Source organism: Onychomys torridus, chromosome 1 (assembly GCF_903995425.1).
Source record: "Onychomys torridus chromosome 1, mOncTor1.1, whole genome shotgun sequence".
NCBI classification, from domain to species: Eukaryota; Metazoa; Chordata; class Mammalia; order Rodentia; family Cricetidae; genus Onychomys; species Onychomys torridus.
In genome coordinates, this window is record NC_050443.1 from 9,940,134 (window position 1) to 10,008,359 (window position 68,226).

The 68,226-nt window shown below is 53.7% G+C and overlaps 5 protein-coding genes across 5 annotated transcripts in view; 4 read left to right on the top strand and 1 right to left on the bottom strand.

Annotated features, from left to right (window-relative positions):
• The first annotated feature begins 2,000 nt into the window (after window positions 1-2,000).
• Prkd2 (protein kinase D2) lies at window positions 2,001-18,768 on the top strand. The gene is made up of 12 exons (XM_036174430.1): window positions 2,001-2,918; window positions 5,023-5,161; window positions 6,142-6,273; window positions 6,565-6,719; window positions 6,816-7,041; window positions 8,448-8,525; window positions 8,599-8,752; window positions 10,736-10,853; window positions 11,540-11,617; window positions 14,186-14,576; window positions 17,778-17,863; window positions 18,108-18,768. Exons 1-12 carry the CDS (start codon window positions 2,679-2,681, stop codon window positions 18,306-18,308), a joined length of 1,998 nt encoding a protein of 665 aa, XP_036030323.1. The 5' UTR covers window positions 2,001-2,678; the 3' UTR covers window positions 18,309-18,768.
• A 4,802-nt stretch (window positions 18,769-23,570) lies between these two features.
• Window positions 23,571-34,205, top strand: Dact3 (dishevelled binding antagonist of beta catenin 3). Its single transcript, XM_036205357.1, is given in 5 exon segments — window positions 23,571-23,894; window positions 30,746-30,842; window positions 30,955-31,107; window positions 32,803-33,941; window positions 33,943-34,205. Coding segments are annotated over 5 exon segments (1,830 nt in total). The 5' UTR covers window positions 23,571-23,645; the 3' UTR covers window positions 34,135-34,205.
• Window positions 34,206-43,125: 8,920 nt separating this feature from the next.
• Gng8 (G protein subunit gamma 8) lies at window positions 43,126-44,975 on the top strand. Its single transcript, XM_036179916.1, has 4 exons — window positions 43,126-43,168; window positions 44,232-44,317; window positions 44,541-44,702; window positions 44,921-44,975. The coding sequence occupies exons 2-3, from the start codon at window positions 44,234-44,236 to the stop codon at window positions 44,667-44,669; spliced, it is 213 nt and encodes a 70-aa protein (XP_036035809.1). The 5' UTR covers window positions 43,126-43,168; window positions 44,232-44,233; the 3' UTR covers window positions 44,670-44,702; window positions 44,921-44,975.
• Window positions 44,976-54,696: 9,721 nt separating this feature from the next.
• Ptgir (prostaglandin I2 receptor) lies at window positions 54,697-58,688 on the top strand. Its single transcript, XM_036202281.1, has 2 exons — window positions 54,697-55,805; window positions 56,892-58,688. The coding sequence occupies exons 1-2, from the start codon at window positions 55,038-55,040 to the stop codon at window positions 57,285-57,287; spliced, it is 1,164 nt and encodes a 387-aa protein (XP_036058174.1). The 5' UTR covers window positions 54,697-55,037; the 3' UTR covers window positions 57,288-58,688.
• Window positions 58,689-64,583: 5,895 nt separating this feature from the next.
• The window catches only part of Calm3 (calmodulin 3), a 7,141-nt gene continuing 3,498 nt past the window's right edge, over window positions 64,584-68,226 (bottom strand). The window contains exons 2-6 of the mRNA XM_036186162.1: window positions 67,704-67,734; window positions 65,537-65,680; window positions 65,327-65,433; window positions 65,017-65,152; window positions 64,584-64,922 (exon numbers count right to left, since the gene is read on the bottom strand). Coding sequence (XP_036042055.1) covers window positions 64,894-64,922; window positions 65,017-65,152; window positions 65,327-65,433; window positions 65,537-65,680; window positions 67,704-67,734 — 447 coding nt within the window. The 3' untranslated portion in view covers window positions 64,584-64,893. The remainder of the gene's footprint in view (window positions 64,923-65,016; window positions 65,153-65,326; window positions 65,434-65,536; window positions 65,681-67,703; window positions 67,735-68,226) is intronic.

Sequence of the window (68,226 nt, forward strand, 5' to 3'; positions counted from 1 at the left end):
GAGTAAGATAGGTTTCCCAGGCCGTCTGTCAAGGGGATAGAGGACTTTGGGGGGGGGGGTTACTTCCTCTGCCTTGGCTGAGTGGAGTCTGAGAAGGGGGATATATGATGGATTGGGGTTCTGTGATAGATGGGGGGGAGGTGAAGCTGCGTGCCATGCCAGTGGAAGGGCGGGAGTGGAACACTGGACCAGATCTCTGTGAGCCCTCCTTTCTGTCACTGAACATGTCTTCCCCAGGGAGCAGTAAACTGGTGAACAGATGCTGTGTTGTAGCAAGCAACAGTTTAGTTGAAGACCCCCTTGCCTGTTCAGGAGCTAAGAATAAGAACTCAAGCCCCTTTCCTGCTCCATACCCATTCCTGGACTGACAGAGAACAGGAAGGTAGACGAGTGACCTAGGCAGGGTCTGTGGAGGACATGCAGGTACCTAGTCCTCATAGCAGTGCAGCCCTCCCCTTCCCTGTGTTCAGTGTCAACTTGTAGGGTTAGCCTTGTCCTCTCGCCATCTTCATAGGCTCAGAGAGTGGGGTAGGGCCGGGAGTCCATACAACAGAGTAAGAGCGAGGTGACTCCAACCAGCAGGCACAGCACGCCCCACACCCTCCACCTTCTAGCCCCTCACAAGGGTCAAGGGTAAAAAGGACTGTAAGTCCAAGCACCAAGCCAGTGGTCATTCTGGGGACGAGCCCATGTAGGAGAAGGTGAAGGTGGGTATGTGATGTTTAGGTGACACTCAAGCAGCCAGACTGAGCTCCACGTGGCCTTGCCTCCCCCCATCCCTTTGGGCTCTTTGCAGCTTCCCCAGGTGGTAGTTTGGGTTTTCACTCCAGCCTCAGACTTCCTTCCCCAGCCCCTGCTCCCCGGATGTGGTGACAGCCAGCACTGTACCAACCTCAGCTGCCCCCAGCAGCACTGAGCCAGTAAGGGGGGGCTCTTGTGGACAAGTCGCCGCTCTCTAAAGCTCCAGCTTCCTGGATGTGGAAACTAAGTGGTAGCCTCTGCCTGATTATTAAGAGTAGAAGTCAGAATTGCTCCTGATGGAGATGGGGTTGATTACACAGGCCTGGCTCATGAGCTCTCAGTAGATGTTAACTTTTTAGATTTCCTAGCATTGCACTGTTTATCTCAGAGAAGGGTGGAGGTCAGGACAACCCAGAGGAGCTGGTTCTCCTTTGATTGTGTGAGTCTCCAGGTCAGTGAGCCTGGTAGCAACTTTACCCACTGAGCCACCTCACTAGCCAGATGCTGGATGATTCACTCAACACACCCAGCCAGAAGCCCCTGAGTGCCTTTGGTGCCTCCCTCCTCTCTGCAAAATTTAAGAGCAGCATCAACTGGACTAGCTGTGTTCCAGGCACCTGTATTCCATCTCTGAAATACAGCCTCCTGACAGGCAAACGAAGGCTCACAGTGGGGAAGCCCCACCTCAAGTCACACAGCCAGAAAGATGTAGGCCCCAGGTCTCTTGAGAGGTCTATGAAGTGGCATTGCCCTTTGGCGTCCCCCTTTCAACTCACTGGAGACAGACCTGAGGCTAAGCTCTCCTGTGCATCCTAAGGCCTCCACTTCCCACCTGTGTACTGGGTGTGTTGTTGAGCTGGGGACCTGGGGTGGGGGTATAGGACCAAAAGCCGGAAAGCCACCGGACTTGACACCGAATTCCGACCTTTTCCCTGGGGTTGGCGCCGGATGCGGGCCAGCCTGACAGCTCCCTCTTTGAACGACCAAGCTCCTGCCCCTCCCGTCCGCAGCAGAGGACTGCTGCCACAAGTCAACTTTCCAGACTGGAGCGTGCGGAGGAAGCGCTGACCCTTCCGCCCTCCTCCCACCCCAGCCACCAGATATCCCCCCCAACCCCCAACTCCACACCAACTCCCTAGTTCGGGTCCCGCCTTCCCCTTCCGCCCCGGGCCCCTCGGTAAAGGCTCCGCCCTGTGACGTCACGGAGCTCCGTGCTGATTGGCCGGCTGCGCCGTCGTTCCCGAGACTTCCTTCTGGGCCTCTGCCGCCGACTTAAACTTTGAAGGGGGAAAAAAAGAGCCACCGCGCTGTGCGACCCTCCCTTGCCCCTCACCCGCCCCGCCTCCGGTAACGCTCCCTTCGCCGCCCCTGACCCAACTTTTCTCCAGCTTTCGCGACCTGTGAGAGTCTCTTCTTTCAGCCCTGGCCCTGGGGACCCCTCTCTCCCCATCCCGGAGCTAAAGCCAGTCGGGTCCCTATGCTCCGCTAGGTCCCTGACCAGAGACTTTCTACCCACACGGCAGAGCATCCTCGGGCCCGCTCTGAATTTGAGCCTGCCGTCAAACCCACTGGATCCTGGGATCCCCCTGCTCCGTTTTCAACCTTCTTTCTCCCAGGGGCCTTGGATCGTGGGGGTCTTTTGATTCCAGGGACCCTGCCCTACCCGATTTTCTTTTCTGGTTTCTTGCAGTCTTCGATCTCTGGGTACCCTCCAAACCACTACTTTTCTTTCTGATCTGTGCTCCCTTGACTCCGGGCGTGTGGCCCACTAGATTCCTTTTCTCTCATTGCCCAGGATCCCGCCATCCTTCAGTCCCTCAACCTGACAGATTTCTCTCTCAAATGCCTGCGGTTTTACCACCACCGCACGAGAGCGCTCGGATCTAAGTCCCAGGTTCCTCAGCGAGCTCCGGGCTGCAGGTCGGGGTCTAGCCCCCATGGCCGCCGCCCCCTCCCATCCCGCCGGAGTCCCGGGTTCTCCGGTGCCCGGGTCTCCTCCGCCCCCCGGTGGCTTGGAGCTCCAGGCGCCGCCACCTCTGCTGCCTCAGATCCCGACCCCGGGCCCGGGGGTCTCCTTCCATATCCAGATCGGATTGACCCGGGAGTTCGTGCTGCTGCCGGCAGCCTCCGAGTTAGCTCACGTGAAGCAACTAGCCTGTTCTATCGTGGACCAAAAGGTGAGTGCAGAGGGGCTCTCCTCATAAAGGGGAGGAGGCTTCAGAAGGGGCCTGGGGCTTGTTGGGAGGGGAGGAAGGGGCCTGGGTAACTGAGCCCAGTTTGAGAGAGGCCCAGGTAGGGGTGGGGTGCCCCAGAGGCCTCCCTAAATTGCGTGTCGCTGCTTGTTGTTTTCTGCAGCGGGCAGGGAGGAAGGGAGGGGCCTGCCAGGTGTGGAGTAGGGAGGAAGGGGCAAGAGGGAGCTGCAGATCAGGGGGGACCTCTTCTTATGGTCCCACCCTGGGCCTCCGTTCTTTGGAAACAGTAGAAACTGAAGCCTTCCTGGCCGTGGTGATCGGGTGACATGTGTGGGTGTGTGGACAAGCTGCCAGGGGCAAGCAAGGTCTCCAGTACATTCTCTACCCTTTCCCAGGCCTAAGATGGGGTGTGAAGGAGCAAGGCACTCCTTGTGTATCCTCTCGGCACCCCCAGAAGCCCTGCATACTTTACCTGCTCTCTTAATCACGGTTTCTCATGCTCCTCTTAGCTTTAGATATCAAGATTCCTCCCCTGAGTGTCAAGAGGGAACCAAGTAGGACGGGATGCCCAAATCCTAGGGACATTAAAAGTTACAACCAGGCTGGGCAGTGGTGGCACACCCCTGTGATCCCTGCACTGGGGAGGCAGAGACAGGTTAGCTTGGTCTACAGAGCGAGTTTCAGGACAGCCAGGGCTACACAAAGAAATCGTGTCTCAGAAAACAACCAGAAGTTATGACCAGGCTGGTAAAGCACTTGCCTAGCAAGCAAAAGCCCTGGGTTCCATTCCCACCCCAACCCCATCCCAGGGTGGTGGTGGGGGGTGCTTGTGTGTAGTTCAAGTGCCTGACTGTGAAAATAGAGAACTTTGGAGTCTTGAGCAGTTAGATATTGAAATCTTTTCATACTAAGGCGTTCAAGTATTAGAATCTTAAGTTTATAGTGTTGCTACATCATAAGAATCAGTGCTAGATGATACTGATAATATCAGGACAGTTACAGTTGGAACCCAGAATGTATAATTCTAGAAAGAGAGCACATTGGAATCCAAAAACATCCGGATTTAGGCTTTTCTCAGTCCCCTGGAAATGGATCCTTTGGGCTTGGGGGAAGCAGAAGGAACAGAGCCACCTCCCCCATTTTTTCCAGCCCGTGAAACTAGTTTAGAAAAAGACCTCCCAGGCCTGGCGCTTTTGTAACCCCAGCATTGAGAAGGTAAAGGCAGAGCATCGGGAGCTTTAAGTCGGCAAGGCAGTACTGGTTTTCTATAGAAGATGGGTGGGGGTGGGAGGCTGTGCCCACCTACTCCCCAAAGTCCAGCCCAGCTCCCAGCTTTATGGGAAGCAGGGCTGGGGCTCTTGTACATTGTGCCTGGAGTAAAAGGAATTCTTGGTACGAGAGAGTTCAGATCCCCAGCCTCCCCTCCTCAGGCCCAGCCTAGTTTGTTTTCTGCTCTTCCCGGGGTACAGGTGCTGTTTAGGGCCCCTTCCTGCCTGCCTTCTGTCCCGGTGCCCCACCTGGGCGGTTTCACTTTCTGTTTTACGGGGTTTCATTTCCTGCCCCTTCCCAAGCTGGGACCCTGACACCTGGGTTTTGGAGCATTGGATGAGGGAAGGCCTCCTTACGTCTAGCTATGAGCGCCCCCCAAAACTCCTAGGCCCCCCTCCTTTCTAGTTCATTCTGCTCCAATACTGGGCTAAGAGCCAGGTAAAAGGGACAATGGATTCAGGAAGGAAGCTGGGGTGGAGATGTGGACGAAAGAGGAGGGGGTGATCACTCAGTGTCCCGCCAGCGCTGGACAATTCAAAGTGTCTATTCTGCTCCTGGAGCCTTTAAACCGACCCCCTCCCCCCTCCGCCCTCCGCCCTTCCCCTGCCAGACTGGCCAGTGCTCCGTCTCAGCACACCTGGGGCCCCAGCATCCTGCTGGCTCGAGCTGGGGCCCGGAGGGGCCAGGCAGGAAGCGGTGGCCTGTAGGGTCTCGGTTTCCGGGGGAAACAGCCAGTTCTGCCCCTAGAGGGTTCAAGTAGGCTGCCGCTGCTGCAGGCAGCTCTGAGCTTTTCTGTCGCCACCCCCTCCCTGCCCCTCAGTTCCCGGAGTGTGGCTTCTATGGCCTGTACGACAAGATCCTGCTCTTCAAACATGACCCCACGTCGGCCAACCTCCTGCAGCTGGTGCGATCAGCTGCAGATATCCAGGAGGGCGACCTGGTGGAGGTGGTTCTGTCGGGTGAGAAGGGGCGGTCACCCTGGGGGCGGGGCCTCGGGCACGGGCCAGGCCTCTGGGAGAGGTGGCTGAGGGTGGGCATGGTAGGGCTCACCTGTAATCGCAACGTTCCTGAGGCACAGACAAGAGAAGTGCTGTACGTTTAAAGCCAGCTTGGGCTAAAGAGTGAGACATTTGGGCTGGACAGTTGGCTCAGTGGTTGAGAACACTTTTGCTCTTTCAGAGCACTGGGGTTGGAGTCTCAGCAGCTCACAAACCGTCTGTAACTCCAGCCCCAAGGGATCTGACACCCTCTTCTGACCTCCACAGGCATAAATGCTGGCAAAAACCATACCCATAAAAAGCGTAAAGTCAACAATCTTAAAAAGGTGGGGAGGAACTCATTAAGAGATGTGCCCCTTTAGAAGTCTTGGGGAAACCAATTAGCTAGTTTACGTTTATTTATTTGAGATAAGGTCTTACTATGTAGCCCTGGGTGGCCAGGAACGCAAAGAGCTCCTCCTGCCTCTGACTCTGGAATACTGATGTTAAAGATGTGTGCCGTGGGACCCAGATAGTTAGCCCCTCCTTTTGTGACACTGGAGATTGAACCTAGCACCTTGTGCATGCAAGACAAGCACTGTACCAGTGAGCCATACCTTCAGCCCACCAAAGCTGTTTTACATCTATTTAGTGCGTGCGTGCGTGCGTGCGTGCGTGCGTGCGTGTGTGTGTGTGTGTGTGTGTAGGACAACTTCTGGGAATTGATACACCAAATGGATCTCATGGATCGGGACTCCGATCATCAGTGTTGGCAGCAAGCACCTTTTTAAGACAGCTGAGCTGTCTCGCTGGCTCCAGGACTATTTTGTTCTATTTATTTTGTTTTTGTTTTTTTTTCCCGAGACAGGGTCTCACTATGTAGCTCTGGCTGTTCTGGAACTCACTGTGTGGACCAAGCATCTACCCTCTTGGCTCAAGTGTATGTCCCTCCTTGCCCACAGCCTCGGCCACCTTCGAGGACTTCCAGATCCGTCCACACGCTCTCACTGTGCACTCGTACCGTGCTCCCGCCTTCTGCGACCACTGTGGGGAGATGCTGTTCGGTCTTGTGCGCCAGGGCCTCAAGTGCGATGGTGAGGGGCCAAGGGACTGGGCGAACCGGGAGGTGAGGTTGGGAAGGCTGGGCTTAGGTGGGTGAGGTAAGCCCTGAGAGAGGGCTAAAATCAACAGGATGTGGACTTGAATCCAGTACACAAAATGCCTTCGGCTGCAGCACTGAGTCTTGGGGTGCCCCCATCTACTTTTACTGTGGGGGACAGGACAGTACACCTGTGTGCTTGAAGCACAGGGTGATTTCTTAAGATGGGGGGCATGCCTAGTAGTGAATGCAGCTTTTGGCTCTGATGGTCTTGCGCCCCCTACAGGCTGCGGGCTGAATTACCACAAACGCTGTGCCTTCAGCATCCCGAACAACTGCAGCGGTGCTCGCAAGCGCCGCCTGTCATCCACGTCTCTGGCCAGTGGCCATTCTGTGCGCCTAGGCAGCTCCGAGTCCCTACCCTGCACCGCTGAGGAGCTGGTGAGGGGCTGGAGAGTGGGAAGGGCTGGAGGCTGGGGGCTGATGGGGCCAGGCAGGTGCTAATACACTCCTCCGTTCCTTCCACCTGTTGGCTAGAGCCGTAGCACCACCGACCTCCTTCCTCGCAGACCGCCCTCGTCGTCCTCCTCCTCCTCTTCCTCTTCCTTCTACACAGGCCGTCCCATTGAGCTGGACAAGATGCTGATGTCCAAGGTTAAGGTGCCACACACCTTCCTTATACACAGCTACACACGGCCCACCGTTTGCCAGGCCTGCAAGAAGCTGCTCAAGGGTCTATTCCGCCAGGGCCTGCAGTGCAAAGGTCAGTGGGACCAGCTGAGAAGATTGGGGGTCTGAGATCCTGCCCAGAGGAGCACAGGATCTCATATCCGGGTCATCCTGGAAGTCACCGGAGTTCTGGAACCCTAAATCCTTGGAAAACTAGAATCCTAGAACAGGATAGAATCCTCACTATAAAACCCAAGAATCTGAGAGTCAGGGAACCTTAGAACCCGAAGATTCAAGACTTCTGGAGCTGGGCATGGTGACGTGTGCCTTTAATCCCAGTACTTGTGGGCAGAAGCAGGTGGATCTCTATAAGGCTAGCCTGGTCTACAAAGTGAGTTCCAGGACAGCCAGGGCTACACAAAGAAACCCTGTCTTGCAAAACAAAGTCTTGAATATATATATTCTGAAGTTACACACCTGTAATGCCACCCAGCACTTGAGATGTTGAGGCAGGAGGGTCAGGAGTTTAAGACTAGCCTTGGCTACAAAGTTTGAGGCAACCTGAACTACATGAAATGTTATGAGAAGGCTGGAGATGTCGTTCGCAGAGTGCCCACCTAGCATACCAGAGGCCCCAGGTTCCATCCTCAGTACCCCACCTTTGAGCCAGACAGTAGCACACAAGCCTACAATCAGCCTGGGAGTTAAGTCACTTCCTGCCTTACCCAGTTCTTGGCCAACTAGGCTTTGGGAGATCTTCAAAACAACAATGAAAATATCTAAGAAAGAGGAGAAATAAAAAGGCCCAGGTCATTGGGATGGCTCAACAGATTAAAGATGCTCGCTGCCAAACTTCATGAACTGAGTTCAATCCCTTGGCCCCACATGGTAGAAGGAGAGAGCCAACTTCCACAAGATGCTCTCTGACATCTACACACACATTATGGCACTCATGTACACACCTGTGCATACACACACACACACACACACACACACACACACACAAAATTAACCAAATAAATACATCTAATAAAACGTTTGTCTTGGGTTGGGGATTTAGCTCAGTGGTAGAGCGCTTGCCTAGCAAGCCCAAGGCCCTGGGTTCGATCCTCAGCTCAAAAAAAAAAAAAAAAAAAAAAAGTTTGTCCTAATGGTCCATGGCTATAAACCCAGCACTTGGGAGATGGAGGCAAGAGGCTCATGCTTGGCTACATAGCAGGTTCTGGGTCCGTCTGAACTACCAAGAGACCCTAGCTCAAATAAATAAATACATACATACATACATAAATAATAAATAGACAAATAAGTAAATAAGTCTATGCTTGTGGCTCTTACCTGTGGAGCGATCGCCTCAATCTTTATAGTGTAATCCTAGCGCTATTGATGCTGAGGCAGGAGGATTGCCAGGAACTAGGTGCTGTCCAGCCTAGGCTACATAGTAAGACTTGCACACACAGTAACTCTCCTTTCCCGCCCGTCCCTTTGTCCCCGTCCCCACAGACTGCAAGTTTAACTGTCACAAACGATGTGCTACCCGTGTCCCTAACGACTGTCTGGGGGAGGCACTCATCAATGGAGGTAAGACTCTCAGCATCTAGGAGGGATGGGGTGGGACTGGATGGAGGCCCTTCTGATGCCCCTGTCCCCACAGACGTGCCAATGGAGGAGGCCGCCGATTACAGTGAGTCCGACAAGAGCTCCCTCTCAGATGATCTGGATGACTCCGGTGTCATCCCAGGCTCCCACTCAGAGAATGCTCTCCATGCCAGCGAGGAAGAGGAAGGCGAGGGAGGCAAGGCCCAGAGGTACCCAGGGCCCCTTCAGGAGGCTCTCCTCCCCCTCCCTGCCCCCCACAAGCCTCTGCTTCCCTGTCTCTAAGATGGGTTGATGTTAGTGTATGATTAAGTCCCACCTTATCTTTGGGTTCTCTCTATTGCTCCTTTCCTTTTTAAAAAACATTTAATTGTTTTAAGGGGGCGGGGAATGTTCAAGACAGGGTTTCTCTGTGTAGCCCTGGCTGTCCTAGAACTCACTCTGTAGACCAGAGATCTGCCTGCCTCTGCTTCCTGAGTGCTAGGATTACAGGGTTTAACCGCCACTGCCCACCTTTCCCTTGATCATTTAAAAGATTTTGTTTTTGCTTTCTTTCTTTTTAAAGTTCAAGGACAACTTATTAGTGTTTGAAAGAAAAACAGCCAACTGTACATCTCAGCCAGTGCCCTGAGTAGTTAGGTAGAAGAGAGAGAGAGCCATGCCTCTTTGAGCTAGGATCCAAGAAAGGTGGCACGTTCAGCAACAGAGGTGAACATACAGCTGTGTGGCCAAAGGGGAGGCGGGCCTTCAGAGCTCCCGAGTCAGGGTCTAGATGCCAGGTTGCAATCACTGGAGGTCCTCTGTAAGCCAGACTCTGTGCCAAGCTCCTTGGAAAGCTGGAGACTGAGGCACGAAGCGGTTAGGTACTTGCTGGACAGCCTGCTTTTTTAATATTGTAGTACTGAGGCCGGAACCCAGGGCCTTTTGCATGGTAGACAGGTGCTTAAACCTATAGCTGGCTTTAGAAGCTGGCCTTCTCAAGAGTCACCTTCCTGCTGGGGATGTGGCTCAGTTAGGTACAGTGCTTGGCTAGCCAGCAGGAAGTCCTAGGTGCCCCCTAGCACTGTATAAATGAAGTGTGGCAGAGTACACCTGTAGTCTAGGACTCAGAAGATAGGACCAAGGAGGACCAGTGCTAGCCCAGGATACACGAAATTATATTAGAAGGCAAAGCCAGGGGCTGGAGAGATGGCTCAGTGGCTAAGAGCACTGGCTGCTCTTCCAGACGACCTGGGTGCAGTTCCCAGCACCCACATGGCCAACCATTTGTAACTGCTGTTTCAAGGGATCTGACACCCTCTTCGGACACCATGCTGTGCAAGCAAAAACACTCATACACATAACATAAAAGAAATAAACTTTTTAAAAAAATATATTTATTTATTATATATATAGTATTCTGCCTGCATCTCTCCCTGCAGGCCAGAAGAGGGCGCCAGATCTCATTACAGATGGTTGTGAGCCACCATGTGGTTGCTGGGAATTGAACTCAGGACCTCTGGAAGAGCAGTCAGTGCTCTTAACCTCTGAGCCATCTCTCCAGCCCCCCCCCCCCTTTTTTTTTTTAAGCTAGGCTTTTTCCTGTGTAGCCCTGGCTGTCCTGGAACTCGCTTTGTAGTCCAGGCTGGCCTTGAACTCAGAGGTAATAAGCATGCGCCACTATGCCAACTAAAACAGATAGATCTAAGAAGAAAATAAATTTAGCAGGATGGCTCAGTGGGTAAAGGTGTTTAATCCCTGTCAGCCACGTGACTTCACAAAGTTGTTCTTCACCTCCTTCTCTTTCCAGTGGTGGAACAGACTCCCTCCCCCCGCATACACACACAAAATAATACGCGAAAGGAATTGGGGGTAGGGGAGCTAGAGAGTGGCTTAGTGGTTAAGAGCACTTGCTGTTCTTGCAGAGGACCTGGGCTCAGTTCCCAGCACCCATGTCAATGGCTGTAACTGTTGCTCCTGGGAATCTGACATCCTCCTCTGCCTCAAGGCACACCCACACACCTGGCATGCATTCACACAAACACTGAAAATAGTTTTTTCTTAAATTATAAAAGCAAGAGTCCCCTTGCTATGAAAATCTAAAAACTCAGTAGGGAAAGACGCAGCATTTTCACACGACTGCTCAAAGATGTCCCTGTGGCCCCAGGACGTTATTTTTGCATGTGTCATGTAACATCTGGCCCATTGCCCCGCAGCTCGCTGGGATATATCCCCCTGATGCGGGTGGTACAGTCTGTGAGACACACGACCCGGAAATCGAGCACCACCCTGCGGGAGGGCTGGGTGGTCCATTACAGCAACAAGGACACACTGGTAAGTTGGGGGTGGGATGGAGGTGGGGGTGGGGCTAGTCTGGGTGGGTGGGGACAAGTGGGCGTGGTTAAATTTCTAGGTGGGCTGGAAGAACTTGAGTTGACAGGGATCATGAAACTTGTATGGTCAAAGTCTCCCGTCGCGTGATCAGAATTATGGATGGGTTTCTGGGTGGGCGTGATCAGAATTATGGATGGGTTCTGGGTGGGTGTGGTCAGAATTATGGGTAGGTGTCTGGGTGGGCGTGGTCAGAATCTTGGATGGGTGTCTGTGTGGGCGTGGCCAGGAGTGTGGATGGGTGTCTGGGTGGGCGTGGTCAGAATAGTGGATGGGTGTCTGGGTGGGCGTGGCCAGAATTATGGACGGGCGAGAAAGGGGGTAGGTGAGGCTAGTTGGGTGTGACTAGATTTATAGGTTTGTTGAGAAAGCTTAAGCAGATGGCATACCCAGTGGTCAGGTGGGTGGGGCCTAGGTGGGCGGGGCTAGAGAGGGGAGGGCTGGGAGAGTCCAGGTTAAGTTGGGTCTAGGAGCTGGGGTTCTGCAGGCAGTGCTAGAATCGGGGATATGTGAGAGGAAGGAGGCTGGGCAGGATGTGCAGCAGGATGGGTGAGGCTAAGCACAGCCACAGTCCCAGCTAGAGGAGCTTGCAAACCCCCTGGCTCACCCTGTCCCTGACTTTCCCTCAGAGGAAGCGGCATTATTGGCGCCTAGACTGCAAATGTATCACCCTCTTCCAGAACAACACGACCAACAGATACTACAAGGTGGGCCTGTGTCCTCCCTCCCTCCTCCTCCTCCAGTGGCCACCCCGAACCCTTACAACTCCCACAACCCCCCACCCACTGTCTCCCTGCTTCTAGTTGTGAGGCCAGGGCTGCCTACCAGCCTCTGGCGCAGCAGCTCCGGAGCAGGGCAGGTTCATTAGTCTCTTAGGCCTCCCGTATCTCACCTGTAAAGAGTCTCAGATACTAGTTCTGTCCCCCCCCCCCACAACACACACACTCCCCCAGGCCAGTGTGAGAAGTCAAAAATAATCCGTGGCAAGCGATGAGCTTGGGGCCTGGCTTGTACAAGACCCCTGATGTTGTGGCTGGACTGGCCCGGCGCTCAGAGATCTGCTTGCCTCTGTCTCTGGGGTTAAAGGCATGCTCCGCCATGCCCACTCACCAGCCTGTGAGCACTTTAAAATTAGTGGACGGCCTGCAGTTTGCCCTCTCTGCAGCTGCCCTGTGAGGCCCTGGGTCACTGTCACGGCTTTCACATGGTTCTTCACAGTCATCTCTGTGCGTGACTTTGTGTCTTTGTAGCCGGGGGTCTTTCCTAAAACCTTCAGAGGCAGACATGATGATGAGTCTGTGATCACAGCATTCTGGGGGGTAGCCAGCCTGGGCTACATGAGACCCTGTCTCAAAAGTAAAATACACATGTACATAAAGTCACCAGTGTTCCAGTGACTCCACTGATCCTGGAATAAAGACCAGGTTCCCCAGGCCTCCGCCATGTCTTTCTTACCTTTTCTTATCTCTAGCTCACCACATAGCTTGTTGCATAAGTCATTTTTTCTTTTTCTTTTTCTTTTTTTTTTTTTTTTCTCTTTTGGTTTTTTTCCAGACAAGGTTATTCTCTGTAGTCTTGGCTGTCCTAGGACTCATTCTGTAGACCAGGCTTGCCTCAAACTCATAGAGAGATTTGCCTGCCTCTGCCTCCCGAGTGCCACCTCAAAGCCGTGTGCCACCACTGACTAAGTCACTTTTTCAAACCCAGGGTCCAACTTAGGCCTGGTAAGCACTCTACCACTGAGCCACACCCCAGCCCCTCACTGGGGGATTCTATGCAGGGGCTCTACCACTGAGCCACACCCCAGCCCCTCACTGGGGGATTCTAGGCAGGGGCTCCACCACTGAGCCACACCCCCAGCCCCTCACTGGGGGATTCTAGGCAGGGGCTCCACCACTGAGCCACACCCCAGCCCCTCACTGGGGGATTCTAGGTAGGGGTTCTACCACTGAGCCACACCCCAGCCCCTCACTGGGGGATTCTAGGCAGGGGCTCTACCACTGAGCCACACCCCAGCCCCTCACTGGGAGGTTTTAGGCAAGTGCTCTACCTTTAAGTAAATCTAATCCCTTTTCATTTTATTTAAGATAAGGTCTCAGTATTTTCCTTGAAAGCCCTCTCATGCTCAGAATTTCTTTCTTTTTCCTATCTATCTATCTATCTATCTATCTATCTATCTATCTATTGTTTTTCAAGACAGGGTTTCTCTGTGTGTATCCCTGGCTGTCCTGGAACTCACTCTGTAAGACCAGACTGGCTTTGAACTCACAGAGACCCAGCTACCTATGCCTCCTGAATGCTGGGATTAAAGACGTGTGCCACCACTTCCTCGCTTTTTTTTTTTTTTCCAATTTACTTTTTTTTATTTTATGTGCATTGGTATTTTGCCATGGGTATTGGGTCCTCTGGAACTAGAATTACAGACAGTTGTGAGCTGCCATGTGGTTTCTGGGAATTGAACCCAGGTGCTCTGGAAGAGCAGTCAGTGCTCTTAACCTCTGAACCATCTCTCTAGCTCTTTTTCTTTTTCTTTTTTTGTTTTGTTTTTTTGTTTTTGTTTTGTTTTTCGAGACAAGGTTTCTCTGTGTAGCTTTGCGCCTTTCCTGGATCTCGCTCTGTAGACCAGGCTGGCCTTGAACTAACAAAGATCCACCTGCCTCTGCCTCTCAAGTGCTGGGGTTAAAGGCGTGAGCCACCACCACCCAGCTCCAGCTCGTTTTCTTAATCTATGTTTGTTCTGTATTAAAAAGTAAATGAGTTGTCCCAGCTAACTGTGAACTCAGTCTGTAGTCCAGGCTACCCTTAAATTTGTAATCCCCCTAGCTCTGCTTCCCAGTAGCCGAGAGATTACTGCCTTCACAAGCAGATCCTGCATGCCTGGTCCTCTTTAATCCCCAGAAAGTCCTAGAAGTTAACCCATTCCCAGGATGGAGGAATCAGAGCCCTTGTTAGAAATCATGTGCCCATTCTAGCTGGACAAGGCTTCTAGGATGTTCCCTCTGTTCCCTCTTTCAGTCCATACACCCACCTATCCAGTAGGAACCATCAGCAAAGGGTCATTCGGAGGCTGCGGCCCATCCTAGGAGGCAGACAGATGGTTATAGGGAGCGTTTAATAGAAATTTCTTCATACTGAGCAACATTCAGTGAGCTGAATGCAGATGAGCTCACGTCATCCTCATGATAGGCCTTTGAGACAGGTGCTGTTATGTTCTTCCTGTGTTAGAGATGTGGAAACTGAGGCACAGAGAGGGGACGTCACTTACTTGCGAGTGACAAATCCTAGATTTGAGCCTGCATTCAATATTGTTCAGAATACTGAGGTGGCGGTGGTGTGGACACACAGTGGGGGAGCTGACGTCATCCTCCCTCACAGCCTTCGCCTGGTCACCTTTGCAGGTGAAGCTGTGTGACTTCGGCTTCGCTCGCATCATTGGTGAGAAGTCCTTCCGGCGCTCAGTGGTGGGCACCCCCGCCTACCTGGCCCCCGAGGTACTGCTCAACCAGGGTTACAACCGCTCCTTGGACATGTGGTCCGTGGGCGTGATCATGTACGTCAGCCTCAGTGGCACGTTCCCCTTTAATGAGGACGAGGACATCAATGACCAGATCCAGAACGCAGCTTTTATGTACCCAGCCAGCCCCTGGAGCCAGATCTCATCTGGAGGTGAGCCTCGGTCGACAGACTAGGAAACAAGAAGGTGGGGAAGGGGCCAGGCCTCAGACTTCATGGGCTGTAAGCATGGGGACGAGCAGGCCAAGTGGGTGTGGGAGAGCAACGGAGTGAGGCCACACCTAGTAGGTGAGGCTGTGAGAGATTTGGGGGAAGCTGGGCCTGGGTGGGGGGACCGCAAAGCGGTGGGGGTGGGCCCAGGCCAAAATGTGGGTGTGACTGACTTTAATAGAGGGGTGGTCCAAGAGGCTGGGCTCCATGAGTGGGTAGAGCTATGGGGTGTACCCTGGAGGGGCAGGTGCCTTGTGGGTAGACCCTGGTACCAAGGGGAAGTCATGGTGGCTTGAGCCTCCAGGACAAGTACAGAATCAGGGTACTGGGGAGACTCAGGGTACTTTCTTTTCTCCTCTTCTCTTCTCTTCTCTTCTCTTCTCTTCTCTTCTCTTCTCTTCTCTTCTCCTCTCTCTCTCTCTCTCTCTCTCTCTCTCTCTCTCCTTATTTTATTTCATGTGCATGGATATTTTGCCTGCATGTGTATATGTGCATCATGTGCATTCCTCCTGCTCCTCAAGGCCAGATGTGGGTGTCAGATCCCCTAGAACTAGAGTTACAGGTAGTTGTGAGCCTCCATGTCGGTGCCAGGAACCTAACCCCGATGATCATCCGGAAGAGCAGCCAGTGCTCTTAACCACTGAGCCATCCCTCCAGCTCCAGGTCTGTCTGTCTGTCGGTCTGTCTCTTTCTTTTGTTTATTTTATGCGTGTGAGTGTTTTGCCTGCATATATGCATGTGTGCCTGATGACAGAGAAGAGGTCAGAAGATCCCTACAGATGGAGTTACTGTAGATCGTGGTTGTGAGCCACCATATGGGTGCTGGGAACCAAACCCAGATCCTCTGCAAGAACAGAAAGTACTCTTAACCACTGAGCCACCTCTCCAGCCCTATCAGATGTATTATTTTTCTTTTGCAACAGAAGGGATTGAGCCCAGAGCTTCATGCATAATAAGTGCTCTATGACTAAGCCATATCCCCAGCTCCTTTGTTGCATTTTAGTTTGAGACAGGGGTCTCACTAAGTTGCCCAGGCTGGCCTTGAACTCATTTTGTAGCTCAGTTAGGCACTGAACAGTTCAAAGCTGGGATGACAGGCCTGAGAGACACCAGGCCTGGCTGAGACTCAAGTTTGGACCATAATATGTGGTTAGGAACTCCTAAGACAGACATCTGGGGCCTTGAGGATGGGATGCAGCTTGTCTGCGTAGGCCCCTGAGAGGATTGGGACCAGAGGAAGCCAGAGTGGCCTGCACATGGGTAGAGCCTCTCTAGAGAGAGGTTGGAGCCAGCCTCTGTGAATGGAGCAGAGATGAGCCTGAAGCTTGGAAATGTGTCCAGTGATGAGGCAACCCAGTCTAGGGGTGTGGCTTTGGGGTCAGGTGTGGGATAGGACATTTGAGAGGATGAGAGCCATGGGTGGGCTTGCTTGGTTGGGTTTAGCTGGCTTTGGACTATGTAGCAGAACAGAACTTTGTACTGTCCATCCTCATGCCTTCACTTCCCAAATGCTAGGGTTACAGGCTAATGCTAGAAGAGCCTGGTAAAGCTTAGTCTCCATTGTTCCTGAGCAACACAATGCAACAGCTGTTTACAGAACAATCCATTGTATTAGTAAAAGAAATTTATGTGAGAGTATAGGGCAGTGGTAGAGCCCCTGCCTAGAATCCCCCAGTGAGGGGCTGGGGTGTGGCTCAGTGGTAGAGCCCCTGCCTAGAATCCCCCAGTGAGGGGCTGGAGGTGTGGCTCAGTGGTAGAGCCCCTGTCTAGAAACTATCCTGAGAGGCTGGGGGGGGCAGGTCAATGGTAGTTCTCTTGCCCAGTACCCACAAAGTGCTAGGTTCCTCCATAGCACTGTAACAAGAACACATTCTAAGTTATCTAGAGATGGTTCCAAGCAAGCAGGGAGAATATGCAGAGGCTGTATGCAAACCTCTGCCATTTTATATAAAGAACTTGAGCATCTATGGAGTTTGGTATCCATGGAATCCCTGCAGATATTGGCCCTAGGCTTACATGGCCCACACAGTGAAGCCTTTTCCTTCAAGATGCTCAGTGGGGCCTTGGCTTGAACACCTGACATGCAGTAATCTTCCTTTTCCCAAAGGCCAGGGCTTCTGTCACAGGGCCTTCTGCAGCTGACGGTGGCTTTGGCCTGGGGCAGGACTTTGTTTCATTTTTCTTTTGTCAAGATGGCACATTACTGTTCACTCCCTGCTGATCCCAGTGATGTCATGGCAAATAAGTATGTTTTCAGCTCAAAAAGCATACTTTTAAAAACTGGAGCTAGGGGGCTGGAGAGATGGCTCAGTTAAGAGCACTGGCTGCTCTTCCAGAGGTCCTGAGTTCAAGTCCCAGCACCCACATGGTGGCTCCCAACCATCTGTAATGAGATCTGTCGCCCTCTTCTGGCCTGCAGGCATACATCTAGACAGAACACGCATACGTTAGAACAAAACAAACAAAAATAATAAAATAAAGATTTATTTAAAAATTTAAGGGGAAAAAAAACGAGCTAGAAGGGCTAGACAGATACCTCAGCAGAGGACCTGAGCTTATGAACCACCTGTAACTCCTGCTCCAAGGGATTCCAATTCTCTCTTCTGACCTAAAAGGGCACCTTCATTCACATATGCAGATACATACATACATATCAATAAAAATAAAATAAATTTTGTTTGGTTTTTGATACATATAAATAAAAATAAGTTTTGTTTCATTTGGTTTTTGATACAGTGTATCACTATGTATCCCAGGCTGTCCTTGAACTCACAGAGACCCGCCTATCTGCCTCTCCTTCTGCCTCCCGAGTGCTAGGATTAAAGATGTGGGCCACAACAAGCAGACCCAAAATAAAATAATTTAAAAAATGGAAGCTGGTCATGCTGGCATATACTTATAATCTCAGCAATTGCCAGGTGTAGCCCACGCTGGTTTCCAACTCCTGATCCTCCAGCTTCCATCTCCCAAGTGCTGGAGTGGGGCCACCGTGAGTGGTAAGATTGGTAATTTAATGAGAACAGCAGGGATAAATGTTTGGTTGACCTGGGCCAGTGCTGGAGATAGGCCTTTGAGGCAGGCAGGATGGGGTGCCCTGCTGGAAGGAACCACCAGTGGAGCTTCATCTGTCTCCTTCCCCCACAGCCATCGACCTCATCAACAACCTGTTGCAGGTGAAGATGCGCAAGCGCTACAGCGTGGACAAGTCTCTCAGCCACCCCTGGTTACAGGTGACGTATGGAGGGAGGCTTGAGTGAGCGGCAGAGCTAGGTCCTTAATTGGCTGGGTGAGGGGGAACGTGATTGACTAGCCTATTGCTGGGCTGTGGTTGGGGATGGGGCTTCGCCGCTATTGGCTGAGCAGGTTTGTGGTGCTTTACCATCATTGGTCCCAGCGGAATCTACGCTGTTGCTAAGAATGCAGTTCTCTGCCCAGCCTGTGGTACCCAAGCTAACCCAGCTCTTCCCGGCCCAGGAGTACCAGACATGGCTTGACCTCCGAGAGCTGGAGGGAAAGATGGGCGAGCGATATATCACGCATGAGAGTGACGACGCACGCTGGGATCAGTTTGTGACCGAGCGCCTTGACACATCTGCAGAAGGGGACCTGGGTGGCGCCCGTCTGCCGCAGGACCATGAGATGCAGGGACTGGCTGAGCGGATCAGCATCCTCTGAGGCCAGCGTTTCCCCCTGGGCTGCTTCCTTTGGAATCCTGCACACCATCCCCAAAGCGAACTATTCTAGGGAAGCGGCTTCCTGCATAGACTGAACAGGAAAATATGCAGGGGGACTGGAGAACGGGGCACCAGTCACTAGAGCTTTCTGTCTTTCCAGGCACTGAAATAGGCTCTTCTAGAGCCATGGTCTTAGTCTCTGACGCCACCGCCCTAGGCTGTTGCCCACCAGAACGACTGTATGTAGAGGAGGCGCCAAGGCTGGAGGGATGAGTCTGTAGGTAAAGCGCTTGCCACCAAGCCTGACAACCTGGGTTTGATTCCTGGGACTCACCTGATTGAAGGAGAGAATCGACTCCTGCTGGTTGCCCTCTGACCACCACAAGTGCCCACACAAACACACACCATAAATAAATGTACTTTTTAAAAAAAACGAGGCTCCCACTGGCCACGGTGATGCGTGTCTATAATCCCAGCACTTGCAGAGCTGAGGAAGGAGGATTGCTCTGAGTTCAAAGCCAAAACTACAGAGTAGGACCTGTGGTACCTGTAATCCCAGTGTTTGGGAGGTGGGTGCTACAGCTGGTAGGGAGATGGGGGGGGGCAGAAGGGGAACAGTTTGGGGAGGAGGACTCTCTAGAGTAGTCTATAAGAGAGGGGTACCACATGTGCCAGAGAGGGGCAAGTGTAGCCTAGAGAAGGATGAGTTCAGGTACAAAGCTGGAAGTGGTGGCTCACAAGCACCGCGCCAGACATGCTGTCGCACACTTTTAATCCCAGCGCGGATCTCTGTGAGTGCAAGGCCAGCCTGGGCTACATAATAAGGCTCAGCCTCAGCAGCAGCAGCAGCAGGAGGAGGAGGAGGAGGAGGAGGAGGAGGAGGAGGAGGAGGAGGAGAAACCATGAGTGGGTGCAGTTCTCAGGATTGAGACACCTACCTTAAATCAGAAGTGCATTGAAGGGGCAGCCGATGGAGCCCTTGCCTAGAACTCACCAGGGAGAGCCTGGGGGTTTGCCTTAGCTGTGGGACATTTGTCTAGTATGTGCCAAGGCCGCTGTCCCACCACCTGGCACCTAGAAAAGCAAGTCGGGTGTTGTCGTACACCAGCAATCCTACCACTGCAGGTGTAGAAGCAGGATTAGAACACCGAGATTCACGGGCAGACGTGACAGCTCAGGGAGTAAATGTGTTGCAGGGCGTTGAGTTCAAGCCTTGGCCCAGACATCCTTTTTTTTTTTTTTGGTTTTTCAAGACAGGGTTTCTCTGTGTAGTTTTGGGGCCTGACCTCGATTTTGTTCTGTAGACCAGGCTGGCCTCGAACTCACAGAGATCCGCCTGCCTCTGCCTCCCGAGTGCTGGGATTAAAGGTGTGCCACACTGCCACCCGGCGAGCCTTTTTTTTTTTCAATACAAAAGATGGCTCAAAGGGTGGAGGTATCTGCCACCACACCTGACAGCTGAGGTCCTATCCCCAGAACCCACACGGGGGTTCGCAAGGAGAAACTGACTCTCAAAGCAGTCTTTTGACCTCCACATATGTGCTTGTGGCCCCCTTCCTTTACCACTGAGCCGTCTCTCCAGCCCCTGTAGGCAGGATGTCTTTGAGTCCAGAGCTCCCTGTTAGGCTAGTCTATCTAGCCAGCTTGCTCCAGGGGTCCTCCGTCTTTGCTTTCCAAGGTGCTGGGGTTATGGGCAGGCTGCCATGTGCATCTAGCATTTACATGGGTTCTGAAGATCCAAACACGGGTCCTGTGTTTATGCAGCAAGCTCTCTTAACCACTGGACAACCCCTCCAGGCATTTTTAAAAACCTTTACAAATACCAGGCAAGCATTGCACCACTGAATGCCAGCTAGTGTAGTGTGTGTGTGTGTGTGTGTGTGTGTGTGTGTGTGTGTGTGTGTGTGTTTAGACAGAGTCTAGGTCATGTGTGTTCCTCTATCACCCTTTACCTTATTTTTATTATATTTTAATTTGGGCCAGGGGGTGTGCCATGTGGGTACCAGGAATAGAGCTCAGGCTCAGCGGCGAGTTCTCTTACCCACTAAGAGCCATCTTGCCAGCAGCCACTTAGCTTTTTGAGACAAGGTCTCTTGCTGAACCACAAGCGCTAGACTGGCCATCAAGCTTCAGTAATCCTCCTGTGTCCACTCCCCAGTACTAGAATGGCAAGCGTGGAAGCATTACATTTGGCCTTTCCCATGGGTCCTGGGACTCTGAACTAACTCCTCACGTTTTCATGGCAAGTACTTTATCCACTGAGCTGTCTTCCCAGCCTTTGTGGTTTCTATTGCACCACAGGTGACCCTTCACTCCTGTCCATTTCTGTCACTGAGCTGAGTGATGCGGGATACGCAGTGGTGGCCATGACACCTCAGGCCCTGCTACCATGGCCTGGAGACACAGACCAGTCCTGGGGATAGTGCTGGTCCTGAGTGGGCAGGGAAGGGGCAGGCAGGGTTGGGGAGCACAAGAAGTAGGGCCACCTGAAGAAGTCCGAGAGCGTGGGAGGCTTGTCTAGGGGAGCACCTAAGCTTCATCTTGGCCTTGAGGCTGTGGGGAAAGGGAATGACCTGAAGGGATGTTGTGTCCCACATCATACCCCTCCCCCATTTTTTTTTTTTTTTTTTTTTGAGACATGGTCTTTCTACATACATAGTCTTGGCTGTCCTGGAACTCACTACCTAGACCAGGCAGGCCTTGAACTCACAGATATCCACCTGCCTCTGCCTCTCCAGGGTTGGAATTAAAGGTATGCGCCATCATGCTGTCCTTTTCAACTTTGGACCCCTGCCCAGTCCTCCAGTTGCTTGGTTACCCCTGACTTTTGGCCTTCAACCCTCCACAGCTGTGAACTGAGGGTTCATCTGAACAGGATTATTCGTTTATTATTCGTTACTATTGTAGTACTGGGGATTGAAACCAGTACATGGCACATTCTGGGCAAAGGGCTCTACTTTGGAACCACGCCCCCTAGCCCCTCACTGGTGGATTCTAGATAAATTCTCTACCACTGAGCCTCATGCCCTGTCTTCGTTTTGTTTGGCCTTGCTACGTAGCCCAGGCTAGCCTGGACCTGCAGATCTTCCTGTCTCATCATTTAGAACACTGGGGTAAAGGCCCAAGCACCACACTTGGAACCGTGCGAATGTTTTGTTTGTTTGTTTGTTTTTGAGACGAGGTTTCTCTGTGTAGCTCTGGCTGTTCTGGAACTCACCATGTAGACCAGGCTGACCTTAAACTCACAGAGATCCGCCTCCCAAGAGCTAGGATTAAAGGCTTGCACCACCACTGCCTGTCGAAATAGTTTTAAGGTCTAATTTTATTTATGTATGGTGTCTTATCTTACATAAGTTCTAATTAAATTATGTGGATGCCATGTGTCTTTCTCTAGAGTGCAGTTTCCTGAGGTGACCAGAAGAGGGCACCAGGTCCACCAAGGCTGGAGTTACAAGGGGCTGTGAGCCTTTTTTCACATGTGTGTCAGGAACTGAACCTAGGTTTTCTGGACCAGCAGGAAGCACTCTTGATCCTCTGAGTCATCTTTTCAGCCCCAGTGCTGGGATTACAGGCACAAACCACTATGCTCAGGACTCACTTCTTTATGAGTGGTAGAAGCCATGCTCCAAAAAAGTTAATAAACAGGGCCATGTGTGGTGGCCCACACCTTTAACGTAAGCACTTCATGTGTGTGCGCTGGTCTTTCTAAGTGAAGGCCAGCCTAGTCTACATAGTGAGTTCCAGGCCAGCAGGGTGAGACTCTCAAAACGCAAAAACAAAACCTAATAATGTCATTTAACATTCAGAATAACTCTCTGGGACACAGATAAAGAAAAGAAGACATACGTTTCCTGACGCTACTCAGCCTTAGAGTGGCGGTGCCGAGATTCATCATATACTGCTCGCTTACTGCAGGGGAGATCATAAAAGATGGAAGGTTTCACACTACTTTTTTCTTCTTCTGACAGGCTCTCTTTGTTAGCCCAGACTGGCCTCGAACTCACAGTGATTCTCCTGCCCCAGCTTCCCTCACAGATCTGAGTTTTGTTTTTGTGCTTTGAGACAGGGTTTCTCCGTGTAGCCCTGGCTGTCCTGGAACTCTATAGACCAAGCTAGCTTCGAACTCACAGAGATCCGCCTGCCTCTGCCTCCCCAGTGCTGGGATTATGGCCTGCGCCACCACTGCCATCTTTTAAGAAGTCCAAGGTCCGTCTGGGAAATGGGTTGTTTGACACACTGGGTGTAGTGACACAGGCTGGCCGCCTGAGGGGGCGCTAGCCCAGCGAGGGGAGCCTTGCAAAGCAGAGAGGCTCAGGCTCAGGACCACAGAATGTTGAGAACAGAGCGTCTCAGAAGACTGAGAACAAAGCCTTTTAGAACCGGGAACAAAAGCCCCTGCCTTCTCAGACTGGTGGAACTCACAGCCCCACAGCACCTGGGAGACAAAAGACCTCAGATTCTTTTCTGGGCATATCATAGAATATTTCACCCAGGGTCTTGTAATTCCAGGAGCGTGTTGTTTTAATGAGCTAGAAACCCGCTGTGTAATCAGACTAGTTTGGAATTCACTCTGTAGCTCAGGCTGGCCTCGAACTCTCAATTCTCCTTCTCCCTTAGCCTCCCCCGTGATGGAATCACAGAGCCGGTTTGAAACCCCGTCCTGCTTAAAAGCATAATCGTATCGTAAGATGTCCACTTCTTTCTACTTCTGGGAAAGCTTCCTGGGAGAGGAGGCGTGATCCGGATTGCATCCTCGCTGATGAGTCTCCTTCTGCGCAGACTCAGAAGCTGAAAGTTCGGGATGGGCGGCAGGAGCAGCTGCGGAGCTGTCACGTGGACCCAATCTCTATTTATAGACTACCCTTCCCCTCTACCCGGACAGTCCAATAGCAGCTAGAGCTCGCCTGCAAGAGGGCGGGACCAGCTCCAGAATCCGAGCGACTGACACCAATGGAATTGGAGCAAGGGCGGGCTTGTTTAATTGTGACGTTAAAGGGCGTGGCCACAGCGCCTCAGTCCGTGCACAAAGGGGCGTGGCGAGTCTGCCCCCCCCCCCCCCCGCCGTAGGTAGTCGCGAGCATGCGTTGTGGGGGCGGGGAGGGGCGGGACGGAGCGTCCGTGTCAGGGAGGGCAGCAACCAATAGACGGCAGTTGTTGTGCAGCCGGGGGCGTGGTCATGTAGATGAGGCGCGGGTGGGCGGCCCAATGGGCGGGCGCCTATGCAGATGAGACGGTGACAGCCCGGCCAGCGGGCGGGCGGGCTGCTGGGGCGGGGAGGTGGGACCGGCGAGAGGGGCGGCCGTGGGGCCCGGCCGGGCTGGGGCGGGGGGCCGCAGCCATGATCCGGGCCTTCTCGTTCCCGGTGAGCCCGGAGCGGGGTCGGCTGCGGGGATGGTTGGAAGGCAGCCTGGCCGGGCTCTGCGAGTTGCACTGGCTCCGAGAGAGGCAGGAGTACCGCGTGCAGCAGGCGCTGCGGCTGGCCCAGCCCGGGATGGGGGGCGCCGAGGCCGAGGACGAGGAGGACGCCGAGGAGGACGAGGATGCGGCAGCGGCGCGCAGGGCCGCGGCGGCCCTGGAGGAGCAGCTGGTGAGGGGTCTCCTGTCCGTGCATCCATCCGTGCATCCCTCCCTCCCCCATCCGTGTGTCTGTCTGTCCATCTCGGTGGTATGCTCAGAACACGGGTCCTAGGGTAGGGGAGCAGGCAAGGGAAAAGGACGAGAGGTAAGACTGGAGACCTCCCCCACCCCCAAATCGAGCTGATGGAGAGGATGCACGGCCTCCACTGGACCCTCTGCATGGACCCTGTTAAGCATTCTAGACGCCCAGAGGATGTCAAACGGAACACTCAGCTTCTTACAGTCTCCTCATCTCATGAGGGGTTGAGAGTCCCCATCTTACAGAGAAAGAAACTGAGGCTTAGAGGCAGGAAGAGACTCACCCAAGGTCACACAGCCGGCATTCACACATAACCTCCCTCTGGGCCCCCGCTACCCAGGCTCCATCTTTCCTTAAGTCCCCGGGAGTGCTTGGAGATCCCTGGAGGGGGCGGGGTGGGGGAAGGGGAATCTTCGGGCCTCTGGAGGGAGGGACCCACTGCTGAGAAGACGCTCACAGCCCCTGAGGCCCCCCAGGGGCATTTTGATCAACCCGATGACTCTTCTCTCTTCTGCTTGGTCCCATGCCTCAGTAACGTAAGCGGAGGCCAGGTGGAAGTAGCTGGGGGGGGGGGGGGGGGGCGGTGTCAGACTCTTCGGGGCGGTCTAACCATGACTTCCAAATTGGAAAGGCCCCAGCTTTCTCTCCCTCCCCATATCACTCCTTGAGTCTGGAGACCCTTTCCGGTGTCCCTCCTACCTTCCCATACCACAGCATCTCTGTTTGCTTTTCTTAACCCTGTCCCTGTCTCTATGGTCTTCCCAGACCTGCTTAGCATCCCAAACCAGGGTATCTCAGAGATGGGGCCGTGGTCTGGCCCTAGACTCTCGGTGTTTTTCTCTCCGCACGGTCTCCATCTCTCTTCCCTTCCCCCAGCCCACTCCCCTGGCCCCTCCAGGTCCCCTAAGCCTCTGTGTGTGTACGTGTGTGTGTACATGTGTGTGGTCAGAGCTTCCCGTTTAGGGAAACCTGAGCCGAGGCTGTGGGGGTGGGGAGGGGGCTCTGGCTGTTGCTGACCTCGGCTGCCCCTCTCCCCACATGGGAAGTGGGGAGAGGGGCCGAGGCCAGACGCCCAGCCCCACCCCCACCGGCCTGACGGTGCAGGGAGTGGGACCTTACATTCTTCTCGAAGCAGAAACAGCTGTGGGAGGCCCCGCCCCCTCTCCCAAAGTTACAGACGGGGAGGGGGGGCTTCAGCCGCTCCCCCCCCCCGCCCGAAACTGCCTGGGCTTTGCCAGACCCCACCATCCCACTAGGAGAGGGAGGGAGGGAGAAGGCACCACAGCTTACCAGTAGTGGCCAGGCCTCTCTCCCTCCTCTACCCTCACCTTCTATGTGTCTGTTTGCTTTGCTGCCTCACGCCTCCCTGCTGGCATGAGGTGGTGATGGAAGAGAGGACTGTCCCCTCACACTCCACCCCTTCCCCACTGTCAGCAGTCAAGGCTCGACCCAGCCTCAAAGAGGAGGCGGTGGCGGACTGGGGCAGGAGCCTGGCTGGTGGAGGAATAGAAAAGAGCTAAATATAAGCATATCTGGTGTTGAGGGTTCCTGGGTCTTTCTGAAGAGGGAATGGGGACACCTCTGATCCCAGAACCCTTGTCTTAGGAGGGGTTCATCTCCCATCCATCTCTCAGAAACACACTCCCTTTGAAGCAAGAAAAACCGAAGTTAGACTTGGTGACTCTGCTAGACATGCTGTGGTCATGCCAAGTAAAGAGTAGAGACATTTCAGAAGAGAGAGGCCTGGAGATTGCGTGTGGACGGGTCCTGTTTGCTCCTAGGGAGGAAAAAGATCCCATCCAGCAAGGAGGACTTGAGTTAGACTTGCAGAAGGACTTCTTAACACAGATGAAAGGGCACTGGAATGTGAAGAGAGAAAAAAGATATGGGGAAATCTGGGCAAAGGAGTCTCTCAAGACATCAGGCCACTTAAAGATGAAGGAACTCGGGCTGTCTGTTCCCCCAATTCTTGACTCTTCCCTCTAGTGGAAAAACTGAAATAAGAGTTGTGGAATTTATCCTCCCCACCAAAAAAAAATCCATCATGTAACATATTTTTAATTATGCACGCAGTATTTGAAGTTATTCCTTGAGAGGTGCCCTGAGCTTCCTTGTGACAATGTAGGCCGGCATTTATGAAGCGCTGGAAAAGAACTTCTCTTTTCATTCACTTTAGCCCTTCCAGCGAGCTTATGAAAGACCTGGTTGTACGTTGCCTATGTTTCAGATGAGGACAGTGAAGCCCAGAGCGGTGAAGACACCACCTAAGGTCTCACAGCTGGCCAGTGCAAGAGATCTGAATCTTGAGTTGGAATCTTGGCTACTGGGTACCAAGTCACACCTTCAATATTTCATTGGCCTGTACAGTGCCCCTCACCTCTCTGATCCCCTGTGTTCAGAAGGCCACTATCATTTGACCTTGGCTTCAGTCCATCCTGACAGTTTATATATCAGGAAAGAAATGGAGAGCACCCGGCAAAGCTTTCCTTTTTTATTTACCAGTACAGGGGCTGGAACTAAGGGTTAAGCACAGGCTAGGCAAGTGCTGTACTCCTGAGCCACACCCCCAGCCCCTCACTGGGGGATTCTAGGCAGGGGCTCTACCACTGAGCCACACCCCAGCCCCTCACTGGGGGATTCTAGGCAGGGGCTCTACCACTGAGCCACACCCCAGCCCCTCACTGGGGGATTCTAGGCAGGGGCTCTACCACTGACCACACCCCAGCCCCTCACTGGGGGATTCTAGGCAGGGGCTCTACCACTGACCACACCCCAGCCCCTCCCTGGGGGATTTTAGGCAGGGGTTATACCACTGAGTTAAACCCCAGCCCCTCACTGGGGGATTCTAGGCAGGGGTTCTACCACTGAGCCACACCCCAGCCCCTCACTGGGGGATTCTAGGCAGGGGCTCTACCACTGAGCTATGTCCCCACCCTCTTTTTTGTTTGTTTTTAGTTTAGTTTTGGTTTGGTTCGGATTTTGAGACAAGGCCTCACTATGTGGCCCTGGTTGGCCCAGAACTCACAGGGATCCACCTGCCTCAGCTACCTTGTCTAGCCCTAGCCCTCTTTCTGAGACTGGATTTCTTTATGATTCCCAGACAGGCTTTGAACTTTGTATACTCCTGGCTCTGCCTCCCAGAGCACTGAATTATCTCAAACCCCACCCCTGGCCTGCCGCAAAGGTTTTGCTGTTTTATAAAATCCCAGTTCCTTGGGTGAGGTCCCAAGGCATTGCTCAGGGTCTCCAAAATATGGCCAGAGTAGACACAATATGTGGAAATTGTTCGACATGCAAATTTTGGAGTTCCAATCCAGGTGTATCCAGAAGCTCTCAAGCTGGGGCTCAGTAACTTTGGTTTTTACAGACCCTCCAGGTTCCGTCAGGCTTAATACCCTTGCCAACTCCCATCAGCAGTGGCTTGCATATGGAAAGGTGGCCCCATAAGATTGTGTCATCACTGTGTGTGATGGTGCTTACCTCTCATACGAGCACTTGAGAGCACTTGGGAGGTGAAGGCAGGAAGATTGGGCTTTCAAAGTTATTCTTGGCTGGCCAGGGCGGTGGTGGTGCACGCCTTTAATCCCAGCACTCGAGAGGCAGAGGCAGGTGGATCTCTGTGAGTTTGATGCCAGTCTGGGCTACCAAGTGAGTTCCAGGAAAGGAGCAAAGCTACACAGAGAAACCCTGTCTTGGGGAAAAAAGTTATCCTTGGCTATGTGGGGAATCCAAGGTCAGCCTGGGTTACCTGAGACTGTCTCCAACCCCCAAAAGGATTGCTGCCTAATGGGCATTGCACCCAATGCCCCCATCATGATGGAGTCACAGGACACATTCCTCTGAATGTGTCCCCGTGACTGTGAATCTGATGCCTCCCTCCCCTGCACGTTCCTTTTCTGCTCAGCACTGTGTTTTAGTGACAGCTCTACAGGGGGGAAAAAAAAATCAATCTTCGTCCATCTTCACAGCTGTATAGTACTCCACCACAAGCATAGGCATAGAAATTTCCTAAGTGCTAAGCCTGGGGGAGAAGAGTGGCACTGGGAACAAAACAGTCAGAAACCTCTGCCCTGGTGAGAAATCACTTCCTAGAGAGAGATATGATAGTTGAACAAGTGACACTCTGATATATATTTTAAAATCAGGAGCGGGGAGAAAGGGCAGTGGTGACAGCATGCAGAATGGTAAAGAAACTCTTTTAGAAAGGTGGGGGGTGGGGGATCACATTAGAAAATACCGGGCATTAGGAAGGCGTGGGGGCAGAAGCACAGAGCTCATGCTCCTTGAGCGAACCCCGGGCCAGGCAGCCTGCCAGTCGGGTCCACTTGGAACATGACACAGGTCACTGTTGATGGCAGCCTGTGTTGTTTGTTGTTGTTGTTTTTCCCCAGACACTTCCGCATACTGTGTGCATGGACTTCTATTTTAGGTTTTGCTCACAGTTAATTGACTGGGCCATGGGCATGTGCACATACCCAGAGTAGGAGCCTCCAACTGGAGGCTTTTGTTGACGCGGACAGGACCACATGGGGGCTTCTGTTCAGGGAGCGGAGGGCAGGCCTGGAGGAGTCAAGGGCGGTGTGTGTGTGGAGGGGGTGGGCTGTGGCTGCTGCCCAGAGCCAGGCCAGTCTTTCTGCCTTAAATAGGCAGGGCTGGGTGCTGGTCCCGCCCTCCCGCCAGCGGCCAGACAAGCCGCTTTTGTCTGAGGGTCAACCGTCTGCCCCTGGCAGCCGCTACCTCTGGTCTCACTTGGTCCCCTGTGAGACATTCCCTGGCCCTGCCTCAGTGCCTTCCAAATAAGATAAAATTCTGGGTTTTTTTTTTAATTGTGGAGACAGGGTCTTGTGCCCAGGCTGCCATCAGACTCACTAGGCAGCCAAGGATGGCTTGAACTCCTTGTCCTCCTGCCTCTAATCAGCGCAAGGACTAAGGTCTGTGCCACCACCCCAGTTTTATGCAAGACTAGGGACTAAGCCCAGAGTTTCCCGCTAGGCAATCACTCCTCCAACTCAGCTCCACCCCCACCCCAGTCCTGGTTGTCTTGGTCTCTGATCACTGCAGTAGCCACCAGTAAGGCTGGACTTGCAGAGGACTTCCAGGACCGACAAAGGGTGTGATTCTTGGGGGACGGGGGGGGGGGGGGGGGGGGGGGGGGGGGGGGGGCAATGAGGCGTGTGAATTATGCGGCATGTTTTTGTTTTCTTTTCTTTCCTTTTGGGGGGTTTTGAGACAGGGTTTCTTTGTGCAGCCTTGTCTGTCCTAGGACTAGCTCTGTGGACCTGGCTGGCCTAGTGCTGGGATTAAAGGCACGTGGCCACCACTGCCTGGCCATGCTGCATGTGCTTTGTATGAGGTAGCCAGTCTACAGCAGGAAGCAGTAAGAGGACACTTCCATAAGAACTTCATTTTGGTAATAAGGGTCCATGCCAGGGAAAGTGAAGTACCTAAGAAGGGTCCTGTGGCCACCCTTGGATCTGCCTGCTCCTGGACACCCCCCTGTTAGTACTGGACTCTCCCGAAACAAGAAGACCTGTCATAAAAAGATACAGCCCAAGCGTAGTGTGTCACCACCAGCAACATCCGACTCAAAACATACAGGCAGAAAAGTCGTGAGTTCAAGTTCATGCTCCCCCGCAAGGCAAGTTTGAGGCCAGTCTGGGCTCTGTGAGAAGGAGGGTCTGCTAGGAAGGTGTCTCGGTTAGGTTCCTGACACTTGGGCATGAAGACCTGAGTTTGAATCCCCAGTACCCACATAAGAAGCTGGGTAAAAGGCTTGGTAAGACTGATCCCTTGTACTAAAGTGGCAGAGTCAGGAGGATTGTGGGCTCATCAGAGCCGGGCTGGCTGGCCTAAGCAGGTGAGACTTTGCCTCAAAAAAATAAGGTGGGTGAGGTTGAGGATTTAGCGCGGTGGTAGAGCGTTTGCCTAGCAAGCACAAGGCCCTGGGTTCAGTCCTCAGCTCCAAAAAAATACAAAATAAAAATAAAAATAAAGTGAAGTCAGCCAGCAGTGGCACACAGCTTTAATCCCAGCACTCAGGAGGCAGAGGCAGGCGGATCCAGGAAAGGCGCAAAGCTACACAGAGAAACCCTGTCTCGAAAAACCAAATAATAATAATAATAATAATAATAATAATAATAATAATAATAGTGAGGGAACCAGGCATCAGTGGCACACAAATTTAATCCCAGCACTTGGGAGGCAGAAGCAGGATCTCTGTGAGTTCGAGGTCTGCTTGGTCTACAGAGTGAGTTCCAGGACAGCCAGGACTACATACATAGAGACCCTGTCTCAAAAAACCAAAATAATAATAATAATATAATAAAATTAATAAAGACAAGCATGGTGGTGCCTTTAATCCCAGCACTGGAGTTGAGGAGAGGCAGAGGCAGGAGGATCTCTGTGAGTTCAAGGCCAGGCTGGTCTACAGAGTGAGTTCCAGGACAGGCAGGGCTGCATAGGAAGACTCTGTCTCAAAACACACAAAGGCAAAACAAGGACATGAAGTGTGACCGGAAGAGGAATATTCGAAGAGGGTTTAGGGAGCTGTGACCATAGATGGGGGCATAGCTAAGAGAGAATGGACAAAGGACAGGTCCTGAAGTCTCAGCACACAGATGGGGCTACAGCGTGAAGGCTGAAAGTTAACAGAAGAACTTCCTCACGGGGACGAGGGACAGAGAGCTGGCGTTTCCACGTGGATCTCTGCCAGGAGCTCATGAACAGCAGCAGGCTGGTGGGCTCTGGAGCCTCCTGACCACTCTGTTCTCCCTGTGCTTTAGGAAGCCCTGCCTGGGCTCATCTGGGACCTGGGCCAGCAGCTGGGAGACCTGAGTCTGGAGTCTGGGGGCCTGGACCAGGAGAGTGGGCGCAGCTCAGGTGAGAATGGGGGCAGGGCAGGGGTCTCTAGGCCACCCCAGTCTTTCCCAGACCCACCTCTTCTTTCCCCACCCCAGCTCCCTAATTGATTCAGCTTCTCCCTGGAATCCAGGCTTCTATGAAGACCCCAGTTCTACAGGAGGCCCCGATTCACCACCCTCTACCTTCTGTGGGGACAGTGGCTTCTCCGGATCTGGCTCCTATGGACGCCTGGGTCCCTCGGACCCCCGGGGCATCTATGCCAGTGAGAGACCCAAGTCCCTAGGTAAGGTGGGTGGGGTGGGGCCTTGTGGCAGTCAGAAGATGGCTTTGAGCATAAAATGGAGTCCACTTTAGACTCTCAGTCCTGGCTGGGACCTCCAGTCTTAGTGTGTTCAGCATCTTTCTTAAGGACTTTTGTTTAGGCTTCTGTTTAATGGGGGCCTAAGAGTGTCTACATTGGCCAGGCATTTCAGTGCATGCCTTAATCCTACCACTGGGGAGGCAGAGGCAGGCAGATCTCTGTGGGTTCAAGGCCAGCCTGGTCTACATAGTGAGTTCCAGCCCAGTGAGGGTCCATTAAATTTCTTTCTTTCTTTCTTTCTTTCTATCTATTCTTTCTTTCTTTCTTTCTTTCTTTCTTTCTTTCTTTCTTTCTTTCTCTTCCTTCCTTCCTTCCTTCCTCCCTTTTCTTCCTTTCTTCCTTCTTTCCTTTCTATTTTTTTTTTGAGACAGGGTCTCTCTCTGTAGCCCTGGCTGTCCTGGAACTCACCTATAGACCAAGCTGGCCTCGAACTCACAGAGATCCACCTGCCTCTGCCTCTTCAATGATGGGATTAAAGGCGTGCACCACCAAACCCAGCCTCAAGAGGGAATTGGTTTTAGAAAATATGGACAATGAAGGCCTCGATGAGACTCTGACATTAGAGAAATGATATCCTAAAGAACAGGCCAGGAAGCAGAAGTCACAGGTGGCCCTGAGGTGAGGCCAGAGCATGGCAATTCCAGGCATCTAGGAGGTCAATATGACTGCAGATATAAGAATACAAATGTTAAGGGTTAGCTGTGGTGTGAGGGAGGTCAGAGCAAGGGGTGAGGTCTTGAGGGGATTTTATCATGAACCATATAGAAGGGAATGAGTGAGGCAAGGTCTTCAGGGAGATGGAGAGAGAGAGAGAGAGATTTCTCTATCCAGGCTAAGTCAGAAAAGCCTTGCATTTTGTTTGTTTGTTTGTTTGTTTTTCAAGACAGGGTTTCTCTGTGTAGTTTTGATGCTTGTCCTGGATCTCGCTCTGAAGCCCAGGCTGGCCTCGAACCCACAGAGATCCACCTGGCTCTGCCTCCCGAGTGCTGGGGTTAAAGGCGTGCGCCACCACTGCCCAGCGAAAAGCCTTGATTTTATTGTGTTCTGATGAAACAAGGTCTCACTATGTAGCTCTGGCTGGCCTCAAACCTGCAGCAATTCTCCTGCCTCAGTCTTCCAAGTGTTGAGATTACAGATGTGGGCCACCGTACTCAGCTTAATTATTATTGTTGTTGTTTGTTTGAGGCAGGCTGAATGTGGCCCAGGATGGCCACTAACTTACTATGTAGCCGAAGGCGACCTTAAATTCCTGATCCTACCTGCATCTGCCCAGTGCTGAGACTAAACTCTTGTACCACTATGGCCATCTTGGGTTTGGGTTTATTTTGGGGGGAGGAGCGGTTGTTTTGAGGTAAGGTCTCATGGTAAGCTCGGGTTGGCCTCCAACGTGTTAAGTAGCTGAGAGTGGCCTCCACCTCCTCAGTCCTGGGATGGATCACAGAGGTGCACCACCAAGTCCATTATTTATTTATCTATTTATTTTACACTATTAGATTGCTACATAGCTCAGGCTGGCTCGGAACTGGAGGCAATCCTCCTGCCTCAGCTGCTTCAGTTTTAGGCTAAGAAAGGCCTTTGAGTGCCCCTCCTCTCCCTTCCTCTGTCTCTGTCCCGCAGGTGACGCCAGTCCCAGCGCTCCGGAGTCGGTGGGCCCCCGGGCTGCGGTGCCTCGCTCCTTCTCAGCTCCCTACCCGACAGCAGCGGGCGCCGAGGCCTGCTCCTCCGCGGAGAGGCGTGCACGAGCGGGGCCCTTCCTGACGCCCAGCCCGCTGCACGCCGTGGCACTGCGCAGCCCACGGCCGAGCGGACGCGCGCCCTGCGGCTCCCCCGACGGGGCGGCCGGCCGGCCCCTGGACGGCTACATCTCGGCGCTCCTGCGCAGGCGCCGCCGCCGGGGGGCGGGCCAACCGCGTACGAGTCCCGGAGGCGCGGACGGGGGCGCGCGGCGCCAGAACGGCGCGCGCCCGCGGCCGCCCGAGGCGTCCCCGCCCCCCGGGGGCGCGCGACCCGCGCGGGAGCCGTCGACGGAGCGCGCCTGTGTCACGGCGTGGGAGGCGGAGGTTGCACCCGAACCCGCGCCTCCAGCCGCCGCGTCGCCGCCCTCCAGCCCGGCTGAGGGCCGCCTCGTGAAGGCGCAGTACATCCCGGGCGCGCCTGCGGCCTCCAGGGGCCTGCCGGGCCGCGCGGCGCGCCGCCGGGCCCCGCCGCTCACGCGAGGTCGCAGCGTGGAGCAGTCCCCGCCGAGGGAGAGGCCACGTGCTGCGGGCCGCCGGGGCCGCCTGGCCGAGCCGTCGGGGCGCCGGGGATCACCGAGGGCGCGGAAAGCGGCGCGCTCGCAGTCCGAGACCAGTCTGCTGGGCCGCGCGCATGCCGCCCCGCCGCCCAAGTACCCCACGGCCGAGCGCGACGACCCCCGGCCGCCCCGCCCCCGGCGCGGCCCCGCGCCCGCACCCACCGTCCAGGCCTGCCGTCGGTGGCGCTCCACCGCGGAGATCGACGCGCCCGACAGCCGGCGCGCCCGCGCCCGCGCGCCCGCGCCGCGCGGCCCCGCGCCCTCCCCGTCCGCGCCCTCGCGCCGGCTACTGTATGGCTGCGCGGGCAGCGACTCCGAGTGCTCGGCGGTAGGGCGGCCCGTGCCGCTAGGCCGTCGGATGCCGTCGGCGTGCGGCCCCGGAGGTTACGGCGAGAGCGAGTCGAGCGCCAGCGAGGGCGAGTCACCCGCCTTCAGCTCGGCCTCCAGCGACTCCGACGGCAGCGGGAGGCCTCGTGTGGCCTCAGCAGCTGGTGGCGGCCGCCGGAGCCTCGCCGTCGGGGCCCGGGGGTGCGGCGGGTGTTGCGACCCCCGCGGGCCCCGCCAAGGTCTTCGTGAAGATCAAGGCATCGCACGCGCTGAAGAAGAAGATCCTGCGTTTCAGATCCGGTTCTCTGAAGGTCATGACGACTGTGTGAGTTGGGGGGCGATGCGCTTGGGATCCACGCCCATGGCCTCTGCACCCCCACACTTCTCATCCTCGACCCCCTCCACACCCACCTTCCAAAGACCACCGGTTTTCTCTGCTTCCAAAGACCCTCCTCACTCACTGCCCGCTGTCCATAGCCGTCCTGGAGAGGCTGCCCCTCTCCCCCCATTTGAGAGGCGCTCAGATTGTCCCAGTACAGTTGTTTTTCAAAGCCGTGAACCAGAAAGTGCCCCTCCGTGGGCCTCGCTCTCCCCATCTGTACAATGGATGTCCATGTATGCAAAAGCAGTAATTCCGTTCGGGTTCCCTCTACCCCCCGTTTTAGTTTAAACGCTTAGTCTGCTCCCTCTCCGTTTCTCTCATAGAGCTTTCTCAGCCCTCTTTTCCTTGCCCAGATTGGGCTCCCTTCTCATTCACAAAGTGCCCCCTCCATGTCCCTGGACCCTTAGGATATCCCCTGGGGCCCCCGGGTCAGAGACTCTGACTCAGGTTATGCCTGCAGAGTGCCCTGGAAAAAGTGGCACCGTCTTAGGGCCTTTGAGGGTCAGGTAGGAGTTGCCAACACCTGGAAAGGACTCTTTCTGCTCCATCCCTGGACAGTTATGGAGGATTGGGAGGTTAGAGAGAGGAAGATGGTTTCAATCTCGTGCCTCTCCCCACGGAGAGTGGGGGAAGCTTAATGACCCTCAGCTGTTCCAATCCAGTGGGTTTTTTATTTTTTATTTTGATTTAAAACAATTACTGTATTTATTATGACAATGGTGACTCCCGGTGCATGGGGGGCCAGAGTCTGTGTGTTTCTCTAACCTCTTTGTAAATAAATGCACAGTGTTACATATTCCCTGGATTCTTGTTCCCTGTTAAAATGAGAGATGTGGCCTTTTTTCTTCCAACCGCCATCCGTGGAGCACCTTCAGTTTGCTGTGGAACCAGCAAGGTGCAGAGCCAGGTGGCAAGTCCCAGGTGGGATTTCAACATCACTTCATGACCGCTGACTGTGCCTTTGGTGACTGACCTTTGAGTTGTATTTGGGCGGCCTTATGTTTTCGTAAAAATGGCAAGTCATCGAGAGCAGGGCTGGGGGTGGCTTGGGGGATCAAGGGCTTCCGGTACAGGTGTGAGGCCCTGAGTGCAGGTCCTCAGAACCCTTGGAAAGCCCCACCTAGTGACTCCAGCATGTTTACAGGGACAGTGAGAGGCAGAGACAAGAGACTCCCTGGCAGCTCAAAGGCCAGGCACACTGGTGCATGTAGTGGCAAGTGGAAGCCAAGGACCGACATGCTAGGTTGTCCTCTGCTCCACACTGGTAGCATTGCTTGAGCATACTTCACATATGCACACACACACTGAAATAATTATAAAGAAGTCATCAGGATTAGGGGTTGGGGGTGCTGGAGAGATGGTTCAGAGGTTAAGAGCAGCGGCTGCTCTTCCAGAGGTCCTGAGTTCAATTCCCAGCAACCCCATGGTGGCTCACAGCCATCTATAATGAGATCTGGTCCCCTCTTCTGGCATTCACCAAACATGCAGGCAGAACACTGTGTACATAATAAATAACTAAATCTTTTTTTTTTTTTTTTTTTTTTGAGCTGGGGATCGAACCCAGGGCCTTGCACTTGCTAGGCGAGCACTCTACCACTGAGCTAATTCCCCAACCCCTAAATAACTAAATCTTTAAAAAAAAAAAAAAAAAAAAGATTAGGGGTTGGGAAGTTCACTGCTGTGCAAGCATAAGGACCTGAGTTTGGAGTTTGGATCATTAACACTCATGTAGAAGCCAGGCATGGTGGGAAAAGCTAGGGAGATAGAGGTGGGCACATCTCTATGAGCGCCAGGCCAGCCTAGGCTACATAGTGAGCTCCAGGCCTCCTGGGCTACATAGTGAGCACAGGCCTCCTGGGCTACATAGCCCTGTCTCAAAATAACATTTAATAATAAAATGAAAAACAACTGATGTTTTATTGAGACAGGGTTGTCCCTGGGTAGCCCAAGCTGGCTATGAACTTGTTACATACCCCACATTGGCCTGAAGCTGGAGATCCTCCTGCCTCAGCCTCTGGAGTTTGGGACCATAGGCATGTCCCCACTACATCTTGCAGCCATGTTCATTTTGAAAATCTCAGGGGGATGGGAGTGAGGATGTTGGGGTTAATTAGCATGTCTACCAGTCTACTTTTAATTTTACTTTTTGTTGTTGTTTTGAGACAGGATTTCTCTGTTGTATCCCTGGCTGGCCTGGAACTCCCTCTGTGGACCAGGCTGGCCTCGAACTCAGAAATCTGACTGCCTCTGCCTTCTGAGGGCTGGGACTAAAGTGGTGCGCCACCACTACTCTGCTGTTTTTTCTTTTTATTCTTATGTATATGGGGTGTTTTGTCTGCTTGTATACCTGGTGCCCACAGAGGCCGGAAGTTGTCGGATCCCTTGGAATTGAACTCAGGTCCTTGGAAGAGCAGCCAGTGCTCTTAACCACTGAGCCGTCTCTCTAGTCCCTATTTCTCTGCTTTGGCACAGCCTTCTGTGTGGGATGTGGCCCTTGTATTTCTTTTTTTTGCCTGTTCATAGCCTTTGCACATTTTTCTACTGGATGAGCCCAGCAACTATGCCCATTTTATGGATGGGTAAATAGATACCTGGAAAGGGCATCACTAGCCCTTGTCACAGGCCTTAGGACAATCAAGATTCAGAGCCAATCCCCACCTGCTTCCACAGTAGGGAGAAGGGGATGTATGCATCTGTCCAGGTGGGTCCTTGTCCCTTACTGAACTGAGAGAAAAGAGCCCAGGTCTGCCATGCTCTGGAGGACACAGCAGGGAACAAAACAGAGTCCCTGTCCCACTCTAGTGAGGACAGAGGAGACAGGTAATAGGAAATGGAGGGCTGGGCGCAGTGGGTAGAGAGCACTTCATGGATGAAGTCCTGGGCTCCAACTGAGCACCCAGAAACCAGGTGCGGCTGTGTACATCTGTAATCCCAGCACTTGGGAGGTGGAGGCTAGAGGAAGTTCAAGGTCATCCTCAGTTTCCCTAGTGAGTTTGAAGCTAGCCTGGGCTACATGAATCTCATAGGTAGGTAACTAGGTAAGTAGATGGCTGGATGTGTTGTTCCAATTCTTAGATGGTCTTTTAATAAAAAAACCCAGAGTCACATATCAGGGGTGAAAGCTGAAAGATCAGAGAAGCAGAACAGCCAGCCACTCTGTGAAATCCTCAGCCTAAAGAGAGCGAGTTCCTGTTCCCTCACACCTTATCTACCTTTCTCTGCCCTGCCATATTACTCCCTGGGATTAAAGGTGTGTGTGCTTCCCAAGCAAAGGCATAAGAGCTCAAGCACTGGGATTAAAGGTGTGTGCCACCTCTGCCTGACCTCTGTGTCTAATCTAGTGGCTGGCCCTGTCCTCCGATTCTCAGGCAAGTTTATTAGGGTACGCAATATATTACTACAGGGTGGATGTTTAGGGTCTGGGAACTGGAGGTGTGGCTTGGAAATGTGGACCTCTTGCTTAGCAGACACAGGCCATGAGTCTGATCCTCCGCCCTGGGGAGTGGAATGCTGTTATTTTCAAAAGTGGTTGCTTGTAAGGCCCTGGGGACTATTTGTTCCACCCAAGAGGCAGCTGAGGTCAGAAGGGGGAAGGACTTGGCCAGGGTTTTGCAGGTCCTTAGTGATGGTCCAAATGGAAATGGTTATACCGCTCCAAGGCCCCACTGAACTTTTTGCTATTGTTTTGTTTTTTGAGACAAGAGTTTCTCTGTGTAGTTCTGGCTGCCCTGGAACTCTCTCTGTAGGCCAGGTTGGCCTCGAACTCAGAGATCCACCTGCCTCTGCCTCCCAAGTGCCCACTGAACTTTCTGTGTAGCTGAGAATGACCTTGAACTCCTGATTCTCCGGTCTCCCTCTCCCAGGTGGTGGCATCTAGGATTGGAGGTGTATACCACTAAGCATATCTCCCCCCACCTCTCTCTTTGTATGGATGTTTTTGAAATGGGGTCTCACTCACGCTGTAGACAGGCTGGCCTTGAACAGGCAATCCTCCTGCCTCAGCCTTCTGAGGTATTACAGCTGTGCCCATTCCATGCCTGGCCAATGGCCATGTTCTTGACTCCTCCTTCCTCAGCACATCTGCTATACACATCTCTTCCTTGGTGACAGGAAGAAGAGATCTTGGCGCAGGGGTGGGAGTGGCTTAGAAGTTGATAAGGAGCATGGGAAGGGGACAGCAGATAGCCATGGTGGCTTGTGCATATTATCCCAGCATTCAGAAGACAGCAACAGAATTGTTTTGAATTTGAGACCAGGATGGACCACATGGTGAGCTGGCCAGCCTGAGCTACATAGGGACATCCTGTCTCCATATTCCATTCCCTCAAAAGGAGGGACGGTAACATTTGGGCAGCTGTCTAAGGGACATCAGGCTCTGGATAGGTTGGACCCGAAGAGCCTGTGCAAAGGCCCTGGGGTTAAGGCTGTACCTGGCAGATTAAGCAGACAGCATGAAGGCAAAGGGAAAGAGGAGTGAAGAGACACCGGCCATGCTGGGCACTGGGTGGGGCCCTGAAGCCATAGGCAGGCAGGCTGTAAGTATGGAAGACACTGGAGAAACCTGGCCAGAAGAGAAACTTGTTTATCATTTTGCCTGTCAGTTTTTTGTTTTGTTTCATGGGAAGAGTTAAAAGCCCCATTGACATGTAATTTGTACACCCTAAAATCCACCCATGGGAAGTACACAGTCCAGGCCAAGTGTGAAGGTGCCCATTCAAGTGCATGGAAGGCAGACGGAAATCTGAGTTTATGGCCAGCCTGGTCAACATAGTGAGTTCCAGGCTAGCCCCTCACCAGCTTCCTGACATCTCTTCTTGTTCTGGTCCTCTTAAGCTTGCTAGGGGAGCTAGAGAGATGGCTCAGTGGTTAAGAGCACTTGTTCTTGCAGAGGACCCGGGTTCAATTCCCAGCAGCCACATGGTGACTCAAACTATCTACAATTCCAGTTCCAGGGTATCTAACACCATCTTCTGACCTCCACAGACACCAGACATGCATGTTCACAAATATGCATTCAAACAAAACACTCATATTCAAAAATAAAACTAAAAATTAAAAAATAAATAAAAAATGAATTTTGAGGGCCAGAAGAAATGGCTCAGCGGTTAAGAGCACTTTCTGTTCTTGCAGAGGACCTGGGTTCAGTTCCCAGCACCCACAGGGTACCTGCAAGGTGCACATACATACATTCAAGCAAAATACTCATCACATAAATCTTTGAGAAAAATGTTAAGAAATTGCTATGTAGCTAAGGCTGGCCCCATGCTGAATGCTGGAGTTACAGGTATGTGGCACCTATGGTTTCCTGTATTCTAGGGAGCAACTCTACCAACTGAGACACTACGGCCCCAGTCCCCTCTCCCCTTTTTAGGCAGAGTCTCATTCTCTAGCACCAGCTAAGATGGAACTCACTATGTAGTCCAGGCTATCCTGAATTTCCAGTCTTCCAGGCTCATCCTCCTCAGTGCTGGGATTATGGGTACCCTGAGACTTGTTTTAAGACAAAGGCCTTGTAATTTCTCTTCAAGGAACAGGCTGACAGGGTCAGAGGCAAAAGGCCAGATGTGGAAGCCAAGAAAATAGTGAAGCTGGAGGGAGTTTGTGGGAAGAAACTGGGTTCTGGACGTGTTTAAGATGCTTAATACTTCAGGACTTTGAGATGGCTCAGCCGGTTCAAGGCCTTTGTCACCAGCCCGAGGACCTGAGTTCCACCCTGGGATGGCTTCCACACCAAGGCTGTGGCACAGGCACACACCTCCCCATACACACAATAAATAAGTAAAATGTAAATATATTTAATATAAGTATATAATTATATACATATTTAAATAATGGAGAGGCTGCTGAGGTCTGTAGATTAGGAGGGAGCTGGAGATTATCCATTCCGTGTCCATCTGTCCTCCCTCCTCCTTCCTCTAGCCGTTGGTCGGGAGACGGGGTCGTCACCCTGTCTTTCCAGCTTTAAGTAGGCTGGGTTTCCTTCTCAGGGGCACCCTAGGCCAGATCTGGAGATGAAAAACAGCTGCGGGAGGCGCCGGGCCCGGCGCAAGCCCAGGCCCCTCCTAGGCGCCGGCAGACACCGCTGGGCTGGTCGGAGCAGGGGCGGGGGGAGAGGGGGAAGCTCCTTGGCTCCCTCCCCCTCCCGCAGCCCCGGCCCGGGGCCCTTGGCACGTCCGGTGCGCCTGATGCTTTCCAGATGTGAGCCGTGTTCTCCTTCCAACCTGGCCCTGTGCGCCCACGAGGGAGGGGGGCAGGGAGCCAGGGTCCCATACTCCCAGCTCCAAAAAGCTATCAGCGTGGCTCAGGCCTGTCATCCCACCTCCCTAGGGATGGCCGAGGCAAGAGGGTCAAAGCCAAGTTCAAAGCCTGGGGCCACAGAGTGAGCTCCAAGCCAGTCCAGCTCAACTAAAGGAGACTGTCTCAAAATGAGAAAGTAAAGAGGGCCGTGCATGCAGCTCAGCGGCGGTAGAGCTCTTGCATAGCACGTGTGAGACTTTAGATTCAATCCCCAGTCCTGGGGGGCGGGAGCTATCAGAGGCTGATATCTTTCCCGACCAGTGTGGCTTCCCGGTGCAGGCGGTGAAAACCCAACTGGGGTTGAGCTGTCCGCGACAGAGACGCCTCTCCGGACTCCACCTCTTCCCAGGGTTCCAGTATCCCTGCGCGCCAGAAAGGGAAGGAGCGTCAAACCCCGCCCTCACTCTCCTACAGGTCACGCCCCGTCCAACACACCCCTGCAAAACCCCGCCCTTGGCCACACCCACACCACGGCCCCTTTACAGCCCCGCCCCGCCGTGTGGTCCGGTGGGGAAGGTGCCCTCTGTCTCCCTCGTCTCTTGGCGGGCCTGGCTCGGTCTACGAGTCTGTCTCCTCTGACGTCTCCCTGTACCTCCCGTCTGTCCCGCTGCGGTCTCTCTCCGTACTTAGTTCCCTGTCTCTCTCTGCCCCTCTCACCTCTCTCTGAAGTTCTCTGTCCTCTCCCTCCGGTCCCTCACTTCTCTTCCACCTTCGTAGCAACCCATCTCCCCTCTCATCCTTCTCGGGTCGCCCAGATCGCCGGTTTCTATCTTCTGCAAAGCCGGCGGGGATGCCTTGTCTTCGGTGCTTCTGCACGCGCTCCTCCAGCGACTTTGGCTCGAGGGCTCCCCCGTGTGGCCAGCAGTGGGGCCTTGAGGGCGGCGAGGGTGGACGACCAAGCAAGTGATGCTGTGGTGTCCCACGCGACATCCAGGGGTGGTGCGACCCACGCCAGTGTGAGGGCACGCCTCAGAGGTGGTGTGGGACGCCCGGAGATGACGTGTGACCGTGTGACACAGTGAGATTAGGAATGGCAAGGAGCGATTGAGTGGGACTGTCAGAGTGCTACGTGTGTCACTGACCATGGGACTCTGAGGTTATCAGAGAGACTGGGGCACTGTGTGCGGCATGGGGTCTGAGAGAGAAACTCTCTGGAGACTCTCCGTGATGTCAGCTATATGTAAGGGAGTCCGCATGTGTTACAGGAGCGTTGTGAGTCAGGGGGACCCTGGGATACCCAAGTGATGGTATGAACCAGTGATGCAAAAGGGAGGCACAGAGGGGGACCTGGTGTGGCCAACTGTGTGAATGTGAAACGTGTGTCTGCTACACTGGTGGGTCGTGAGGAACTGGGTCGTCACATGTGACGCTGAGAGGTGGGCCTGTGTTTGTGATTGCCTGTGCAAATGTGTGATTGGGGACTCAAAGGTGATGCACAGATAAAACTGGGCGAATGCTGAGTGAGGAAGAGAGAGACCCTGTGTGAGCATGACAAGCATTTGTGATACAGACTGCGAGGCCCAGCCAAGACTATGTACACGACAGTGTGTGTGTGTGTGTGTGTGTGTGTGTGTGTGTGTGTGTGTGAATACACCATTGCATTCAACAATGTATAATATCAAAAGACAGTGTGTGACAGGGGTTACATGTGACTCTTTGTGTATGAGAGAGAAAACTGCATGCCATGTGTGTCAAGAAATTCACCAAGATGGACTGGAGAGATGGCTCAGTGGTTAAGAGCACTGGTTGCTCTTCTGTGGGTCCTGAGTTCAATTCCTCGCACCCACATTGCGGCTCACAACTGTCTATGGAATCTTATGTGCAGGTGTACACACAGACAAGTATACATAAGTAAATAAATCTTTAAAAAAGAAGAAAGTGACCAAGAGAAAACGTGGCCACACACTTTCCACCCTGGAAAGAAAACCATGTGGTCCTGTGTGACAGCAAGCAAGCAAGGGGGTGCTCGGCAGAGCGGCTGAACGAGTTATTGTATGAGATGCTGAGAAAGTGTGGATGGGAACTTCAAGAGAAGCTGAAACTGCACTTGTGGGTGACAACGTAAACATTCGACACTCTGAGATAGGGCACCTGACTGTGCAGCAGTGTAAGCTGCCATTGGCGATGGCGTGCTCTGCTGTGCGAAATCATGAGTGACAGCGACGGGCTAGGTATGTTGAGACCTTTGGTGCTGTGCGTTGTGTTGAGCGCTACAGCACTACTCAGTGACCTGGCAAGGTAGTGAGCATCTCTGTGTGAGTGACTTGAGTCTGTGTACCCCTGGGAGAGTCACTGTGATGCGGTGATGCTGAGGTGACTTGTTTGCGTGTGAAGGAGGGAGAGGCTGCAAGGGACACCCAGGAGAGGCTGATGTGCATAAATATACACACCTAGAGGATCCGTCTTTTCCTGCCAGCGTGAAAGAAAAAGACATGCTGGAAACAAGAGTGACTGAAAAACGGGGGAGAGAGAGAGAGAGAGAGAGCAAAGAAGATACATAGCCAGGAGAGGACCCAGAGAGACAGACCTAGGGCGTGGAGACAGGTGGTGACTAGGAGGAGAAGGAGGCGCTCCTGAGGGGCTGCACCCCAGGGGAGGGGGCGGGGCTGGGAAGGGGACCAGCCGCTGCCTCTCTCAGCCTCTGTCACCCGCCAGTCATCCCAGCCCTGAGCTGCATGCAACAGGTAGGAGGCTCCTGTCCGGGTCCCAGTAGTTGGTTGGTGGCTACCATCTGTCCGGCTGGGATTGAATGAGTGAATGAGTGAATGAAGAAATAAATGACTTTATACTTCCGTGTGCCACCATCGTCCTCCCTGCCCATCTGTCCTTATCCCTCGCCGTCTCTCTCCTCTTTCCTTGTTCCATGTCCCTTCTAACCGTGCTTGCCCCACTCTGTCCGGGCCCCTCCTCTCCTGCTTCCCCATCTCCTCCGTTCACATCCGCTCTGTCCCTCTTTTCTCACGTATCCCCTCCCCTTCCCCCTCTCCCTATCGGCTTTCTTCATCATCTCTCCCCCAATATCTCTATCCCCATCCTCAATCTATTTTCTTTCTCCATCTCTCTTTTTCTTTTTCCGTCTCTCTTTCCGTCACTCTTCTCCCCGCCCCCCTCGCCCCGGCTTTTCCTCTTGTCCCCCTCTCTATCCTCCATGCCCCTCTGCAGAGCTGGCTGAGTTAGCTTGCCCCAAGCCTCTCCCCTGCCTGCTAATGAGCAAGGGAGCCTTTGAGGTAGCCAAGGCTGGGGCGGGGATGGATGGGTCCCTGAGGGTGGCAGAGGGGGCAGCTGCTGCTGAGGCCCTAATGAGGCCCCCTCTGCGCCCCTCCCGCCGAGATCTTAATTCTCAGTTCTCCCTGGAGTCGCTGCTAATTGGCCTGGGGAGGGGCCCCCCCTTCCTGGCTCAAGCTCTATCCCCAGGGGGTGAGGGCACCTGGATCAGTAGATTCTGATCAAGCACCTGTGGCCCTGTCCTTCTGGCCCTGCCTCCTCCACCTGCCTCTCAGTCCCCCCGTCTGTGTCTCCCTCCTTCCTTCCCCGGCCCCTCTGCTCCTCCTTCGGTGGCCTCTTAGTACCCCCATCCGGGCACCTCTCCATCCTCTATGTCTCTAGGACCCCATTCGCTCGCAGTCCCAACCTCTTCCCCTGTTTCCGGGTCGCACCACTGCTTCTCACTACTCCCCGGGGGATCCAGACGTGTTCCAGCCCTCAGTCCCTACTCCTGCGAGGTAATTAACCCCTTTCCTGCTGCAGCCATGTCCAACAACATGGCCAAGATCGCTGAGGCCCGCAAGACGGTGGAGCAGCTGAAGCTGGAAGTGAACATCGATCGCATGAAGGTGCGCGGAGCCTTGGGGGAAATTTTTTCTTGGGGGGGGGGGGGCGGTCTGCGCCAGGCTTTGTTGAGGGCGGAGCCTGGAGCAGAGGCGAGTGCGAGGGTGGGCCTCGGCCGGGGGCGTGGCCAGCCAAGGCGTGGTCAGGACAAGGGGCAGGGATTTGGACGCTCGCCCAGGGACCAAGCCCCTAGGGCGGGTCAACTGCATCTCTGCACCTCGCCTGCAGGTGTCGCAGGCGGCGGCTGAGCTCCTGGCTTTCTGTGAGACGCACGCTAAGGATGACCCACTGGTGACTCCTGTCCCCGCCGCCGAGAACCCCTTCCGCGACAAGCGACTCTTTTGCACCCTGCTCTGAGCCCTCAAGACAGCTTTATCCTCCCCCGCCGAAGTATGAATCCAATAAACTTGGTGACTTGGTGGTGGCTGCACTTTAGGGGTAACCGAGGCACGGGTGGAGCCTGGGGGCCGGCCACCTTTGGTGGAGCCTGCGTCCCTTCTCTTCCTTTCTGAGCGTGTGTGGAGTGTGAGCTGTGTGGATGGCGAAGCACCTGCAGCCCCACAAGAAATGAGTACTCAGCCCTCCCCTTTTTTCATTTCCCCCACCAGCCTGAGAATAGCTGGCTACCTGCAAGATAGCCATTTCACAGCTGAAGGAACTGAGTCAAGGGAGGTCCCCTTCTCAGGCACACAGCTGAGGCTCGATCTTCAAGTTCCCTGTGGCTTCGCTGCCTCATCCCCTGCACTCCCTCCCGGCGGGATTTAGGGGCAATCCGCCCAGGTTTCACATCTTGTTGTGGCTTACTTGGGAAAAAAAAAAAAAAAAAAAAAAAAAAAAAAAAAAAAAAGGTTTATTTCATTTTAATTATGTTTCTGTGTATGTCTGTGTGTGGGTATGTGCGCATGAGTGCGGGTGTCCAGGGAGGCCAGAGGGGCCAGAGGAGAGGGTGTCAGGTACCCTGCGGCTGTAATTCCAGGAATTGTGAGCTGCTCTATGTAGGTGCTGAGAACTGAACTCTGATGCTCTGGAAGAGCAGTATTTGCTCTTAAGCACTGAGCAAACTCTCCAGACACATCCCCTGCCCCCCGCCCCTTTTTTTTTTTTACAGAATCTCATTTCATATCCCTGGCTGGCCTGGAACTAGCTTTGTCATTGAGACAGACCTCGAATTCACAGAGATCCACCTGCTCCTGCCTCCTGAGGGCTGGGATTACAGGCGTGCGCCAGCACATTTGGCTCCCCTCTTCTTATTGAGACGGGGTTCACGGAGTAGCTGGGACTGCAGGGCCCTTTTCCTCTAACTTACTTCTGTCTTCAAGCACCGACCCTGTTCTTAATCCGTCCACTCACCCACACATCCAGGCTTCCAAACTGTCCCTGGGTACCTGCTCTGTGAAAGGTCCTGTCTTAGGCAATGCTGGGGGAGTGTGACTGTGGTAGAGCGAGCCCTGGTTCTGCGGAATCTAGATGCTGGCTTCCATTATTGGCCAGAGCTGAGGGGAGACAGCTCAGGGAGAGAGTTCCTGGCTCAGCTTGGGTGGTGGGGGAAGGGGTTCATAGAGGGGCTGGAACATCTGGGCTGGGGTGCAGGGTTGATAGAATTTGGGGACCTGGATAAGAAAGTCATGTGATTAGGACAGAAGGAACCAATGAAGATAATCATTGACAAGACCCCCCATCCATCCTGCTGTTTTCTTAATTTGGGGTTCTGTGGGCCCCAACTCAGCCATGTTTTTCTTAACTGTGAGGACAGAGGACCCCTGCTCTGCTTCCCAGTGCACCCTCTGGACCAGTGCGTATGTGGCCTGCACTTGTGGTTTGGAGGCTATTTTTGGCCTGGATGATGTTTAAATATGTTCTTGATTTGGTTGTGACACAGAAATGATTCCTCATCAAAGTCCTTATTTCTGGCTTCTCTGAGGGAAATTTTGTTGTTGAGACTGGGTTTCTCTGTGTAGCCCTGGCTGTTCTGGAACTCCCACTGCAGACCAGGCTGGCCTCGAACTCAGAGATCCATTGGCTTCTCTCTGCCTCCCAAGTGCTGGGATTAAAAGCGTGGGCCACCACTGCCAGGCTTTTTTTTTTTTTTTAAACATGGGGTTTTGCTATGCAGCCCAGACTGGCTTCAGACTCACTATCCTCTTGCCTTGGCCCTCAGCATGCCTGTGTGTCAGCATGCCTGGCCTTCCCTGGGATTTTATGAGGCTTCTGGGCTTTCGAGCTGGACAAAGTCCCCACCATGCCCCATAGTGTCCCTGACGTGTGACTCTTCCTTGGGAGGCACACACGGACAAATATGTTTTAATCAATGACAGACAGAAGAAGTGATTGCACGTGAATCTAGCCCCGGGGAACCAATTCGTTTATCGAGGTCACTTACAGGAACATTAGTGACTCAAAGGCGGCCACGTCACTAATAAACCTACCGTGGCTGGTGACTCAGGGAAGCTGTGTCCTTGACGCTCCCACCCCAACGTGAAGGCAGCTTCCCTGAAGGGTCTTCTCCCCACAGCAGCTGTTTACTGCTTGTATAACGACCCGACCTGTAGGGGGGCCTTGTGGGTTCAGTGACTTTCTCAGCTTCCTGCGCCTCCAAGTTTCCAGTGTCTTAGAGGTCTCTCCGGAGGAGAGTGGCTTTGGCGAGAGGAATCACTGTGGAACTGTAGGCTAAGGAATCTGAGTTACCACTCCCCTTGGGGGCTGCTTAAGGACTGGTAGTGGAATAAAAAAGGAAATGTTCCCACTGAAACTATCGAGGGGGCTGGCTAGGGTGATGGCTCAGGTAGTGAGCTGTTTGTCACATGAATGTAAGGGCCTGAATTCAGTCCCTAGCGCTCATGTAAAAAGCTGGGAGCTCGGGGGGGGGGGGGGGGGGGGATGGGTGGAGAGATGGCTCAGTGGTTAAGAGCACTGGCTGCTCTTCCAGAGGTCCTGAGTTCAATTCCCAGCAACCACATGGTGGCTCACAACCATCTGTAATGAGATCTGGCGCCCTCTTCTGGCCTGCAGGCAAGATGCAGGCAGAACACTGTATACATAATAAATAAAACCTTAAAGAAAAAAAAGGGGGGATGGGGCTGGGAATGGTAGAACAAGGTTGTAGTCCCAGACAGGCACAGACATGTTGCCAAGACTCACTGGCCAGGCAGTCTAGCTAAACTGGCAAGCCCTAGGTCTCAGGGAGAGACCCTCTTTCAAAGAAAATTGGAGAGTGGGCAGTGGTGGCTCACACCTTTAATCCTAGCACTTGGGAGGCAGAGCCAGGCAGGTCTTTGTGAGTTCGAGGCCAGCCTGGTCTACAGAGGGAGTGCCAGGACCCTGTCTCAAAACAAAACAAAACAAACAAACAAACAAAAAGGGAAATGGTTCTTGAAGAACAATATCTGAGGTTGTCCTCCAGTCTCCATATGCACACATACATGTGTATATGTGCACCTGCATTCAAACATTTGCTGTGCATACAAGGACATGCTTGCACACCTTCACATGCTTGTATGCATACATGCACACACGAGAGCAACCATGTACCCATGCACACATGAACATACACAACCTTGCATGCACACACACACACACAGGGAAACAACACTTTACTTATTTAGTTCAAAACCACCCATTCCCTCCTCAGACTCCTCTAGACCCCATCCCTTTTCAGAGTCTGTCCTTTTTGCTGATGGAGACTAGACTCTCAGTCTCCTGAAGTGGCTCACTGGCTTTCCTCCCCGGGAGGTCTTGTGTGAGCCTGGCAAGTGCTCTACATTTGCATCGGATGAGGGTCCCCTGGGCCCCAAGTCTGAGCTTCCTGTAGAGTGGAGGCCGAGGCAGCTGTAATTACATCTTGCTCCTGCTCCCACTTCCCAGCCCGCTCCAGCTTGCTTGCATCATGTCTGCGGGAGCCACAAGGGAAAAGGGGGACAGAGAGAGAGCCAAGGATGAGCTGGGGGTGGGGAACGATACCTGGCAGAGAGAGACCAGACTGCAAGCTTCTGGAGTACCATAAACCCAGCCCTTCCTTCACAGCTTAGAACCTGAAGGGATCTGGGCTCCCACGACCACTGAGCCCCCAAATTATTTCAGTTTCTTTCTTCTTACATTTTTAATGTGTGTGTGTGTGTGTGTGTGTGTGTGTGTGTGTGTGTGTGTGTGTGAGAGAGAGAGAGAGGGGGGGGGGGATATGTGGAGGTCAGAGGACAGCTTCTGATGGTTGGTTCTCTTGCTCCTTCACGTGGGTCCTGAGGAACAAAGCTCAAGTCATTAATTAGGCTTGGTGGCAGGCGCCTTTCCCTGCAGAACCATCTCGCTAGCCCGCCCTCCCTCCCTCCCTCCCTCCCTCCCTCCCTCCCTCCCTCCCTCCCTCCCTCCCTTCTTCCTTTCTCGTGTCTTCGTGTCTTCTTTCGACAAGGTCTTGCTTTACAGTGTAGCCCTGGTTGGTCTGGAGCTCGCTCTATAGTCCAAGCTGACAGAGAACGCATGTGGATTCTTTTGCTTCTGGCCCTCGAGTGCTGGGATTACAGGTGGGGAGAAGATTTTTATTACCCTACGGTAGGATCTAGCTTTGTAGTCTTGGCTTGCCTCAAAGCCCCCAGCAATCCTTTGCCTCCTCAGCTTCTCTGATGCTGTGATTACAGATAAACACCATTATCCCTTGCCTTTTTTTTTTCCTTTTGGTTTTCCAAGACAGGGTTTCTCTGTGTAGCCCTGGCTGTCCTGGAACTCACTCTGTAGACCAGGCTAGCCTCGAACTCACAGAGATCTGCCTGCCTCTGCCTTCCAAGTGTTGAGATTAAAGGTGTGTGAAGGTGTGTGCCATCACTGCTCAGCTTTTTTTTTTTTTTTTTTTTTTTAAAGCAGTTTCTCACTCTGTAGCCCAAGCTGGCCTTCAAATCAGAGCAATCCTTCTGCCCCCCTCAGCCTCACAAAGGCCGAGATTAGAGTTGTAGACTCCACCAGGCTCTTGCATTCCAGAGTCTTCTAGCCCTGAGAGGAAGGAAGCAAGCTTAGACCACTGTTCCGAACCTGTGGGTCTCCCATCGGAAAACAGATATTCACGTTATGCTTCGTAAACGGTAGCAACAGTTGTGAAATAGAAACAAAAATAATTGTATGGTTGGGGTCACCACAACATGCGGAGCTGTATTGAAGGGTCACAGCATCAGGAAGGTTGAGAGCCACTGGTGTAGACTGTTGGGATATAGGGCCCTTCCACACTGGAATCTGAACCTAATCTAAACGTTGGCTTGGAGAGGCTGTTGAGAAAGCTCCGGGGGCTGGTGGGCTGGAGGGAAGTCAGGAGACTGGGACCAGGGAGGGGCGACAGACACTGGGGGGGGGGGTCAGAAGCCTGAAGTGGGGGCAAGGAGACCAGAGGCTGGTCCTAGAGTCACCAGACACCAGAAGCACTGGGTTAATAAATCTCATTAGCTTTACAACTCCTAATGGCACTGTCTCTGGTCACCCCTGCTCTTTCCTGCCACCCCCAGCTGTGAGGTCAGCTTTGGAGGCCAGAGATCCAGCTGGGGTCAGACCCAGGTCAAGGGGCGTGGGGGGTGTACGCCCAGGGAAGTACTTGCTGCCTATCTGTTCCTCCCAGTCTCCCATCCTCATCAGATCCCTGCTCTTCCTGCTCCCTGTATGCTCAAGCAGTTGCAGGACTGGCTCAGGAGACCTGGGAGCGAGGGAAAAGAGAGGCCCAAAGCCAGGCAGAGCCAGGCTGGACAGCCTGGAAGGGTCTAGCAGCTTCCTGAAGCAGGGCTAGGGCAGAGCCGGATAAGACAGGTCCAACAGCAGGCCTGGGCAGCTGGTGGCGCTTATATGGAATGCACCGGATGAATGGAGTATAAGCATGCTCCCAGGGCCTGCACCAGGAGGAAAGGGACCAAGGAGTCAGGACAGGTGGGCCTGGGGCAAATGGAGTCTGCAGCAGGAATTGATAATAACTTAGCCAAAAGGGCCTGCTACCCAGACTGTACACACCACGTGGCAGTGCACACCCTACTTGTGCTGTGTTTTCTTACACACACACACACACACACACACACACACACACACACAGAGCTGAAGACTGAACCCAGGGTAAGTGCTCTACCCCTGAGCTAAATCCTCAACCCTTGGTGTCTTCTGAGCCCATCTATGTCCCTCCAGCCTTGGTACACAGTGATTGTTGGGTTTATTGAGTGAATAATATCTCCAGCAGCTATCTGAGAAACAGGCAGGATGAAAAGTCTTATTTTACACAATACCCCATGAGGTGGGGCTGGTGAGACAGCTCCCTTTGAAGAGGCACCTGCCGCCAAGCCTGAGGATCTGAGTTCAATTCCAAGGACTCACATGGTAGAAGAGAACCAACCCGCCAGCTGTCCTCTGTCTTGGAACATGAGCAAAAACACACGTAAACTCAATTTAAAAAAAAAAAGATATAAAAGTAAACCTTTAATCCCAGCACTTGGAAGACAGAGACAAGTGGGTCTCTGTGAGTTCGAGGCCAGCCTGGTCTACAGAGTGAGATCCAGGACAGCCAGGGATGCACAGAGAAACCCTGACTTGGAAAACCAAAACCAAAACAAACAACAACAGCAGACATTGTGAGCTATGCCATGTTGATACAGGCCTGCAAAGATACCTATGAACTGGCAATACACATCCTCACACATTTCAGAAACACTAGCCTATCCACGCACAGTTCACAGAAGCAAAAATATATCCACAGAGCTGGAGAGATGATTCATCAGATAAGAGCACTGCTCTTGCAGAGGACCTGGCTTTCATTCCCAGTGCCCACATGGTGGCTCATAACTGTCCATAGCTCTACTTCCAGGGGATCCAACATTTGCTTCTGACCTCGTTGGGCACCAGGCAAGCATGTGGTACACAGACATCCATGGGAATAAACAGCCATACACATAACATGAATAAATCTGGGGGGTTTTTTTTGAGCAAATTATATCTCTGTGTATACCTGTCCATACTTGTGTACATCCATCTGGCCATATCTATGCACACCCCTACCTGTGAGTGCCACAGAAAGTAGGCAGCTAAGAACCTGGCCAATGAAGAGCTGGAGAAGACATCTATAGAAATTGCACAGTCTCTCTCTCTCTCTCTCTCTCTCTCTCTCTCTCTCTCTCTCTCTCTCTCTCATACACACACACACACACACACACACACCTAAATTTGCAGTCTCACATGCCACATTCCTGGCTCTCCTCCTCCTCTCTCTGATCCCCATTTCCTTCACCTCTGGGAACTGTGTCTCTGAGTCAGTCCCCATTCTCGGTGGTGTCTGGCCTGTCCTTCCTCTTCTGAAGAACCCTGGGGTCCCTTGGGGAGGTTGAGTCCTCTTGCCTGTGGTGGGTAGAAAGCAATCGGCTGAGTCACCCTCCCGGGGCAACTCTCCCCACCCCCACCGTGCTCTGTTCTTAGAAACCCTGTGAGGGGTGCAGATGGCCCACCCCTCACGCGAAGGCATCTGGCACTAGGTAATGAGGAAGGCAGGGTCACGGCATAGATCCCAGGGTTCCTTTGTCCTCTTGAGGAGAAAGTGCTACAGTCGTTGCCACCCTTACCTATTTCTGCTTCTTCTCTGACCTTTGAGACAGCCCTGTGTAGCCCAGGCTGGCCTAGGATGCTCTGTGTTATAGCCAAGGATGACCTTGAACTTTTCTGATCCCCTTTCCCACACCTCCCGAGTACTAGGATCCTGGGTGCACACCACCACACCCTGAGAGATCTACTTCTGACCCAGAAGCAGGGCAGCGGCACCTAGAGCAGAGACTGGCATCCACGGGGGGGGGGGGGGGGGATGGCTCCTAGAAGTATAAGGGGGAAGTCGTGGCCTAGGAGGTTGGGGGGGGGCTTGTTTGAGGCCCCTGGGCATAGCTGCCAGGGGACTTCCCGAATACTAATTGATGGTGATTGGGACAGGAAATCAGCGGGAGAGAGCTCCGGGAAATGGAGGTCCCACCTCCTCTTAGAAACTCCCCTGATGCCAAGACAGGACGCCAAGCCTGCCAGGCATCATCCTTCATTAATATGATATGACTTCCTGAGTTCCCTCTGGTCTTCCTGGGAACCAGAGGCTATGACAAGGACCACATGGCCTTCAGGCCTGCCACCCCCCTGCCTCAGGCTCTCCACTCCTCAGAGCAGAGCTGAGTGGTCCTTTGGGGATCCCCAGAGCCACTGGAACTGGGGATCTATCCTGTCGGAAACTAGGGATGCCAGCTGGGTAGCATCTGGCCATGGGTGATAGGAAGATGTGGTCATGGGGGTGGGAACGGAGAGGGTAATGCAGCGGCTGCCTGAAGTCCAGCCCTGGCGTCAGGGACACTCCTGCCCCCGAACACGGCCTTTTCCCTGCCACACCTCAGGCCTGGGGTGGGTGGGAGACTGGCCACACTCAGGCACAGGCCTGAAAGCCTAGTGGGACTCATATCATGGTGGAGGAGACTGGAGTCAGTCAACCTTCTGCTTTTGCCCAGGACCATCATGCATTAGGAAAGTAGTCACTTTGGTACAGAAATGAGAGTCACATGGATGTGAAACCTCTTTACTAAATCTGTCTCCCTGAAAAACAAGGGTGTCACACCCGGGTGGGTGGGGCAGAGAATGTTAATACTAGCACACCGGGGACCAAGGCAAGAGAATTTCTGAGAGTTTGAGGCCAGCCTGGGCTACATAGTGAGAACTCGCCTCACATAAACAAACAAGAAGAAAACAAAACAATGCTGGACTTGCTGCCAAGCAGAAGACCTGACTTTGATCCCCAGGACCCAAAGAGAGAAAACCGACTCCTGCATGTTGTCCTCTGACTTCTACAAGTGTGCGCGCACACACACACACACACACACACAGCACACACGCACGGACACACACGCGCACACACACACGCACACACACGTGCACACATGCGCGCGCGCACACACGCACACGAACACATGCGCGCGCACACACACACACACGCACGCACACACGCGCGCACACACACAAACACACAGATACACACAGAGCACGCGCGCGCGCGTGCGCGCGCGCACACACACACACACATACACGCGCGTGCACACACGCACACATATGCATGCATGCATCATTTTTTTTCAGTTTAAGATTATTTTTGGTCACACAGAAAATTAGAGGCCAGCCCAGGTCACGTGAGATCCTGCCGCAAAAACAGAGCAGAACAACAGCAAGAACAGATAAAAAAGCCACAAAGGGCCGGGCAGTGGTAGCGCACGCCTTTAATCCCAGCACTCGGGAGGCCGAGGCAGGCGGATCTTTGTGAGTTCCAGGCCAGCCTGGGCTACGGAGCGAGATCCAGGACAGCTAAGGCTGCACAGAGAAACTCTGTCTTGAAAAACAGCAGCAACAAAGAAGGCCACAAAGGGTAACTGGGGGTCCCCAAGGTCCCCTTCGGCCCTTGTCAGCAGAGAGACAATAGGAACTTCTGTGGAGTCCGTGAGGAGGTCATGTGACCGCCGGGTTGACAGCTGGGTTTGGCCGGAGGGAGATGGTATGCGGAGGGGGTATGTGAGAGAAGATGAGCCGCAGCCTTGTGTGGGAGCAATGCTGGAGCCTGGGGTGGCTACCCATCTCCAAGTGTTACTGTTGGAGGTCAGTGTCATCAGCCCTTGGCCTGGGGCCTGGAAGAGCAATGGTGAGAAGCAACAGGTCAGCCTTTAATGCTGGGTCACCAAATGTGGGACTCCTGTGAGCTGGAGACCACGCATGGACTGTGTCCTAACCCGGGACTCTGGGATCCTAAGCTAGGGGTCCAGGGATGAGGTCCAGCAGGGCTGCCTCCTTCCTCAACTCCTGGAAGGAGTGAATTGTGTCCGGGGACCAGCTTCTCCGTGATGTCTGGAAACACTACATCATGGAGGAATTTCCTGATCATTTCTCAATCCCAGGGCCGGGCCCTAACCCCAGGGCCTGAAGCCCAGAATAGCTCTCACAGAAGGCTCAGGGCCACAGTCAAGCTGGAGAACCACTCAGCACAAGGGCCTGCCTGGCTCCCTTGGGGGGCTCTGAACCTGGGTGACATGAACAGGGACTGAGATATGAACAGAGAGAGAAAGAGAGAGAGGAGAGACAGAGACACACAGAAAGAGATCTACAGAGAGAGAGTGAGTTGCTGGAGGGTGTGAGAAACAGCAGAGGCTGAGCGTGGGGTGGTGGCTGCAGGTGACTGTGTGAGGAGGGGACACGGGGAGAGGCAGAGGCAAGGGATGGATGCTCAGAGCAAGGGATGGGGTACAAGCCAGGGAAAGCAGGCAGAGAGCCCAAGGGGGCCTCGGGAGACCAGCCTAGGGGGAGGAGGGCGGCGCAGAGAGGAAATGAAAAAAGCTGGGGCGGCAGGCAAGATGAGGAGGGAGGGCGGGCCCTAGAGGGAGAAGCTGACAGACCGACACAGACCCGCAGACAGGAGACTGAGGGACAGGAGCGACAGGGAGAAGGCAGAGGTGCCCAGGGGTCCAGAAGGCAGAAATGTAAAGGCGTGGGCAGAGAACTGCAGAGGGAGGGACAGGGTAGTGGGTCCAAAGGACGACGACGAGAGAGACACCAGGAGAAGGAAGGGGTGACAGAGAAGGGAAGAAACAGAAGACCGAAAAGCACTCTGGAAACCGGGGACCGGCTGGCCGACCCTGGCTGCTCTGACGACTGTGGGACCACCCCGCCTCCTGCTGCCCCTGGGAGCCCTGTCATTGCGGGCGTCGGAGAGTGCAGGGCATGGCAGATTCTTGCCGGAACCTCACCTACGTGCGAGACTCGGTAGGACCTGCCACCAGCACCCTGATGTTCGTGGCCGGAGTGGTGGGCAACGGGCTGGCATTGGGCATCCTGGGTGCGAGACGCAAGTCACACCCCTCGGCCTTTGCAGTGCTGGTGACTGGGCTGGCGGTGACAGATCTGCTGGGCACGTGCTTCTTGAGCCCTGCGGTGTTCGTGGCCTACGCTCGAAACAGCTCCCTGCTGGGCCTGGCCCACGGAGGGTCAGCGCTGTGCGACACGTTTGCCTTCGCTATGACTTTCTTTGGCCTGGCCTCCACGCTCATCCTCTTTGCCATGGCTGTGGAGCGATGCCTGGCGCTCAGTCACCCCTACCTGTACGCCCAGCTGGATGGGCCACGCTGTGCCCGCTTGGCGCTGCCTGCCATCTACGCGTTCTGTTGCCTCTTCTGCTCACTGCCCCTGATGGGCCTGGGCGAGCATCAGCAGTACTGTCCCGGGAGCTGGTGCTTCATCCGTATGCGTGCCACCCAGCCTGGTGGCTGTGCCTTCTCCCTGGCTTACGCCAGCCTCGTGGCCCTGCTGGTGACTTCCATCTTCTTCTGCAACGGCTCCGTCACTCTCAGCCTCTGCCACATGTACCGCCAGCAGAGACGCCACCATGGCTCGTTGGTGCCGACCTCTCGGGCACGAGAGGACGAAGTTGACCACCTGATTCTGCTGGCCCTCATGACGGGCATCATGGCTGTGTGTTCCCTGCCTCTCACGGTGAGTGTCTCTTGGAACTGAGGTGCAGGGGGAGGGGAGGAGGGCAGCGCCCACCTCTGCTCTTCGTCTGTCATGCCCATTTGGCAGATGTGGAAACTGAGGCTCAAAAAGGGCGAGACGGTGACTTTGTGTACCATCCAACAACTCTTTCCCACCCTAAGAAGTCTCTCCACTTTCTTTTGCTCCACTAGATGCTCCCCCCCAAGCCCTTAGCTGTCCCTGTCCCCTCTCAGCTCTGCTTCCCAATCAAAGACATCCTTGTCGCCGTAACAGAATCCACACAATTCATGAACACTTGCTTTCTGCTGACAACAGTGCTTAATGGCTTCCAAATGCCTCTTCAGATAAATTTCAAATTGACCTTTCACAATTGTTTCAGAAGCACCGACCAGGAAATGACACCAAGGTCCTGTCCTGTCGCCCTCTTTTGCAGAAGGATGATAGTGTGTGTTGCCCGCCCGTGATCACACAGACAGAGAAAGTCTCCATCCTGGCTCTCTCATATAGCCATGTAGCCACGAGTCCCCACTCCCTGAGCCCAGACCCCACCCTCGTCTTCCCATCCTTTTAACTGCCCACTCCCACAACTTCCCACAGGAACTGACCCTCCCACTGAAGCAGCTGCTGCGGGTGACACCCTCTACTCACATCTCTATGCTGGGGCTCAGAATAGGGGTTGGGAGGAACTGGGGGTGTTTAAACCTTTTGAGGGTTAACAGTGGACTGCCAAACCCATCCCCAAGGGTGACTCCGCATGGGGTTTCGGGAGCTCCAGAGGGCTTAGGCATCTGTGGGGGTTGGAAGGTCGCCTTAGCTGCAAACGGCCGGTCTGGTAGATGGGTAGGCACCCTTTGCCCCAGCCCGGTCTACCCTCCCCGGTTACTAGCTGTTTCCTGGGGGATTTTCTGCCCTCTGCTCTCCGGATGCATGCACACATTAGCAACTCAGTCTATGTCTTTCTTCATCTTATCGCATTTCCTTCCCTTTCAACCTGACACCACTCCTCATTCCTGTGGGCAAGAAGTGGGAGGTGGGGTATACGGATGGCAGAGGACAGACCAGTGATGCATCTGCCCTGCCCCTCAGATCCGAGGCTTCACCCAGGCCATTGCCCCGGACAGCAGTGAGATGGGGGACCTCCTCGCCTTCCGCTTCAATGCCTTCAACCCCATCCTGGACCCCTGGGTCTTCATCCTTTTCCGAAAGACTGTCTTCCAGCGCCTCAAGCTTTGGTTATGTTGCTTGTGTCCCCATTCTGTCCATGGGGACTTACAGACACCCCTTTCCCGGCCTGCATCTGAGAGAAGAGACCCACTGGCTCCCACTGCTCTCCAGGATAAGGAAGGGAACTGGGTGCCCCTGACATCCTGGGGCACTGGGCAGGTGGCACCATTGACTGCTGTGCCTCTGTCTGGTGACGGCAGCTGCTCTGTGGGAAAGCCATCCAAAAGAGACGCCATGGTGGCTTGCTCCCTCTGCTGACACCGAAGCTGGTCCTGCATTCAAGCCTGGGCCCGGGGTCGCAGGACCAGAAGCCAGAAGATCAGGGACTCATATTTGATCCCCAAAGTCTGGGAGCGTCTGCTGCTGTTTTCCTCCTTTGGGATGGTGGCTACAGACCTTGGGAAGAGGGTGAGGGATGATGGAGGCACGTTCTGTCGCTCTTGAGAAGGATTTTCTCAAAATAACCAGGGCCTGGCCAGGCTGCTCTGGCCCTGGGCTCCCCAATCTGTCTCACTGTCTAAATATTCAGGGAGCAGAAAAATTTCCAGCGGCTTCCGTGGACTCCGGTCTGCTGGGGTTAGAGTATCTGCTGCTCTCCACGTCCACCAAGGGGGGCCCTGGATGCCCACCCAACGTTCCCAGGGGACACACAGCCATGCCCTCTCCCAAGCCATTCCAGCAGCCTCCCTCAGAAGTGTTCCTGCCCTCCCCCTTTTCCCATCCTCTATCTGACTTTGGGGTTCTGAACCCCAAAAGGAAGTGGGAAGGGAAGGCCACTGTATTGTAGGTGACATTACTGGATGTGTGTCTGGCCCAGAAATGGCCTGAGAAATGTCACAGCTTGGGGCAATTGTGCTATGTGAACTTCGGGGGGTGGGGGGAAGTGCAGGGGACAAGGCAGAGGTGGTGCTGATGCATGTCCCAAGCCTGTCTCCCTCTTCTGGAACGAACAACTGCCTCGGTTTAGAACTGGACCTCAACATGCCATTTTTGGAACCTCCGAAAAGATTTTACTCACTCATTCAACAAACTCCTAGGGGACCCTGAAGTCAGCAGGCATTAACTCTCTGGGGCCTCCAAGCAAAGAAGCCAGGGTGCTTGGGAATGAGTTGACTGGCATGAGGGGAAGTGAGTCAGCTGGAGGGCTGGGCTAGGGGAGAGGAGGGCAAACAAATGCTCCTCACTGCCGCCCTGGTTCCCATGTCTCAGCTACTCTGGCCATTCACCCTCCCACTCCATCTGCTTGGCAGCGTATTAACAGAGCCTTTCCAGAGAGGGTGGAACCAAGGCCCAGAGAGGGCGATGCCCCAGCCTGGGCCACACAGTGAAAATGTGGAGTAGTCTGTGTCTGCTATTTTCTCGTGGCCTCTCTGAACTTGTATCCTTTCCACTATTATCTGTTGGGGGTGCTGTGAGGATTGAATGACCCCCCCCCCAAAAAAAAAGAGCAACTTAGCACAGGACCTGGAAGGAAGTTGCTGTTAATATTGTTATATAGGCAAGCAAAATTAGAAAACAAAGGAGGATTTGTTTTGACTCTTTTCCTCCTGGTAAATATATTTCGGATCACATTCAGGAAGAGCAAGGAGTGTCCTGAGAGGTGAAACAGGTTGAGGCAAGCTGGGTACGAAGCTGCATGTCTGCAATCCCAGCACACCTCTGCTCAGGCAGGAGGGTCACAGTTCAAGGTCATCCTCAGGTATTACACAGAGCATTTCAAGGTCAGCCTAGGGTATTTGAAACTTGGTCTCCAAATAACAGATAAAACCATAAATCAAACCGGGTGATGGTGGCCTTTAATCCCAGCAAAGGCAAGAGGATCTTTGATAGTTCGATGCTAGCCTGGTCTACAGAGCGAGTTCCAGGACAGCCAGGACTGTTACACAGAGAAAGTCTGTCTGGAAAAACAAAACCAAACAAACGAACAAACAAAATCAAAAAACAACAGGCTGAGGTGACCAGTCTGAAGGTATTGGAAGGTACAGTGTGTTGACAGTTGCTGACAGTGTAAATGGCCTAAATACCGCTGAATGTATAATTGCCTGAGAATGATAAATGATCATTTTTATTTACGGGTATTTTAACACAATAAAAAAATGTAATGCTGAAAAATAATGAAGGCTTCTAGAAACTTTCATGTTATTTTCTTAGGAGGTGTGTGTGTGTGTGTGTGTGTGTGTGTGTGTGAGCACGTGTGTGAGCTCGAATGCGCATGTGTACATCTTTGCATGTCCAGAAACCGGAAGAGGGGGCTGGAGTTCCAGGTGCCTTGGGACACCCAGATTGCTTGGGTGCTGGGATCTGGACCTCATGATTGTGCTACCGCTACCGGAGCTTTTTACCCACTGAACCATCATCCCAGAGTGCTTTAAAGACTTTTACACAGGGTCTCATGGAGTCCAGCCTGGTCTGGAACTTGCCATGTAGCAGAGGATTCCTGATCCTTCTACCTCCCTAGGCTGGAATTACAGGTGTAGGTCACCAATCCCAGCAAAATACTAGTCTATTAGTTGAAGTTATTAATAAAAAGTCAGCTAGTGCACACCTTTAATCCCAGCACCCAGGAGGCAGAGCCAGGCGGATCTCTGTGAGTTCGAAGCCAGCCTGGTCTACAGAGCGAGTTCTAGGACAAATAGGACAGTTACACAGAGAAGCCCTGTCTTGAACAAAGAAAACAAAACAAAAAGTTCAGCTGGGCACGGGGGCTTACACCTGTAGTCTCGGTGCTGGAGAGGGTGAGGTTAATCCAGACTACGTAGGAAGGCACTGTTTGCTTTGGAAGCAGAGGCAAGAGGTTAGGAGGTCCAGGTCTATCCCTAGCAATGGAGAGTGTAAGGCTAGCTCTGGCTTAAAACAAACAAACAAACAAACAAACAAAAAACAAAACGTGGTTCAGGGCTCATCATTTGACTAGTTGGGGCCCTGGGCTCCATATTCAATCTTCAGTACAAGGGAGGAGGCAGGGGTTTTCCTGCTCAGGGGTGGAGCATGCATTTCACAAGTGTGAGCCTCTGGTGTCAACACTTAACACCCTAGAAAATGGAAAAAAGACCATACTAAAACTTCCCCTCCTCCTTCACCTCATTCTGACCCTTCAGTCCCAAGATGTCTACCCTCTCACCCATCTTGGCTTGCCCCTTGTGATGTTGGGGACATGTCAGTGACAGACACAACCCTGGTTCTGCCCTCGTGGGCTCACTGCTCAGTGGGGGAAGATAGCCCTGTGTGCAAGTGGGCAGGGCCCAGGAAGGGCATAGGGACACCAGGGAGGGCTTCCTGGAGGTGGTGACTGCGCCGGGCTAAGGGTTTAGGAGGCAATCCAGCCGAGTAGCAGGGAGTGCTTCTGTTGTGTTTTTGGTTCTGACGTGGAGGTCCAGTGCCTCACTGGCTTCTCCGGCCTCTCATGCTTTCCCTTGAGCCCTCTGTGAGCCAGTGTCTGAGGAGCTACAAGGGCACGCCTGGGTGCTACTCTGCTCACAGTCCAGTGGGGCAACTGTATAATCACATCAACACGTTACAGGAAGCACCTCAATCACGAAATTACAAGTTGTGATGTGGACAGTTAGGACGTGGGACATGAATGTGTGGGGGTAAAACCCCGGCACCTGTTGGCGGTAGGTCTGTCACCTGCATGTATACAAGGTGCTGCCGTCAATTCACGCCAGAACCCCCCTCACTCTCTCCCACTCTGCTGACCCCTCCTTCCCAATTAACCATTCCCAGCTTCCATGCCTTCTGACTTCATTAATTATAACATTTCTCCATTCATTTCTTTTTAAAAAAGTTATTTACTCATTGTGTATACAGTGTTCTGTCTGCATGTTTCCCTGCAGGCCAGAAGAGGGCACCAGATCTCATTACAGATGGTTGTGAGCCACCATGTGGTTGCTGGGAATTGAACTCAGGACCTCTGGAAGAGCAGTCAGTGCTCTTAACCTCTGAGCCATCTCTCCAGCCCCCTCTTACTTTCTTTTCTTTCTAGCATTGGACTAGCACACGCATAAGCTGGGCGTGTGACAAAAACCTTTCATTTCTTCACTTGGAAGGCTGAGGCAGGATTGCCTGAAGCTGGAGGTTAGCCTAGGTTACATAGCAAGACGCTGTCTCAAGAAAATCAAAGGCAGGCTGGGGATGCGGCTCAGCTGGTGAAGCTGCTGGCTTAGTGTGCTCAAAGCCCTGGGTTCCATCCCCAGCACCATATGAAGCTGAGTGTGGGGTACAGGCTTCAATCCCAGCATTCAAGGTGGAGGCAAGAACATAGTTCCAGGCCAGCCTGGGCTACATGAGACCTTCTCTCAAACCACACCAAAGCAAACCAAACCAAATTAAATAAAAAGTAGCTGGGCAGCAGTGGTGGTGCACGCCTTTAATCTCAGCACTCAGGAGGCAGAGGCAGGAAGTGGATCTCTGTGAGTTCAATGCCAGCCTGGTCTACACAGTGAGCTCCGGGGCATCCCGCGCTACACAGAGAAACCCAGTCTCAAAAAACCAATAAATAATACATAAGTTTTTCTTTCTTTCTTTCTTTCTTTCTTTCTTTTTTTTTTTTTTTAAAGTAACACACCACTAAATTCTGGGGACAAGGCTCAAAGGGTGATGGCTTTTTTTCCACGCTCACGACCATAGGTTCCATCCCCAGCACAGAAAAGCAAAGTTAAACAACAGGTTGCAGAAAGCGGCTGTGACCCGATGGGAGTAATTCCATACAGTGCCCAGAACCTATGGGGGAAACGGCTAAATTATTATGAACTATTAAAAAATAACACACTAGTATACGGCAGGCCTTCTGTCCTCGCAGCTCCATCTGCTGGTCACACTGGGAATGACACTTAGAAGTGGCCTCAGCTTGCTTCCTAAGTTGCCCCTCGACTCTCTGGGAAGCCAGAGGACCCTGCCTGGTACCTTGTGGCTCCTCCTATCTCAGGCCAGGTCCTGGTTGGCCTAGATCTGGGAGCCTGACCGGGACACGACTCCCGCACAACACTTCCTTGGCTTTGAGCTGCAGCTGCCAGCCCTCACTGTTCACCATGGGACCATTAGAAGCCGAGTGTGGTGTCTGTCTTGGGTTTGTAAAAGACAAGAGGGGCAGCGTGGTGGTTAACAATGTGGCCTGTCTTTAAGTACTAAGTCTTCCCAAACAACAGTAAGGATTCAGAGGTGGTGGGAGGTGGGGTATGCTGTGGTTAAGTGCTTGGCATCTGGAAGCCCAGGGCATAGGAAAGGGGAAAGCTTGATTCTGCACGCCACTTCCAAGTGGGAGGCTTTACCTGCTTAGGCCTCCTGTCTGGAAAAAGATAAATTCCCCAGCTCCTAAGCAAGAGCATGCCCACCACAATTAGTGTGGGCTACCTGGCCTGGGTGGGGATGCAAACACATGGTGGTACAACCTGGAGGTTATTTTTAATATTTCAGGAATTATTTTCCATTTTAGTAAACCGAGGCCCAGGAAAAAAGTCTGCTCCACTAAATAGGATGTGGCCCAAGTGGCCTCATCTATCTTGTAGGTGTGCAAGGTGTGTTCTCCACCGTGCTTTGAAGCAGGGTCTCTCAGCAGACTCTCTACCATCCGCCCATCCCATCTCACCAAAGGAGCGCTGGCCACAGTATTTGGCTTTTTATGTGGCTTCAGAAGACTGAATTTGGGCTCTCAGGCTTTCGTCTCTGGCCCCCAAAAGTAGCAGTCTCTATCTAAAGCCCAGCCCTTGAAATTGGGCCTGACGAGGGTGTGTGTGTGTGTGTGTGTCTGCTGCTGGAGCTCTCCCATGCACATTCTCACATGTCCCCACTACTGCAGCTCCAGTGGACTGGGAGGCCTTCTCTCCCCAAAGCCTCACCAACGACAAGCAGCCAATAAGTAGCTGTGCTTTGCAACTGATTGGAGCTTTTTGTTTTGAGGCCGGGTCCAGGCTGCCCTTGAATTCAGGTGATTTGCCTGCCCTAGGGTAGAATCACACTGCTCAAGTCTAATGCCCTCTGCTGAACTGCTATTCCACATGCTGTCAGTGCCCCCCTCCCCCATCAGTGAGGCCCACCCATGAAGGACCTGTCACCCTCTGCTCCACCCAGCCTTGCTGTTCTTTGGCCCCTCACATCCTGCTCTTCCGACACAGGGTTTCCGTAGTTCCTTTTGGCTGTAACATCTGCCCTGTGGTATATGATGTTGGGTCAGGTGCCTTTGGGAGCTCTTCTGATGGTGGGCCTATCTTTGTAGTCATACACACTGACCCAGACTTCCAGGCCAGGGCAGTAACCTGCCCTTGGCAACCTGTCCACAGAGGAAGGCTGAGGATAGATGGAAGAGTCCAGACAGGTAGTCACTGTATTTTATTGGAAAACATTGATATATATTTTTCTTCACAGCTTGAACTGAACACAATATTGCCCGGTTTAAAAAAAAAAAAAAAAACAGAAACAAAATAAAACAAAACAAAACCCCAAACCGAAACATTCCACAAAGTCCACAGCCTCACGCCTACCTGCCCTTACCCTTAGCTCTTGGCTGGGTCTCCCGACATGCCCTGTCCCTCCCTCCCTCAAGGCTGGTGCCAAGGGGTGGAGAAGAGTCTCAAGCTGGGCAGGTCCCAGCAAAAGCAACATGATTGCCCTGGGGGGCCAGAGGAGAACAGAGAAAGGAACGGAACCCAGACTGGACTGCCCACGTTGACTGACAGACGTCCCAGAGGCTAGAGTCAGAAGCAAGGGCGCGGATCATGCTCTCCGCTGGGGGGTAGGACAGGCAGGGCGAGGGCAGAGGCGGGCAGAAAGCGATGCCAAGTCACCACGGAGGGGCAGGAGGTGCCCGCTGCGTGCTCTGCGCGGCGGCCCACAGAAGTGTTTATTGCAGGTTGGTTCTTGTGAGCATGGTGGGGCTCGTCTCCCCTCTCCCCACCCTTTAGTTGGCCCGGCATGTTTGGGACAAAAATCAAAGTTCTAAGGGGCATAAAGGGGAAGAAAAAAGATCACCAGCACATTACACAGCGACCATCCCCCACATCATTCTTGGACCAGCCCTGGACTGGGCAGGTGGCTGGGGGCGCCATGGGGGAGCAGCATGGGATATTAGCACCAGGTATTTACAGAACAGCGTGAGATCGCTGGAGGGATGAGGGCAAGTGTGATCGGCAGCGTGGCCAATGACAGCCCCCCACCCAGCCTGACCTCAGAAAGCCAGCCAGATGGTTTCAGAACAGCGCCAGCGAGACCCGAGTGCCGTCCACTCTGTCCGTCCCCCTCCAGTAGTGAAAGCATGTTAGCCTCCGAAGCCTTCCTGCCCCCTCCCCACCCTCCCACCCCCTACCCCCCAGCCTAGGTCACATCCAGTCACTGCCACACTTCCTGACCCTCTCAGTCCTGAACACCCTTCTCTTGGCACCCTGCCCCACAGGCTGCCGGGTTTGCACACAGAATCACAGGGCTGGGGTGCATGCAACAGTGGCAGAGGGCATGCTCCCCCACCTGGCAAAGGCCTCGCTCCCCTCCCCACTGGGCAGGGACAGGACTGGTGGCCACCCCAGCACCCAAAGAAGGGCCAACAGAAGGAAACAAACCAAAAACGGAGGAGAGCCATCCGGGCTGGAGGAGGAGGAGGGCAGAGGCTCCCCAGGGCAAGGGGTTCACCTTATGAATGCATCAGGCCTGGAAAATGGGAATGGACGGGGAGGCCAAAGGAAGCGATGAGGGTATGGAGGGACAGTCAGGAGGAAGGGAAAGAGCAGTCATGCAGCTTGGGACAAATCTTTTGTTGCTTTATCAGATCTCAGTCAATCAATTGGTGTTTGCTAGAACCGGGTACGCAGGGGAGTGTTGAGGACAGGAGAGCGCGAGAAGAGACCAGGAGATCGGGCATGGCCAGCTGCCCGGGCCTTCACTTCGCAGTCATCATCTGGACAAACTCTGCCAAGAGACAGAGTGGAGGTCATCATAGGCTGAACCCCTGCGGTCCTCCCAGCACGGGAGGGGCACGGAGGACCTGCCCAACACAACTCACCTTCATAATTGACCTGGCCATCTCCATCAATGTCAGCCTCTCGGATCATCTCATCCACTTCCTCGTCCGTCAGCTTCTCCCCCAGGTTCGTCATAACGTGACGCAGCTCGGCGGCACTGATATAGCCATTCCCGTCCTGGGGTTTGGGGACAAAGGCTTGTCACTCAGGCTCCCCTGCTTGGAGAGCTGTAGTGGGCAGGGACTGTCAACTGCCTCCCCCACATACTGGGTGAAGGAGCTCTCAAAGCGCAGAGGGGTTCTGGCTTTGCTGTCTGGCAGCTGTTACAGGGCTTGGAGCAGGAGCTCTGACCTTGTCAAAGACACGGAAGGCCTCTCGGATCTCCTCCTCACTGTCTGTGTCCTTCATCTTTCTGGCCATCATGGTCAGGAACTCTGGGAAGTCAATGGTCCCATTCCCTGGAAGAGGGGGAGGCAGACATTACCTAGAGCCCTGTAGGAGAGACTAGTTCCCTGAGGTCAAGAGCGAGCGGAGTGGGTGGCCTTGCTCGCAGGAGCTCACCATCAGCGTCCACCTCATTGATCATGTCCTGCAGCTCGGCCTCAGTGGGATTCTGGCCCAGCGATCTCATCACAGTCCCCAGTTCCTTGGTAGTAATGGTGCCATCTCCATCCTTGTCGAACAGGGAGAAAGCTTCCTTGAACTCTGGGGAGGGAAAGGAATGTGCCAGGAGCCAGGGGGTCAGAGGCACCTATTTCAAGGAGGAAGACGCAGGGGCCAGGGCCCCATTTCCTCAGTGTACCCCTGCCTTCTTTCACTCTCCCCTCCTCAGCTCCTCCAGCCGAGTGTCCTGGCCTGACGACTGGCCTCTGATAGTTCTCCATGTCTTCCTGGGCCCTGGCTATGGCCTCTCTTTCAAATGATGCACTGGCCCAAAGGGATGGAGCAGGGAACAGGCAAGACAATTCTCCACGTGAAGTTCACGAGCCCAGCTCAACTGGCAGGGGGGAAGGGGGCTGCAGAGGCTTGCGGCCAGCCTCCAAAGGAAATGTGGCGTCCAATCCCTTCTGCTGGGCACTGCCAGCCCAGTCCCCACCGTGGGTGCTGCTGGCTCCCAGAGGAGGAGTCCAGCCAGAGGGGGCGGTGGCGTGTGGGGTGGTCCGCAGCAGGACTTGGCTGAGGGACAGGGAGGGATGGAGGCAAAGGGGGATGGATGCCAGGAGGACCACGAGTGGGGTGCCGAGTGGGAAGGCCACAGCTGGGCCACATCAGGAGAGGGAGAGAAGCATGTGGCTCCTGCCCTCCCACTGGGCCCACTTTGGCACCCAGAGCTCCCCACCCCCAAACCCTCTGAGAACAGATGCCTGGCAGCCTGTTCTCAAGAGGGTGTGGGCTGGGGCTGGGGGTGGTGGAGGGAGTGGTGGACACTTAGCTGATGGGCGGGCTCAGGATGAAAAGTGAGGTGTGTGCTTATGTTACAGGGGGGCCAGGTTGGGGAGGGCAGGCGTGGCGTGGGAGGGACAGGCACTGCTGGGCCCTGGGGAAACAGTCCAAGTCTCCCTGGGGATGCTGTCATCTCCTTGTGCTGAGCTCAGCCTGACTGCTGCAGGGAGGGGGGGGGGGGGCGCCAGGCAGCAGAGTGGGTCACATGACCCATGAGCTCCTGACCAATGAACAAGTCTAATCTTTTGCTTTCCTTGGTGGGTCTCTTCCTGCCCAAGGCCAACGAGTGACTCTGAGAAAGCAGGTCCTCTTCTAACCCCTTGGTCTTGGAGCCAGCAAAGCTGGGGGCAGAGACCTTGCTTCTTACTTTGGCCTCTGGTCAGCTCTGCAGCAACCTGTGGTTGGGAGATATCCCAGGAATTGCCTCAGGGTGTGGAGGGGCAGAAACAGAGTCCATGGCTCCTCAGGTCCTTCCTGCAGCTGGTCTTCCTGGGGCTTGGGTTGGGGGGCAGAGCCACAAAAGTAAATCACATGGGGTCTAAGGGTTTTGCTTAGCTTATGGGAGGTACATGATTATCGTTTGTGCAGGAAGAATTTATGGGGTGCGTGCTCTGCTCCAGGCATTGAGGCTATGGCAGTAACCAACAAAGTCCTGTGCCCTAGGAATCGATTTCTGGTGCCAGGCACCAACAGAAAGGGAAAACAGACCATCTGTGTGGCCCATCAGATAGGCCTGCACCACAGGTAGGGAGTAAGAGAAAGGAGCCACCTGCTTGGGGTGGGGTCAGGGAAGCTAAGCTCTGTCGCTGCCCAAAGACAGGGTTGGAAGAGGAAAAAAGAAGCAAGGGAGTAGGGGTTGGGGATTTAGCTCAGTGGTTCAGTCCTCAGCTCCGGAAAAAAAAGAAGAAAAAAACAAAAAAAGCAGCAAGGGAGCTCGTGGAGGTGGGAGTGGCCAGCCATCTTCGGGACAGAGCAGGAGGGCCAGCCTACAGCAAGGGAGGCAGAACTACCCTCCTCAGCCTGGCTGGTCAGAACTGGGAGGGCCAGCTGGGTGGGTTCTGTAGGAGAGGCTCATTTCAAGGCCCCAGTGAGCTGTGTCAGGGGAGGACAGACAGCCCTGCAGCCTAGCCGAGGGCTGTGGGTAGGTGTGGCAGTGCCCCGCTAAGCTCTTCTGCACACACACACCAACACTCTAGCCGCAGGCCTGGCATGATGTGGAGTGGACACATATTTCATCAGATGCAGGGGCTAGCTAAGATCTGGCTTTGGAGAGTGGGACACTCACCTGCAATCTGTTCTTCGGTCAGCTGGTCAGCCTGGAAAAGGAGGAAGGAGAGTAAGTCACTGGCCTCCCGCCCCTGCCGGGTGAGGGAAGAGCCTGCTGGAGGCAGGGCCTGGGACAGTCAGGACCCGCAAGTCAGGTGCTGGGGCGGGCTACAACCACAGGCAGGCCTCAGCAGCACCGCCGGCCTCAGCAGCAGAGCTGCTCCAATGCCAACCTGGACGCAGTGCGTGCAGTGTTAAGGTTTCAGTTCGGGAGCCCCAGAGGCCGAGGCAAGAAGCAGCTGCCCTAGAGGCCTCATCAAGCGCTCTAGAAGGCTCCAAAGCAAAGGAGGCCAGTCCTTGGGTAGGGCGGAGGAAGCTGTCTACAGCTATCTTTGCGAGCTTCTGTCACCTACTTGGAGGTACTAGGCCCGGAGAGCAAGGCTCAGGTGACAGCGTCTCTTAGCTGATGTCTCCAAGCTGTTCCAGGGCCAGAAAGAGCCCTGGTCAGGGGAAGGCTGCTCCACCCCTCCCATGCAGGGTAG

Coding starts and splice junctions, on each gene's coding strand:
- Prkd2 (XM_036174430.1), top strand. CDS start 2,679: ATGGCCGCCGCCCCCTCCCATCCCGCCGGAGTCCCGGGTTCTCCGGTG. Junction 5,162..6,141: donor GGTGGAGGTGGTTCTGTCGG/GTGAGAAGGGGC, acceptor CCTTGCCCACAG/CCTCGGCCACCTTCGAGGAC. Junction 17,864..18,107: donor TCAGCCACCCCTGGTTACAG/GTGACGTATGGA, acceptor TTCCCGGCCCAG/GAGTACCAGACATGGCTTGA.
- Gng8 (XM_036179916.1), top strand. CDS start 44,234: ATGTCCAACAACATGGCCAAGATCGCTGAGGCCCGCAAGACGGTGGAG. Junction 44,318..44,540: donor TGAACATCGATCGCATGAAG/GTGCGCGGAGCC, acceptor CCTCGCCTGCAG/GTGTCGCAGGCGGCGGCTGA.
- Ptgir (XM_036202281.1), top strand. CDS start 55,038: ATGGCAGATTCTTGCCGGAACCTCACCTACGTGCGAGACTCGGTAGGA. Junction 55,806..56,891: donor TGTGTTCCCTGCCTCTCACG/GTGAGTGTCTCT, acceptor CCTGCCCCTCAG/ATCCGAGGCTTCACCCAGGC.